Genomic DNA, 72,089 nt, shown 5'->3' with positions numbered 1-72,089 from the left:
ATACTCTAAATGGATATTAAAATTTTTGAGATCTTGTAATTATAAACAACATAGCAGTGAATAGACCTGTAAAAATGGCATTTCTTTTCCATGCAGCTGTATCTGCAGGATAACTTCCCAGAAGTGGGATTGGTAGGTTGAAAGGCAAATGCATTTTTGATGGTTATTGTCTAATTGTCCCTTTTAGGACTCTCCCACCAGCATTATATAAGCACCTCTTTCTCCACTGCCCGGCCTATAGAGTATGTTATCACACTCTTGGATTTTTACCAATCTGATAGGCGAGAAATGGTTTTCTAATGTAGTTCTGATTTACAGTTGTTTTTCTTTTTATGACCAAAGTTGATATCTTTTCATATATCTAAGGGCACTGTATTTCCTTTCTGTGAAAAAAAAAAATGTAGTGGGGAGATTATGTGGCCTATGAGTGACACATATCTAAATCTGTCACTTATCTTTTGATTTTGCCCTTGTCATTATTATTATTGCTATTCTTTTGCCATTCAGAGGGCTTTTGTTGGTTATAGAGTTGAAGGCATCATTATTCTCTCTCATAACCTCTGGATTTTGAGTCACCGTTAGTAAGGCCTTTCTTACTCTGATGTTCCGCCTGTGTTTTCTTGTCATATTTCTATAGTTTCTTCTGTTTTCCACCCATGTATAAATTTTTATTTGGTGATATTCTGATGAGTGTTATGTTAGTTATGGATCTAACCGTGTCTTTTTGAAGGTGAGTACCCGATTGCCCCAGCAATTTTATTAACTAGTCCATTTTTACTTGAGAAGCCACCTTTGTCATGCACCAAATCCTTGTAAGAATTTGGTTCTAATTCTGACTTTCTGTTGTTTTCCATTGGTCCATTTGTTTACTCATCCAGTATTGGGGCTGGGGCCGAGGGAGGTGTTGATCTCCTGCTCTGCTTCGATGTTTGAAACAGTTCCTGAAAAGGAGCCTCCCTGGAGGAGCGCTGAGAAGCCAACTCAGGGAATATTTAATCACTCCCAAGTGCTATCTAAGTTGAAAGTCTTACGCTTGATGCCTGTCTCTCAGAGCTTTAAATTTTTTGCTCACCGACTTTTAAAAAGATCCTCTCACTTTACAGCCTGGAAAAGAAAAGAGAGCGCTTCCCTGAACTTTGGCCAAAAAAAGCCCCCTAAATCCTCTCTTGTCCACCAGGTCCTCAAAAAGTAGAATTGCCTTTTGGGAGACTTTCCAGCATCATCTTCAGTCAGGATACACCCAACATTTCCCACTTCCAGACAATGCTGTACAACGGTGCTTAATTAAGAGAAAGCGTACGTGTCCAGAAAAGCAATCTGTGCATTTCCCCAAGGTGTATGCATTCCGAGGATCGCCTTTTGATTCAGCCACCATGATAACAGCTGTGCTGATGAGTCTGCTGCTGTGCTTTACTTTTTGCATGCATCACTTCATTGGCTCCTCAAGCAGCCTTGATGATGAAGTTAGCTCTGCGGGTTTGGTAATTTATAAACGGTGCAGACAGCGGGAGTGTGCCCGAGCTGTTTGTGCGTGCATGTGTGAATGTGAGCGGAGCAAGATGTGGGAGCGGGCAGGAAACCCTCTGTGCTTGATACTGCAAACCTCTGAGTCATTTTCTTTCTCAGTAGGTGCCCATGTTATTAATTCCTAGATTATCTGTGGTTTGTTTTTAGCATACCTCGGCCCCCTTGCCATAGTGGGAATGCCTCCCTATCTCTTTTCCCCCACCTCTCTTTCTCCCCCTTTGCATAGAAATTCTATCTTCTCCCATTCTCCTTCTAGATCCCTCTGGTGTTTGAAGAAAACTCCAGCGGCGGTTCCAGGCAGGCATCCTCACAAAACTTGTTCTCTTCGTTGGCCAGAGATCCACTAATCTTCTACGTAGCCAACGTTGTACTGTTCTCACAGCAGCGGATTTTTCTCGTAGGCGTTAAAAGTATTTCTTTCATTTTTCTCTTAACAAAGATAATGTATACCTTGGATAAAACCCAAACACTGCAGAAATACGTACTGCTAGAAGTGACGGTCCCTTGTAATCCCACCCTGCAGAGAAAACCATTTTAACAGTCTAGTACTCCCCATTTTGTCAAAAAGGGTATGCTGGCTAGATTGTTCATATTTCACAAAAGTGGAATCACGCTATACACATTGTTTTGCAGTTGGCTTTCTTCACTGAAGAAAACTTCCCAGACTCTCCATGTGCTGAAATCCCTGTTGTAATAATGAGGCCAAATACTTTTGCTCCCTCTCATTTCCATTCTCCTATTTTTGGCTCCATAGTATAGCCAAAAAAAGTACACTGAAATAAGGCTAAACAGTCTCGGATTTCTAGCTATAATTCTGCCACTGGCTAGCCATGGGACTGTAGGCAAATTGTTCAGTCTCTTTGGCCTCAGTTTTCTTCTTTGTAAAGTCAGCAGGTGGGGCACATGATCTCAATGGTCCCTCCCAGCTCTATTGGACCAAGCCTATCAGGAACAGACCTATATTGAGCGCCAGTGTCTCAGGTGCTGTCCTAAATGCTGAGGAAGCGACAATGAACGGCAGAGAAGAAAACTACCCTCTCAGAACATACATTGCAATGGTGAATATTCTCCAGTCTGATGTGCACGACCAAGTTTCCTAAAACAGTTGCATCTTCCTTGTCTCCATTTCTCCACCCCGCAATTATTTCCCAAGTCATAGCAACCAAATCCTTGTCTCAACTACTCCGGTGAAAGTGCTCTAAGAAATACCAGCCACTTTGTATTCACAACATCCAGTGGACTCTTGAGACTTCAGTCTTCATTTTACTTGAATGCTATGTGGAATGTGCCACAATTATTTGCTTTCCTCTTGTACTGATAGTCTTCCACAGCACTGATTTCGAGAATGACTATTCCTTCTCCTGAATATATGTACAGCCCATCCTCATTATTTGCCGATTCTATATTTGTGAATTCTCCTACTCTAAAATTTTTTGTAACGTCGAACAATAGCATGATTATATTGTAAAAGTCTTAGACTTTTAGAAGTCAGTCAATAATAATTTGCCAGAAATTATTTGTCAATTACTTATAACACGTAATTTCCATATCGTGAGACTAAAGTTTGTCAATTACTTATAACGCGCAATTTCCATATCATGAGACTAAAGTTTGTCAATTACTTATAAAACGTAATTTCCATATCGTGAGACCAAAGTTTGTTAATTACTTATAACGTGCAATTTCCATATTGTGAGACTAAAGTTTGTCAATTACTTATAACGTGCAATTTCCATATCGTGAGACTAAAGTTTGTCTATTACTTATAACGCGCAATTTCCATTATCATGAGACTAAAGTTTGTCAATTACTTATAACACGTAATTTCCATATCGTGAGACTACTTCAACAGTAGGTGGATCTCTGCGGGTGGGCCCATCTCCAGCAGTGAAGCTGAGGAGAGCTGTCATGGCAATTTGGGCCACACTCTGAGTCAGAAAGGACCTGAGAGGAATGGAGTTCAAACACCACAACCGATGCAAGAATCACTCTGTAACATCCAGGACATGACATGACCTGTTTAAAACTCTTTGATAGTTTCCCACGTTTCTAGGGCAAAGTCCAAACTTCTCGACATGGTCTAAGGGGTCTTCCACAGTCTAGCCTCTGCTGATGTCTTCAGTTTTGTTTCATTGATTTATTCCTTTATCAGCCTATTCATCAAATATTTATTGAGCACTTACTGTGTTCCAGGCACTGTTTTGAGATCTCAACGGTAAATAAAACAGAGAAAAGTCCCTTGGAGATTATATGCCAGTGCTCTAAGGCAGACGATAAACAAATAAATAAAATGTGTTCTGTCAGATGGTAATGAATGCCATGGAGGAAAATATATCATGGAAGATGTAATGATTTTAAATATGTCTACAAATCCTTTGATATTCCTCCCTCCAGGAGATTGAGCTTAATTTCCTTTTCCTCGTGTGTAGGCTGGACTTAGCAGCTCATTTCAAATGAATAGGGTAAGTCATAAGTGATGGTGTGTGACTTTGGAGACTAGGTCGTGAGAAGCACTGGGACTCCCCACCTCTCTGTCTTAGATCTCACATTCTGGGAGATGTTAGAGACCATATCACGAACAGCCTTCTGGAGAACCTCATATAGTAATGAGACAAGGCCTCCAACAGCAGCCGCATGAATGAGCCTTCTTAGAAGTGGATCCTCTGGGCCCCGCCAACCTTTCCTATGACTGCAGCACTGGCCATCTGAACTATAACATCACGAGTGACCCAGAGCCAGACGCCTAGAAATTATATTAGATAACAAATGTTTTTGTTTTAAGCTGCTACATTTTGAGGGCAATTTGTTATACGGCAATTGGTGACTAAGACAAAAAGAAAATAGTGAATATATGTGTTAGGAAGTATTGGCAGTTGCCATGGTGGCTGGTGGAGGCCTCACCAGGAGGGAGCCTTGTCACAGACACCTGAAGGACACAGCTGTAAGTGATAGGCACACACACCCTCTGAGGCTCATTTGTAACGTGCTCCCCCTTGGAGCATTATGGTAGGATCATAAATGGGCTATGTAAATCACCCAGCAGGGGAAGTTCTACATAAGCAATGCCAAATTCTAGTGATAGATAGGAAGTTTGTTCTCTTATAAGACAGTCCATTCCATCCGTTATTGAGCAGTTCTACTTAGGAGAAAACTCTTATTTTAAAACTGGCAAAATTGGGGATTAATACCTTCTCTGGGTAAGGCCCATTTTAATTTTTCAATCACAATTAGGTGGATATTTTAGGACACAAGAAACAAATACTAGCCAAACTCTTTCTTTCTTTCTTTCTTTCTTTCTTTCTTTCTTTCTTTCTTTCTTTCTTTCTCTTTCTTTCTTTCTTTCTTTCTTTCTTTCTTTCTTCCTTCTTTTCTCCTCATTAGGTTTATTGAAGTATAATTTACACATAATAAAATTCATCCTTTTTAGGAGTACAGTTCTTTGAATTTTGACAAATGTAGGTGGTCTTGCTACCAAGGGCTTTTAACTTTCTATTAATTCTGTGTTGATAACAACTCAAAGAAGTATACAGTTCTTACACTGCTTCCACTCTCTGCCAATTTCAAATGATTCTGGATTATTCTCTCAGTGTTCAGGACCTGGTCAATCAAGGGAGAGCCTGTGTTTTTGGCTGACTTTCTGCTGGCCTAGAAGGCCGTTACTCCAAAGTAATGTTATATTGTATTCTGAAACCTTGTATTAGTGTCTCTCAGAGCAGAATTGTGAACAGACACTGATAATATTTAGCTTCATTTGGGACCCTGAAAGACAAATTTCTTTATTTTCTAATAGAAACAGAAAAAGGAAGATGGCAGTGTTCTAAACACAGAGGGACCTTAAACAAGAAATCTGTACATGTACCTGTTTCTCACTCTGACCCGAATCTCTATTATACTTATGTCAATACCTTTTGTTACTTCAGTGCTCCCTAATTGCTTTTTCGTTGCATTTGTCTCACTAGTTCAATTATAAAATGATGAACTTTCCCTATGTTTCTTCTCTCCTGCATAATAAAGACTAGCAGAGGGCTGGGCACATAGAATTCACGCAACAAATGCTCTTGTGAGAGACTGACTTGTGGGGAATTTGGTAAATTCATGGAAAGGCACTTTGTGGATTGATTAGGACTTTAGGATAGAACTTCTACCAGAATGCCAGAACTTTTGATTTATTTTGATGAACAAAGCTCTTGCCAGCGTGACTGGAGAATTCACCAATTCATGAAATAAATGACCTAGCAACACAATGTGACAAAGGTAGACATCAAGGAAAGTGGATTACTTCAAAAGATCAAGGTAGAGTTTTGGTTCTATCTGTGGGTACAAAAAATGAAAGAAGGAAGCATTTGTGGCTCTTGAGGTAAAATGATGCTAGCTTCCACTTCTTTCCCTCAATCCTTTTCATTTTGTAAGTCATTGTCGAGAATACTAAACCACCAGGGTGATACAGGGGAATCCCACTGGCAAACATGATATGAGAACATGTCCTCAGAGGGGTCTCTGGGAGAGGTTTTCCGGACATCCCTGGGGAGTTAATTAATGGCTACCTGGTAGTAATTATGTTGTTGGTCCCCGAAGTCAACCTGGTACCAAATAACATATATTCTGGGATTCTATGCAAAAACTATAAAACCACTCTCTACTTTTTCTCAATTACAGTGAGTGTAACCAACCACAAATATTTCCAAAGAGGTCACAGAAGTTTTAATGTTAGGAGAAAGTCACAGGGTCAGGGCTAGGTAAGACCTAGCCCAACATATGTGAAAGAGACAAAGAGTTACCAAGAGATATTTATCCAATTTTTCCTCTATAAGCCTGTCATTTCCCCCAAATTTCTCATTAGTCATTCCTTTGAGCTAAGATGTGAAAAAAATCCTGCAAAAATGCCTATCTGCATTTAGAATTTCTTAGTTATTTATACCCAGGTATGGATTAGTTGGTTATGATAGTCTCATTTACTTGGTGCTACTTTAGGTACCTTAGGTAGTAGCAACTTAGGCTAGGTAGATATTTTATATATATATATATATATATATATATATATATATATATATATATATATATATAAGGTGGGGGGCAGGATGGAGGGTCCAGAGCATGGGGTGCTTCTAGTGAGGTTGTGCTTCTATAGAGGAGGCATTGGAGAGCCTGAACAGCATGGAGGTCAACATAAGTGTGACCAGGGCTGGCAGAGCAAGAGGAGAACAGAGCTAGTAAAGAGGTGTGTGGTTGCCATAGAGGTTTTTCATCTAGAGTGCCCTCAGGGTGGTTCCACCACTGATGTGGAAAGAGCAGATCAGTGGTGACTTTGGGTAGTCATTGTCATTGGGTCACTTCTTCTTCCTTGCCATCCTCTCTTTGTTTCTAAAGTAAGGAGGAGTTTTCCTATTAAAAACCTTCCTGTTGAGTTTGAATAGTCATATAATTTATTGGAAGTTATGTAGAGTACTTATATTCTTATATTCCTCTTTTTTTCATTTTACTCCAGGCTGTAGACCCAAGGAAGTACACAACTGAGCAGAGGAAGCCCTGGAAATTATTGCCCAAATTAGGGAAAATGTGAACAAGGCCACAAGTGAAAAGGTTAGCTGATTTTGAGGAATAATGACATGAAGAACATTTTTATTAGACTATAAAATATATATAGAAAATGAATAAATAATAAATACATAGCTCAATACATTTGCACCAGATAAACGCACCCAAATAATCAGCCAGATAAAGAAACAAATCGTTACTAGCACCCCCAGACATGCCCTTTCATCTTAGTTCAGTGTCTAACCACCCCCAGAGGTGGTGACTCTTCTGACTTCTAACTTGATAGACCAATTTTGTCTGCTTTTGAACTTTATATGAAAGGAGTTACATAGTTTATATTTTTCCGTATTTGGCTTTTTTTTGCTCAGTTATTTGTGAGATTCATGCCTGTAGTTATGTGTATATTGTCATTGCTGTGTAGTATTCCAATATATAACTATACTTTACTTTATTCTAATGATTTTGGCTCAGGCTGTTGTAAAGAATGCTACAATGCATATTTCTGTGAATGTCTCTTGTTAACAAATTCACTTCTGTTGGGTATGTAGCTAGAAACTAAATAATTTGTCATAGACATCTATCTGTCCAGCTTTGGTAGTTATTGCAAAAACAATTTTCTAAAGTGGTTTTACCCACAATGAGATATCACTTCATACATGTCAAAATGGCTAGTATAAAAAAAGTCAATAACAAATGAACAAACGTCGGCGAGGATGCAAAGAAAAAGGAACACTTGGGCACTGTTGGTGGGGATGCAAACTGGTTTAACCACTGTGGAAAACAGTGTGGAGTTTCCTCAAAAAGTTAAAAATGGAAATACCATATAATCCAGTAATTCCACCACTGGGTATTTACCCAAAGAAAATGAAAACATTAATTCAAAAAGATATATACTTTTATATATTATATTATATTATATTATATTATATTATATTATATTACATATAAGGTACAGGCTTCCAGTTATGGAATGAACAAATCATGGAGATAAAAGGTACAGCGTAGGGAATATAGTCAATGGTATTGTAACAGCATTGTATGGTGACAGATGGGAGCCACACTTGTGGTGAGCATAGCGTAACATGTAGATTTGTTGAATTGCTGTTGTACATCTGAGGCTAATGTAACATTGCATGTCAACTATACTTCAATAAAAAAATAAAGTGATTGTAGCAACTTATACCCCTTCATGTGGCTTATGAGAGTTCCATTTGCTCTAAATGCTTGCCAACAATTGGTAGCCATTCTGGTGGGTGTGTGGTTTTAATTTTGCCTTTCCCTATGCCTCATGAAGTCTTACCCCTTTTATATGCATATTCTCTTTTGAAAAACATCTGTTCAAGATTTTGTCTTTTTCGTTGTCCCCCCCTCTAGGGTTGTTCTTATTTATTTGCAAGAACTCTTTACATATTCTGGAATTCAGATATGTTACAAATATTTTTTCTGGAATTGTTTTTAACAACTCATACTTGTGGTGGTTCTACTACAAGTGTCAGTAGATGTTTATGAAAAGACCCTAAATTAAGAGATATTTCAAAGAAAAAAAAAAGGACTTAGGACAGCTTGACCATAGTGGATGAAGGAGAAGGGATACTCATGCTAAAATCTGAATTCAAGAACAATGGTGCATTAATTCATTCAACAGACTTGGCCTGTGCAAGGTAAACATCTAGTGAAGTAACTGAACCTCTGTTTCCCAACTCTTGGCTACCTTATGACTATCTCCATTCCTTTCTCCTGGTTGTTTCATATTTTGGATAATAATAATTATTATCAATAACAAATGTTTTCTGAACAAAGCCCAAGCACTTCATACAGATTGTCAAAACTATATGTAGTAGGTGCTATTATTACTCTCTTTTTACAGAACATTTAGGTAATTTAGCTAAGGCTATCCAGTTAGTAAGAGGTAGAGCCAGATTCAGATCTAAGCAGACCGACTAGAGAGACTATACTCTCAATGGTTGCCTTCCTGCTATACGAAGCTGACCTTATGTCAACCATGGGACTTTTGTTGGTTAATTCATATCAAATGTCAGTCTTATTAAATGTATAGCCCAAAGCCATCTTCAGCAATGAACTTGAGGAAACCAGACTGCAGAGAATGGAAAGAGAAAGAGATAGATAGTAAAAACAGTGGCCATTGAATCAGAAAACCTGACCTCAAGTTCTGGCTTTCCCATGATGACTCTGTGGCTTTGGGTAGGTCGCAAACCAATCTTACTCTCCCAGTTGTAAAGGGGGTAAAACTGCTTGTCTTTCCTACATTAGGGTGTCTAGCAGGTGGCTGCAAAGATGAGAAAACAGAAAAGTACTGAGAGTTATTTTCCCAATAAATGTTCGTTTGTCCCCTCAACTAAGAGAACAATTATTAAGTGCCCTGCTGGATGCCAGGCACTATTCTAGAAGCTTAATGCATTGAAAAGTCAAAATATAATTATTGCAACAATAATCAGGTCACCTTTGCTTGTAATTCACTCGATCATCTGATTACAATTTATTGAGGGCTCAATATGTTCTAAGGGTTGTGCTAGAGGGAGTCTGTGCTCTTATGGAGCTGATCTTATGGTGAAGGAATGAATGACTAAATGAGTGAATAAAGCATATTGCCCCTTTCTCTCTCATCCAGCACCAACCTGGCACCCTGTGAATAGCTCTTTGTTGCAGTTTTATTTCCTGGCAAACATCACCCAGGCATTTCCTCTTATTCTGCTGCGTTTAAGCCGTGTATTCTAACAAATGATCCCACTTATCTATGGCTTTATCATTTATTGTAACTCCTCCCTTTGTCAGCCGATTATGTGTACCAAGCACTATTTCTATCCAGTTCTTATATTTAATTCCCTCCCTACTCATTCAAGTACCTGTCGATCTTTAATTTTTCTAAAATCAGGTTAATTAACTAACATGAGTACAACTTAAATTGCAGTTCTCTAATCAGTATTTAGGTACATTCAATGTTTTCTCTCAAAAGTAAGCCCATTTCAGATTAATCCTAAGGCTGCTACAACACAATTACTATGTCACCTATTACTGTATTTCTTTGAAGTATTAAACATGAGTCTAAGAACCTCTGTGTGGTAAAATATTGAAACAACAACAAAATAGATATTTATTAAATAGAATGAAATATTATTAGCCTAGTTGATTTGTTTGTATGAATTTGGAAGTGATAACAAAAGTATACCTCTTTTTTGTTAGGCTTTTTTTTTTTTTTAATGTTTTTTATTTATTTATTTTCGAGAGAGCCAAGCAGAGGAGGGGCAGAGAGAGACAGGGAGACAGAATCCAAAGCAGGCTCCAGGCTCTGAGCTGTCAGCACAGGGCCCGATGCGGGACTTGAACCCACAAACCGTGAGATCATGACCTGAGCCAAAGTTGGATGCTTAACCAACTGAGCTACCCAGGTGCCCCCAAAATATACCTCTTTAAAAACACATTGTATTTTAGACTTACCATCGATTCAGGGTGACATCTTTTCCAACTAAACTAAATTAGTGATACTTCACTCCATTAATAGCATGTACGAAGCTTTTGAATTAGTATAATGACAAAGAAAAAGGAAAAAGAATATTTTCTCGTGATGATGTTTATGAGATTTTAAAACCAAATCCCCTCAGAATTGGAACTGTCTTACTCTCCCCAGCTATGGTTATATGTATTTTAAAACTTTCAACAGGGTGGTGAGAATGTAGGAAATATCTAGTTTATTTGGCCCACAATTTTCCTTCAGAGACTAAGAGAGTCTAGTAAATCTGTACCAAGATACAGTGGTGACTAAGAATTTTAATTTTAAATTTTTAAAATTTTTTATTATTTTTTGCGAGAGAGTGAGAGCATGAGTGGGGAAATGGCAGAGAAAGAGGGAGACAGAGGATCCGAAGGGGACTCTGTCTGACAGCAGTGAGCTCAACACTGGGCTCCAACTCATGAACTGTGAGATCATGAACTGAGCCAAAGTCAGAAACTTAACCAAGTGAGTCACCGAGGTGCTCCCTGAATAAAAATTTTTAAAAGTTGTGTTTAAAAATAGTACTCAACCTGTGTAAATGATTGTGAGAAGCATTAATAATTCTAAAATTGATTAGAGAATTGGAATAAGAGATTCACTGATAATAGTTAACTATGAATATCAACATTGGTGTTACAAGTAAGTGTGAGTTACGATTTTCTAAACTTATTTACTAGTCAAAATAGTAAGTGAGCAACTGGGAGAGACATATAGATTTTAAAAATATTTGACAGTAGAGGTGTCTGAGTGGCTAGTCAGTTGGGCGTCCGACTCTTGATTTCGGCTCAGGTCGTGATCTCACAGTTCATGGATTCGAGCCCTGCATTGGGCTCTGCACTGACAGTGCGGAGCCTGCTTGGGATTGTGTCTCCCTCTCTCTCCGTCTCTCCCCCGCTTGCTCCCTATCTCTCTCTCAAAATAAATAAAAATAAACCTTAAGAAAATGACTTAAAAAAAACAACATCAATCACAGTAGAGGACAGACATTAGGGAGCCAATGCCGAATTGTTTATATGGGCTGGAGTAGTGAGGTGTTTGAATAAATGTTGCTTCCTTCCATCATTTAAATTGATTTCAGTCCTTGGTCTTACTAGAGAGGAAAATATACTCATTTATATTATGACACATTCCTGGGGGTATAGTCCTCCCCTTTAAGATGAATTCACAAGATTTCGTCCTTAGGAAGAAGAGAAAGGTGGCTACGGTTGAAAAGTGCCCATGGGCCGGGTGTTCACAGGGTGCAGTAGGCAGGGAAGAAAGCTGGCCTAAGTACTGGCAGGGTCAGCTCTGAGCATAATGGGGAAGTAAAATATCTCTAGCTTTGTTGCTGGCTACCTCTAACTCTCCTCTCTGCTGACCGTGAAAAAAAGCATACGTTCTTCATTTTCCCAGGAGATGAATATCCCAATAATCCAACTTGGTACTCATTCACACCAAGGGGAAAATGATTAATAACACTTTAATGTCTTACTTCACCTATAAAGTGACTAGGAGTTAAAAATAACACACAAGGCCTCAATGAAAAAAATGTTGACACACTGTCAAAGGATATGAAGGAAGATCTTAAGCAGTAGAGAACAGGTAAACGCTCTTGGATGGAATGAGTTCATCTTATAAAGTTGCCAATTCTCCTCAAATTAAGTGATAGCCCAATCAAAGTTTCTTCTGAGTCTCCACCCCTCCGGAACTGGACAAATTTATTATAAGATTTATGTAAAAAATATATGAAAGCCCATGAATAACAATGTCAGTCTTGAAAAAGAGCAAAGAGAGCAGAATTTCCTTTCCAGATATAAAGACATTCCTCAGTAATAAAAATATTATGGAACTGGCTCAAGAATAAATAAATAAATAAGTAAACCAACCAACCAACCAACCAACCAACCAATGGAACAAAACAAGGAGCTCAGAGCTAGCTATTTGTATATGGGAAATATGCACATAATAAAGGACTCGCCATTTAGTGAACTGTGTTGGGATAACTGACTCGCTACGTGGAGGAAAGTAAACTGGATTCCCTACTTTCCGTCATCTACAAAAAGCCATTAAAGACCTGATTGTAAAAGGTAAAACCATAAATAGAAGAAAAGACAGAAGAATATCTCTGTGACCTAGAGGTGGAGAGAGACGTTTCAAACAAAGCCTTGGAAAGTGCAAACCGTGTAATAAAAAATAATGTCTTAGAGGTCATCCAAATCAAATTTCTATTCAACAAAAACCAAACTAATGAAGTTAGTAGAATGCAAGTTGAGAGGAGAGTTTGTTATGCCTACAAGCAAAGAAGATAATGTATGAAATATACAGGGAACGCCCAGAAATCAACAACAAAACCCCAAAGCCCACTAGAACAATGGGCAACAGATGTAAACAATCAATTCAGAGAGGGGGGGAAACTCAAGAGGCTCCAAGTGTGTGAAAAAAGAATTACAACAATAATGAGATAGCGTTTTAAACTTCCAAAAGTTGGCAAAATCAAAGCTGGATTCAAAATCGAAGAAAACCAAAGAAAACAAACCTTAGTGCTGTCTTTCTGGAGAGCAGTTTGGCAGTATCTAGAAAAAGGCAATGAACTTATCTTTAAGACCAGGTAGACCTACTCCTGGGTAACTATCCCGAAGATGTTCTCAAAAATATACCATTACGTGACTTGGATGAGGTTGCTTAGTGCTGCAGTGTCTGTAGAGTGCAATTGGAGACGGTTTAGGTGCTCACTGAGGGGGGGAGAAATAAGTAAAGCGTGGATATACACTGCTGAGTGGCATGTTAGAAAAAGGGTCTGCACATAGCAACACGGATAGATTGCAAGACCACAGTGCTGAGTGAAAGTTTAAGAAAGAGAACCATTCCTATAAAATAAAAATACCTACGCATGCTCAACAACACGTGACGTTTTACAAGGATTCAGAAATGTGTATAAATACATTAGCCCAATGGCCTATGGCGGGTGTGGAGGTGGTGCTGTTGTGTGGTGCAGAAGGAAGGAGGATTAGGAGGGTGAGATCTCTCTCTCTCTGTCTCCGTGTCTCTCTGTCTCACACACACACAGTGGGACAGAGAGAGAGAGAGAGAGAGAGAGAGAGAGAGAAACTTGCAGGGAACAATGATCATGTGTGTTACACTGAGGAGTATGATGAATACACAACTTTTTACCAGACACCTGAAGTTCTATTTCTCCTGGAGAGATGTATACTTTGTTTTTTTTTTAACGTTTTTATTTATTTTTGAGACAGAGAGAGAGCATGAACGGGGAGGGGCAGAGAGAGAGGGAGACACAGAATCCAAAGCAGGCTCCAGCCTCTGAGCCATCAGCCCAGAGCCCAACGCGGGGCTCGAACTCACAGACCGTGAGATCGTGACCTGAGCTGAAGTCGGACGCTTAACCGACTGAGCCACCCAGGCGCCCCAGAGAGACGTATACTTTAAAAGAATGTATTGTGTTGGGGTGCCTGGTTGGCTCAGTTGGTCAAGCGTCTGGCTCTTGGTTTTGGCTCAGGTCATGATCTCACAGTTCGTGAGTTCTAGCCCTGCACCGGGTTCTGCATTGACAGTGTGGAGCTTGCTTGCAATTCTCTCTCTCTTCCTCTCTCTCCCCCCCACCTTGCTAGTGCTATGTCTCTCTAAAAATAAATAAACAAACTTAAAAAGAAAAAGAATGCATTGTGGATTTCTGAGCATCAGTCAATGAATTGAGAAATAGTTTCATCATGCAGTGAATATTTATGTGGCAGGCACTATTCCGGGTGCTAGGGAGAGTAGAGTGAGTGAGACAGAGAAGGCTACCTTCTGGTTAGGGATTCTGGTTAGCCCTTCCTGGCATTAGAGCAGGAAAACTGTTGCATAAATCAAAGATGAACAATGGGTATGTCTGTCTGGGTCTGGGAAGCCAGGGTTGCTGTTTATCTAGGGTGACTGTTGGAAGACGCTTGAAAATTCACAAGGGAACAGCTGAAGAGAAGGCCTTTCATGATCTGAAATTATTTAGCACCCATTTGTCTCCAGTTGTTTTTTCACAGGAGCAGTTTTATACTGTATCCACAACCTCTCCTAATAACAAGGGTTTTTGAGACTTCTTGTTCAGCAATCCTAGAGCAGATTTTCACGTTAGCGGGTTTTGGTCAAGTTCACCGAAGCCTAAGATCTTGGCTCCATTAGCACTTTAATATTTATTTATTTATTTATTTATTTGGAGAGCGTAAGTGGGGGAGGGGCAGAGAGAGGGGGACAGAGGATCTGAAGCGGGTTCTGTGGGCTTTGGGCTGACAGCAGGGAATCTGATGTGGGACTTCAACTTACAAACCATGAGATCATGACCTGAGCTGAAGCCGGAAGCTCAACCCACTGAACCACCCAGGTGCCCCAACGCTATCTTTTTGATGTTTGTCCCTCAGGACTAGATAGTGAACAATACGCATGTTGCTGCTGTTAAAGACTGGTTTGCAATTTTCTGGCACTCTGTTTTGGTTTCACAGCTATTTATTCCCTATTCAGGAACAACAATGAAGCTGGCAAGTAGTACTGCACCAACCCCAACTTTAGAAGTACTGTAAAGGCAGTTCCAAATTACCTCCATGAGTGTTCCCAAAGATATTTAGTGAATTATTTAAATTCACAGATCAACGTCTTTTTTGTTGATTTCTTTTTATGTGTCTGGAGCTGTTTTAAGTATTGGAGATACGAAGATAAAAAAGACTGAGACTCTTCCCTGGGAAGCATATCATTCGATAATGTCAAAATTTATTTTCCCAGAGATCCTGGGTGGCTCAGTCACTTAAATGTCTGACTCTTGGGTTTGGCTCAGGTCATGATCTCATGGTTCGTGGGTTCAAACCCCACATTGGGCTCTGCGCTGACAGCATGGAGCCTGCTTGGGATTCTCTCTCTTTCTCCCTGTCTCTCTCTCTGCTCATCCCAAGCTCTCTCTCTTTCTCTCAAAATAAATAAATAAACTTAAAAGAACCTTATTTCCCATGGGAACAAAATTACGTATGCTGGTCAGATTCCCAGGCAAGCTAACAAAAGACTATTTAATCCATAATATAGAATAAATCAGTGCTAACATAATTATACAGAATTTTGGACAAAAATGGCCATATCTCATACAATAGGAAATTGGATGAAAAAGAGTTTCCTCATCTTGGACTCATAAACAACCTCAAGCAAACATTTGGAATGGGTCTAGTTTCATGCACTCTCCTCAATCTTCCCTTTTGCATCTTTCTCCTAAGGCACCCTCCCAAATGCTCAGTGTCCTTACGCTGTTTCAATCCTTCCTGTGGCTCCTCATCTGGGTCTGTGCCATTCTACCAATGCTCAAGATTCAATCACTCGCTTTCCTTCTTCCAGTTCTTCAACATTCCTGATCTTAACTAGTTGGGAGGAGAAAAATCTGAACAAACTAATTTGCACGTTCTTTCCCCTAGCACATGCTCCCCATTCCCACCCTTTGGGAGGGGTTCCAGTTGAGTTTTTAGGTGTTATTTAGAATTCATTGTATTTTTAGGGGTGCCTGGGTGGCTCAGTTGGTTAAGCTTCCTACTCTTGATTTTGGCTTAGGTGACGATCTCACTGTGAGTTTGAGCCCCAAGTTGGGCTCCGCGCTGTAGGTGCGGAGCCTCTTTGGGATTCTGTCTCTCTTCTCTTTGCTCCTCCTCTGCTTCTGCTCTCTCTCTCAAAATAATTAAATACACTTAAAAAACTTAAATAAACTTAAAAAAAGAATTCAATGTATTTTTAATAATTCAAAGTCAACATATAACCACTATATTGCCAGGTTCTCTTCCTTAGACATCCATACACATAATAAAAACTGTTTTAAGATTTTTGGAGGGGCGCCTGGGTGGCTCAATGGGTGAGCATCCTACTTCGGCTCAGGTCATGATCTCATGGTTTGTGGGTTTGAGCCCCACTTCGGGCTCTGTGCTGGTGGCTCAGAGGTTGAAGCCTGCTTCAGATTCTGTGTCTCCCTCTCTCTCTGCCCTCCCCCTCTAATGCTTTCACTCTCAAAAATAAATACATTAAAAAATAAATATTTTCGGAAATATTATTTTGAGACTTGTGTGTTGTTTAGAATGAGAACAGGTAAAATTTTAAGATAAACTACTATAGCCACTGTATTCTTAAAATATTTGCATGTTAAGAAAAATGGCAATTAGATTGTTTAGCATTAAGGTCTCCAAATTTAAACTGATACTGATTATAATTCAATAAAAAATTGTTTTAAGTAATCTCTACATCCACCATGGGGCTTGAACTCATGACCTCAAGATCAAGAGTCACATGCTCCACTGACTGAGCCAGCCAGGCGGCCCCCCCTCAATAAAAAATTTTACGATATATTTGCAGCCACCATAATTGTTAATATTTAAAAGTCACAGAATGGGAGGAAAACAGTGCTTAGATTAGCCAACACTATTATTTTAAAATTTTAAGTCTTCCTCAGGATTCAGCATATTGAAAAAAAGAGATAAAATTAATTTTTAAAATGGGATTATCTCCAAGCTATCATTATTCTTTATTTTAAAGCAGAGGATATAGGACATGGGTCCTTTATTTCTTATCACCTGTAATGAGATAAGAATCTATGAAGCTGGTAGGAAAATGAGTCCACAACCAAAATGTTTACTCAGCTACTACGGAAGATCAAAAACTAGTATGCTGAATCCGGAATCTGCGAAGACAAAGCAATTGTTTTCTTTGAAAAATAAGTGGGGTTTAGAAAATTTCTGGGATTTATCTGTAAAAACACCTTCTGGGCCCTAATAGTGACGTTTTAGGGAAACACTCACATTTCGGGGTGGGAAAAATAGGAGGTAGCGTTTTGTGGGCTCTTCTGGTGGTTAGGTAGTTCTCAGAAGACAGTACTGGAAATTAGATAATTGCTGATGTCATCTTTTTCACAAAAAAAACGTGTTCTGGGGGCTATAAAAGCAGCAGCTTTTCCCTTTCCATCACAAGCAGAATCGTTGAAACAGGTAAGTGTTTCAGCAAGCTTGGTTTGATATGATAACTTCTTGATACCTCATTGTTTTCCCTCGTAATCTTGCTTCGTGTTCTCTCCATACCAGGTTTTCCTTTTCTAGTCGCCATTTGTTTAAGTTAGAGGTGTCTGCGATGGCCGCCCTGCAGAAACCTGGGAGCTCTTCCCTTATGGGACCTCTGGCCGCTAGCTGCCTCCTTCTCATTGCCCTGTGGACGCAGGGAGGATTGGCTGTGCCCATCAGTTCACACTGCAGGCTTGACGGGTCCAACTTCCAGCAGCCCTATATCACCAACCGCACCTTCATGTTGGCTAAGGAGGTACTCATCTCAAACTCTCTCTCTCTCTTTCACATCTATCTACTCGGAACCTGAGAGTTCCAAAAATTTTCTCCAGGACACTACTAAAATCTTTAGGAACCCATCATCTATCCTCACTGGTAGACCAGAGATTATTTTCTATGTCTCTTTAGAGAATTTTTGGAGATTGGGCTTTACCAGAAGACCTTCCACTTTGGCCTTGAGGATATGTAGGTTGAGCTTTACTCCAAAAAATCCATTTATTAGCCCACCTGACTTTTGTTTTTCCCTTTACTCCTCTGTGCATTATTTTAAACGCATGCACACATCTGAATTCTTTCTTTAGTCTTCCTGGGGCTGCTCTGGGGAACGTGGATAGAATGCATCTCTACTCACAGACTTTTCTCCTATCTCCCTGACGTCCAGGCACTTTGTCTTTTCTTCTCTTCCAGGCTAGTTTGGCAGATAACAACACAGATGTTCGTCTCATTGGGGAGAAACTGTTCTACGAAGTCAATGTAAGTCATAGTCATGATGAGCAAGGCAATGTGTCATCCATGGTTATTTGGGTGGTGGTGATGATGGTTTGGATCTTCTGGATGCCCCCTACCATGACCCCTGCTGTTCCACTTTTGCCTGCAGATGGGAGAGCGCTGCTATCTGATGAAGCAGGTGCTGAACTTCACCCTTGAAGAAGTGCTGCTCCCCCAATCTGATAGGTTCCAGCCCTACATGCAGGAGGTGGTGCCCTTCCTGGCCAGGCTCAGCAACAAACTAAGCCAATGTGTGAGTTCTTCTCCTACCCTAACTCCACCCACTCCTAGCCCGCCTTCCCCCCCTTCTTCCCTTTAGAGCCCTTCCACGCCAACCCTCACTGCCCCTACCGAGGCTGGCAGCAAGAGGTGCCTCAGCAACACCATTACAGGAGTGATTTGGAGTCAGAGTGTTTTGCTTTTGCTTTAATTGAGTCACATTTTGAATTTATGGTGATGAAGGGTATCTGAAAGACAAGAGCACAGAAGGCTCCTCTGTTCCTGGGAAAAAGCAACTTAAGTTATGTGAGAAGAGAAAGGTGTTGGGAGCTGTAGGAAAAAATGCCTAGATGTGGAAATGGTTCCTCTGAGTAGAGATGGAAGGGATGGGAAAGAGAAAGGGTAATGGAAAGATTTAACATTCGGTGCTGGGTGGGCAAACATGGTTGCCCTTTGGATGCTGCAAGAAGCGACCGAGTCAGAGGTGTATGACCTTGATGGCTCTGAATATTTACAATTTTGAAAAAAGATTGGGGTGGACTGGGTGGAGCGACGGGACTCAGTATTTATTAAGGAGGGCCTACGGTTCACCCAAGACATACTTTATGTCCGTTTCTTGTTCTGAGCGTGCATTTTGCGTGAGGGAGAGTTAGGGTTTTATTCTTCACAGAATTTGCATAAACCACTCCACTCTTTCCACACACTTAAACCTCAGTAGGATTTCCCAAAGGTGAAGAGAGGTTCCATGTAAGGGAAATGACTGGATTTGGGTGTCCAAGGGAATTCAAGAGCTGTGCAAATCTAGGTCACTGGTGAAATCTGGGTCATTGTGGGCAAAATTGCTAAGAACTTTAATTCCAGGTGCATTGTAACGCACCTCGGTTAGGGACACTCAAGTTCATAAAGCTAAAATAAGTGTTTTGGTTTTCATTTTGTAGCATATTGACAGTGATGACCAGCATATCCAGAGAAATGTGCAAAACCTGAAGGACACAGTGAAAAAGGTACTACTAATAACTATTAATGCTAAATTATTAAAGAGGAGAGACACAGTGTCACTTTCTTTTTCTTCCCTTTCTTTCTTTTTTCCCCCTATGGATAATTTTTTACTTGATTCGCTTACCATTGGGTTGATCATTTAGGTGCATATACATAGATGTGTCTGTATATTTATAAATAAACTTCCCAATTTTGCAAATCCTAGAATCCGAGAACCGGCTGGGAAATTAGGTCTTCTAAGCTCATCACCCCATGTTCTGGGCATGGCCAGTAGCAAAGCCAGGGCTACGAGGCAGATCTCCTGAATACTCTATGCAACACTATTTCCAGCAGCAATTTGTGTTGGTTTTAGTTTTATTAATTCTTCAGGAAATTTGAGATTCCTATTAGCGTGTAATCTGAACAGGCACCTGTTCAAAAAACAGAAAAGCACCTGGGGGAAAATTTATTTGAGGTGATTTTTGAAGTCATTGATTTGATGGTTTAAAACTTGGAGAGAGAAGCCCAGAACAATCATAATAAAAGAGCTGGGCTTATGTAGGGGATGAATCTCTGGAATGATTCATGCTTATATTTAATCATCATTGTACAATACCCAACAGCTGTAGATTTTAATTTAAAAGCAAGAGTGAGCCACCCCTAATTTCTTTTATACAGTTTCAAACAGAATGAAATGTTAGTAATGGCTTTCATATAGTGAATGAAAGTCTGAACTGGGAATAATCTTTTCTTCCTCTCTCTTTTCCCCTTCCTTTCTGGTCTCCTCCTTCCCTCAACAAATTCCCAGTGAGCATTTATCTTACGTAGGCTACTGTATATTCGAACAGTGAATGATACTGTCACGTGGCCTATTTGGGGAAAAGAACAATAGTAGAAAGCTGAGACTAGCAGTTGTGACTCATCCAAAAACCAGTGGAATGATTACTAGCAGCGAAAGTGATGCTTTTGCAGACAGGCACAGTTATACCTCAGAAGCACGAAAGCTCTAGCCGATGGAATTTTCACTAACAGGTGTAACCTAAATTTTCTTTTCCTTCCCACCTTGATGTTTCTTGAAAAAAGGATTTCTTCCTGATCATGATTTCACGAACGTGTCTGTTTCTTCCTTGGCTAGTGGAAGGCTTTGTAGCCTTTCATTGTGAAGATCAATTCTCTTGTCATATATCGATTACCTCGATGTGGAGGGCTGGATATTAGCATGCCATTGCAAAGAAGTGCTTTGCACTTCTGGTCCGAAAAATTCCTGACATCAGTTTACTTTGTTGGCTTTAGAAACATGCAGGGTGGGAGAGAAACATCTGACGGTGATCCATGTGGGGAAACAAATTTTAAAGCATTTTTTTTCAACGTTTATTTATTTTTGGGACAGAGAGAGACAGAGCATGAACGGGGGAGGGGCAGAGAGAGAGGGAGACACAGAATCGGAAACAGGCTCCAGGCTCTGAGCCATCAGCCCAGAGCCTGACTCGGGGCTCGAACTCACGGACCGCAAGATCGTGACCTGGCTGAAGTCGGACGCTTAACTGACTGCGCCACCCAGGCGCCCTAAAGCATTTTTTAAATGCATTTTTTAAAACAAATTTTAATCCATTTTGGGAGAATCAACTCTTGCAATGGGGTGCCACCTAGAAGAGCGGCTATGGTATTTTTGTTTTAACCCTGTAGCTCCAGAGAGCATAGGCAAGAGAGGAACGTTACCCAGAGGAAGCTCAACGCCAGAGATCACTGTTCAACACTGGCTGAAATGGGAGGGCGGTCTTGGAGGTGTTATGTCCCTGCCACTGCAGGTACAAGCAGAGGGCAGGCTGTGGTAGAACGGATGATAGACAGTAGGGCAAGCTAACTTCAAACATTCCTTATAGTCTTGGCAGTCTTTGAGATATAAGAAATATCGCTTGGCATTATGTCAAAGGGAGTATGGAAAGGTGGAATGATGGAAGACAAGAGGAAGAGAAAGGAGAACAAAGCAGAGAGAACAATGATGGCTTACGGTTTTCCTTGAAATACTCTAGAGCACATTTAATAGATTAGATGAATTTCAGAGGAGAATGCTTTGAACTTGAATCTGAGTTCTCTCTCTTATGGAGTTTGAAAGCCTCATTTACAGCCTACCCGGAAGGAGGAGGAGAGAAGTGGTGTTATAATGTGTATCTGACTTTCTACTAATTAAAGCAACTGGATGGGACTTATTTGGTATTTTCCCTACAAAAGTGAAAACCTGTTGTTGTTTTCCCCCTTTGTTAAGGAGGTGAGAACAGAAGAAGCTCACGAGTATTGGTAAATGTATAGTTTTGGTACAAAAGTGTGTGAGCTGAGCTGTTATAATTAGGTGGTCATAGACTGTAGTGAGGCTATGAGGGAGGGCAGAGCATAGTGGGGGCATTCGGTCCTGCAGATGTCTGCACAGCTCCCATCCGCTTGCTCTGGTTTGGAAGTGGCTTTAAACAGCTTCATTAGTGTAGATACAACCGAGATTTGATGCCCGTTGGTGCCTTTAGAGTTCAGTTAACCATAATTTTAAGCTCTATGGCAAATCATGTTATATTCTGCTAAAAGGGTATTGTTATTAGTCTTTTACAAAAGGCAAAAACTTGGTTTTTGTCTCCAGCAACCCAACCATCTTTTTCTAATTTGTTCCTCTTTAAAAAGTATGGTATGAATGCTCAAATACTCATGTGTTCTTATTTTTACAGCTTGGAGAGAATGGAGAGATCAAAGTAATTGGAGAACTGGATTTGCTGTTTATGGCCCTGAGAAATGCCTGTAATTGAACAGAGCAAAGCTGGAAAATGGATGACTAACCCTTCTTGCCCCTTCGAAATAACAAGATCCCTTAAAGGTTTCTTTTACCAAAAGGAAAATGGGAAGCCAAACTTTTTAATCATGGGTGGATTCTAAGTAAACCGCTGCTTAGCTTAAAAAAGAGAACAATGTCACCGGTGTCCACAGGATCAGAAGGTAGACCTTCCATGCTTAATGAGAATTATTGATAAAATTTTATTGTGGTTGGTGTTTTATACCCAGAAATTTATTTTTTTTAAAACAATTGTCTACTCCCATAAAAAATATTACTTCCCATTCCTTTAGGGAAAAAAAATCCCTAAATAACTTCATTTCCAGAATCAATATTTATATTTATGAATTTATTTATTGTTGTAAGTACACATTTTATTTATGTCATTTTAATAATATAGATTTATTTATAGAAATATTACATGATATTGCTACTTAAGTAAAAAGCTAATATTTATGACAATAATTATGGAGCTATGTTTATTTGACCTCAATAAACACTTTGATATCCTAAATCTTGTGGCTTTGTGATTTGTTTCCCTTTAATATCATCATCATCATGTAAACATTCTCATTTGCTAAATGGGCCAAGAACCTCATATACTTTTTCTTGAATCTAAGCCAGTTAGGTAGCTGTTAGTATTATCTCTATTTTAAGGATGAGAAAATTGAATCAGAGACATGTTAAAAAAACATTGGGTAACTTTAGTTGACCTGTATTGAGCTAGGTCTATGGGATTTCTGGGCTTTCTTTTATATTGCCTATGTAGATTTATTATGTTGATTCAGCATGTAATTCTGAAAGGAAAACAGTAAGACACAGAAAAGGATCCATTGGCATCATTACCAGTTTGTGGATAAAAGAATGGGGTGATGTTGCTCGCAGAGAAATACACGTAGCCCCCGGTGCTATGGTGGAACTAGATTGAATCTGTTAAGGAAGGCATTCTCCAGTTTTCCTGTAAGTCAGGAAACAAAGTAAAGGGGAAATGGACTGAGTTTGGGGACTCTCCCAAATTTGTGCAATGGTTCAAAAAAGAGAAAAGAAGTAGAGCTAGTTGGATGAGCTCTATCTAGAAGAATGGACAAATGACACCAGCGTTGAGGAATATACAGTTCTTTCCACAGAAGGTGAAAGTCAGTGGTCAGGAGAGGTCAGTGTGTCAGTGGTTGACTGTTTACAGTATTTCCTCCTCTGAAAAGTCAAGAATCCCAGGTTTATTGTATAGGTCACTCACCAATCATTTGCCAAATTCTTGCAGGGTTAGGTTAAACCTGGTGGTGACTGGTGAGCACATATGTAAATTGTAAGTTCACTCACAGGTTAATTGAAGTTAATATTTTTGGGTGTGGGCTGCAAATACTAAGAGGTACCCCAGCTAAGCTTTTTAATACAATTATCGTTATTTCTGGGATAAGCTGGAGTTTTGGACTTTTTCCTCTCTCCTTCCAAATGAATCTCAGGGTAATAATTTGAGCAAAATTTGGGATTTTACGTATTCTTTTTGAGAGAGAGACAGAGAGAGAGAGACAGAGAGAGAGAGAGAGAGAGAGAGAGAATGAATGGGGGGAAGGGCAGAGAGAGGGGGACAGAGGATCTGAAGTAGGCTTTGTGATGATACAGAGAGCCCGATGTGGAGCTCAAACTCACGAGCCATGAGATCATGACCTGAGCCAAAGTTGGACACTTAACCGACTCAGCCACCGAGGACCCCGTGATTTTACTTATTTTTGACCAATCTTCTAGGAATTAAAACATAAATGGAAGAATACCCTTAGAATTGGATTCATGAATGCTTCCATCTAGGGCAAGGAGTCTAAAATAAAGAGATTTAAAAAATTCTGAATGCTGATGAACATAAAGCAGAAGGTACCAGGATCTTCTTCAGTTCTCAAGGGCGGTTCTGGCAAACTTTGCAGCTGCATGAGATAGTCCAAATTTCCCACAGGGAGTCTTGACATAATCCTTGGTACTTGCTGTAGCAATTCTTTTGCATTTGGCTGGCACTATGAGCACTGCTCTTATTCTTGGCGTTGGCAGAGGCCATGGGTGTTTCCTCCCCCAATAGCAGATGGCAACACCTGGGTGTTGGGGAGATTCATCTGTGAGGTTGTATGAGACGCAAGCCCCCAGAGACACTAACCAGCATTCAGGACTGATGAGAAGCCACTAGAGAGTTTCAAGCGTGGGAAAAACTTGATATGACTCATAAAGATCACTCTGGTATTGGATGGAGACTAAGTTTAACAGGGGTAAGACTAGAAACAATGCCAGCACAACAGTTTAGGGAAGAGGTAATGATTGCACTGGAGTGGATGAGAGTAGAGCCAGGGAAACTGGTGTGTGACCTTCTCTGTGACACTTAGTTTGGATTGCTTAGGAAATAAGGGCTCTGTGTAGGTCATATACATTAAGAGGAAAAGTGATCTGTTAGTTCTTTTTCTGGTTTTTTATTTACACTATATTATTCACTAGTATGTAGTTCTCCAGATAGGAATGAAAGTAAAGACAGACAGGTGATTTTGTTCCGAAAAGAGGTCAGGATTTTAAGATTTGAGCGAAGACACATATCAGATGAGAAGCAGTGATACCAAGGATTGAAAGCCGAGGGCCTCTTGTCTCTGAGGCAACTTTATCTTTCTCTTTAAAAAGTACTCTCAGGGGCGCCTGGGTGGCGCAGTCGGTTAAGCGTCCGACTTCAGCCAGGTCACGATCTCGCGGTCCGTGAGTTCGAGCCCCGCGTCGGGCTCTGGGCTGATGGCTCGGAGCCTGGAGCCTGTTTCCGATTCTGTGTCTCCCTCTCTCTCTGCCCCTCCCCCGTTCATGCTCTGTCTCTCTCTGTCCCAAAAATAAATAAACGTTGAAAAAAAAAATAAATAAAAATAAAAAAAATAAAAAGTACTCTCAGTGAATGCTTATTGTTGATTCCAATTTTCCACTTTCTCTCCAGCCGCTTTTGGGGAGGGGTGATTTTCCCATATTCTCTCCTCTCCTCCCACCCCTCCCCCCCCATCTCCGTCCTCTCTTTGCCTGCAAAAGCACCTCCCTTCCCGTGGCTTCTCGCTCCCCAAGTTCACCTCTCCACGCCACGCCGCATACCTGCTGAATTCTGTGGTTCAGGTTGTGCAGATCGTGTGTTAATCCTCCAATCAGTTTTCTAGGTGTACAGGATGGTTTAGTGTTGGTCTGGCTGTATTTCATGGAGGCAAGACACAAAAAAACTTCCATGCTGTTCCGCCACCTTGGCTCCTCCCCAGTGAATGCTTATTGTTGAAATAATAGGTGGAGAAAACTGAGATGATGATGGATCCTTGTCAGCAAGACAAAATCATACTGCCATTACACCATGACTGCTGGATAGACTGTAACTGGACCAAAGGTATGGACTAGATTGTCTTGTCAATTCACTCGATAGTCTTGTCAATGGAAAACTACATCAACTGGAAAAGACAGGATCCTCAAGAACTTCATTTCCATAGCAATGAGGTTTTAAGTCACTTTACCAAGTGAAGGACCCCATCCAAGGGAGGTGCAGGCAGTGGGTAAAGGAAAAATGGAATGAGTGGTAGAAGAAGGAATTCACAATTATTAACGTAGGTCCTGTGAACAGCTATACAAATAAGAACTATAGCAGATAAGTTTTCCATTTGTCCTTTTTTCCCCTTTTCCCTTTCCCCCACCTCTTATATGAAGAATACGGTAGAAGTTATTCTAGTTTGCAAGTGGGAATATAACCACATTGATATTGTCCTGTAACTACACAGTGGTTGATGAGATTCTAAGGGTTTCCTGTTCTGGAGACCTACATTTTTCACCTCAGCAAATCCAAGAGTGGATGCTGAAGACAAAAGAGATGGGTTGTGCCAATCTGGTCATCCATATCCACCTCTGTTCTCTTGCACTCTCTACTCTGTGCTCACAGAGGCTGACGTATACGACATGCCTCACATATGTGTTTGTTCTCTGGCTTTCGATTGCATGTGGCAAGTGGGAGAAGTTAGCTGGAGATTGAAGAAGGGCGGAATACTTATTCTTCTGGGACTTCCTGCCAGATTTCTACGCAGGTTGGTTGTATACTTCTACCAAATGCCGTAGTTCCTTGCAGATAGCTCTCTTCCATGTTGCTTTCTTTCCTGGTTTTGGAAATTGCTCTCAACCCTGTTTCCCAATAGGCTTCCAGCTATTTTTAGCTTTAGGGCATTGCACTGCTTCTTACGGAGTTCCTTAAACTCTTTCTACACCTTAGAAAAATTAATCCCTTATGAAACTCTTCTCTATTACCCAGTTTGAATGCAACATGTTTTCTGCTGGGATTCTGATCTATATATTCCTTTTCTCTCTTCCATTCTCTCCCGAGTCACATAGCAGCAAGATGAAGTCTGTTAATTTAGGTATCATCCATGGACAATAAAGAAAGCCAGTTTTTGGCATATCTGAGTGGTCTGTAAATTTTGACCCTGCAACAAAGCAAAATCAGAAACAATAGTATTTTGAATTCTAAAATCAAAACGCTTTCTTTAATTAAAAAAAAAAAATCTTATTTATCCAACAGATTTCTCCATGGGGGAAGAGAGGCACTTGCGTCAACATGCAGGAACTAAAGAGCTCTCTCCTTCCCTCTGGGCCAGGAGTGCTCTTGTTCCTTTGGAGTCTTTGTCCTCTCCCCTGCTTTCATGCCAGACAAACAGGGGTATCTTTAAATCGGGCTACTACGCCAGCTAGGGGAATGGAGAATTATTACACTTGAGTAATTTCCACGGCTCTCCACCTTGTGTTTTGGTTGTCTGTCCTGTGTGCAGCCCCTTCTCTCTCCTCTTTTGATCCAAGATATTCAGGGTGACCCTACATGCCTATTTTAGTCACAGTCTCTCCTTATTTCTACGGGGTTTAACTGTCTGGCTCATTCTCTGCATCCCATATCTTACTTTCGCGATGCGTGTGCAGGATAAGCTCAATACCATCAAGAAATCGATCTGTTGTGCCCTTACTAGCCTGTGCTGTTTCTCTTTGAAACCTGCATGCTGTGAGATGCTCTGCTGAGCTCTTGTTTCATCTATGACATTTTCCCTTTGCCATTGCAGCAGATGCTATTTTTAGGCACAGTGACTGCCCAGGAACTTTATGATTCTTACATTGCTGTTTGACTCAATAACACCCTTAGACGTTTCAATTCAATTTAGTTCCGTAAGCAACTGTTGAGATCATAGGGTAGCAAGATCCTGGACTAGGGACTATGAAAATGGAAGGTTAGATATAATTTGGATGCTGTCCTCAGGGTGCTGGCAGCCTCGTGAGGAAGACGAACAAGTAACTGCTCAGGCACAAGTAAAGGCAAAATAGTAAATATTTTACGCTTTGGAGGCTACATATTATCTCTGTTGCATGTTTTTTCTTCACTTCCATCTGCCTCCTCCTCCTCTATTCTTTGAAAGCATAAAACCATTTCTTAGCTCCTGGGGTTTATAAAAACAGTCTGTGAGTCAGATTTGGGCTGTAATTTGACAACCCTTGGCTTAGATCATTCGTAGTTCATTTTCCAGTATTAGGCACAAAAAAATTCTGCCAGCAAGATTAAAAGGGAATGGTTTCATGGGTAACTAATAAGATCTGCTCTGAGTGACAGGATGGCAAATGAATTCAGCATTGAGTATAAACCAGAGTCAACAAAAATTACACTTAAAATTAAATTTCCCTATCAACTACAAGTTGTTATAGCAAAACCATGAACAGTAATCGTTACTATAATAATGTTTTATCTTGCTACCCATTGAAAAAATAGACTTTATTTTGTTAGAGTTTAGGTTCAGAGCAAAATTGAGAGGAAGGTATAGAGATTTCAAATATAAGCATATATATCCCCCCCCCGGCATGCATCAACTTCCCCAATATTGACATCCCCAACAGAGTGATACATTTATCACAACGGATGATCTACATTGTTGTTAGCTATTTTTGATAACAATGATTTTTTTTTTTTTTACAATGGAAAGTAAATCTCTGTAAACACATCTTATGGGTCATCTCAGATTCTCTTGGTCTCTCTTGTTTTCAACTGCTACTGCAATGATCATTTCTGGCTCCTTCTGTCACTTTGAACTCAGAAAAAGTGCTGTGGGGCAGATTGTGGTGTCTGCTTCCCCTGAAGTGCTGAAGGGGCCAGAGGCATGAGAAGTTAACTATCTATTAGGCAAATCTTCAAGGGAGGATGCTGGCATATAATTTTCATCTTCTTCTTCCCTTCCTTTGGTCTGATCCCAGGTATAGTGTTTCTATACAGCCTGTTGGAGACACCCAACAGACTGGCCCTCTTCATAAAACACTGGCCAGCTTACTAGTGACCACCATGAAGGTGCTGGCCATCCTTGTTGGCCTCATTTTTCTCCCTTCATTTCACTGCTCCTAATAAAGGATCAGCACTCAAGCTTTGCTTCAGGCTCTATTTTCTGGGAAACCTGGATTAACAAGATTCTTTACGAGAATCTAGGCATCATGATGTTATGGATTTTGGCTTATTCTGTTCACTGCCTACATGTTACCTGGCACAGAACATGTGCTCAATATATATAAGGTACTTCTCTCTCTCTCTCTCTCTCTCTCTCGTATATAAGATCTGCTATGAGCAGCAGAATGGCATATACATGTACACATATACGTCATACATGCATATATGTGTCATATATAGTACGTGTGTGTGTGTGTGTGTGTATAATTCTTTCAAGACATGTTTTGAAAGAATGAATGCATTGATTCAGGGCGGAACCTCTGGAAGACACTAGCACAAAAACAAGTTTGTGGGAAGGATAGAGACCTCTTATTAGCTGATTCCTGCCTTCAGAGAGACCCAGGCCTGCAATATAAAAAGCACAGATGTGTTTAACTGCAGGCAAGTGAACAGCTGGTGTGTAGGGAGCAACAAGAAAAGATACAGAACAACAAGGAGTAGCTGGCATCACTCATCACAGAGCTGCATGAGAGGTTCCTGTCCAGCCCAGACGGGCAGCTGGTCTGATATCTTCTGTAGACTTCTGGTTTGGCCTGAAATGCAGAGGCGAGACAGGAAACAATACAGAAGGCAGGGGAGGGGATACCCACTGTGGGCTCTGCAGAGATCTTCTAGACAGCATTAGAAGATAAAGAGCTGCTTGTGGCTGCCCAACATAGCTCAGAAGTGGGTCAAGAAGAAACATTTAGAAAGGCCCTCCCAAAGCAGAGTTATTGTGCCAGCACCCAAATCTCTTCCTCCCTCTTCCTTCGAACCCTGACTGCCCTTTGGTCTTTTCTCACCTCCCAGGGCACTCAGTGGTGATCACGTTGGGGCGTAGTATTTATTGAACACATACTCTGTGACAGTCACTGTTTAGAACAGGTGTAACAGCAGTGAGCAAGAAGACAAAAATCCCTGCTCTGATAAGAGCATAGATTTTTGGTGAAGGAGGTAGTAAACAAAATGCATGAATAAAATATGTCATATGTTAGAGAATGATAAGGGCTTTGAAAAAAATAAAACAAAAATGAAATAGAGGAGGGGGGGGCGTGTGGTTAATTACTCTAATTTCCTGGGGCTGTGGTAACAAAGCACCACAGGCTGACTGGCTTAAATTACAGAAATTTAGGGGTGCCTGGTGGCTTGGTCGGTTGAGCGTCCAACTCTTGATTTCGGCTCAGGTCATGATGTCACAGTTCATGAGTTTGAGCCCCACATCGGGTTCTGTACTTGACAGTGTGGAGCCTGCTTCGGATTCTCTGTCTCCTTGTCTCTCTGCCCTTACCCCACTCATGCTCTCTCTCTCTCTCTCAAAATAAATAAACATTAAAAACAAAACAAAATAAAGCAAACCAAAAAACCCCAAAATGTATTTTCTCACAGTTCTAGAGACTGGAAGCCTGACATCAAGGTGTCAGAAAGGCTAGTTTTTCTCGAGGCCTCCTCCTTGGCCTGCAGATGGCCACCTTTCCTCTGTGTACGTCTGTGTCCTGATCTCCCTCTTCTTATGGAGACACCAGTCATATTGGATTAGGGCCTACCCAGAGGACTTCGTTTTAACTAATTACCTCTTTGAAGACCCTATCTCCAAATATGGTCACCCTCTAGGGGAGTGGGGATTAAGGTTTCAACGTACGAATTTGGGGGGAACAACATTCAGCCCATAGCAGATATCCTGGGAAAGCCTTGCCGAGAAGGTGGTATTTGAACAAAGTCCTCAAAGATGTGAGAGAGCTGGCCATGCAGGTTTGTAGGCGGAACGCATTGGCCCCGAGACGAATGTGTGCTTCTTGAGTTCCAAGAGCATCAGGGAAGTGTTGTGGCTAGAGCAGGAGGGCAAAGGGACAGCGGGAGGAGCTGAAGCCAGAAATGGAAGGGGAACAGGCAAAATCAGGCAGGCCCTCAGGCCATGGAAAGGACTTTGGCTTTTACTCTGAATGTGAGAGCAAGTCCTGAAGGGGGAAATCATGTTGCTGGTGGCCTGTAAGTTCAGGTTCAAATGCATTGCTCAGTCTGAGTAGCTGTCTACTAGGTGTTTATGCTGATTGCCATAGGTCCCCAGGGCTGAAGAGAAGGACAGATGATTGATCCATTTTGATGGAAAAGGCACATCTATTTCTGTGACTCCCACAATCATGATTCCTAAACTCTGTCCCCAGTCTTGCTGTTATTACTGCAAACCTTATTTCTAATGCACTTAGAAAATGAGGTACAAAGGCTGTCTTGTGGTCATATGTGCTCTGACAAAACTTTGGAGGATGCTTGGATTCGTGCATCGTGTATCCTTTCTCTCTCTTCTGCTGGTCTGAGCGAAGGGGACAGCTGTGGAGATCAGTTTTCTGCTCTCCTTTGTGGTGGGTTAGTATAATCGGCTTCTGATTTTTTTAATTTTTGAAATCGTGGTTAGGGTGTCATATTTTCGGCAGGACTTATGGATGATGTGCCTTTCATTGCCAGAGAATGAATGGCCAATATGTCTGATACCAATGTGTCAAAGCCTACAGAGCTATGAAAAAATGGCTATACAAAAAGAACTCTTGGGATGTATGATCATTTTTTAATAGTATGTTTATTTTTACATTTCCCATCAGAAGATCTTGGAGTCATACATAAGTCATGTTTACTTATAAACCCCGAGGCAAAATGGTCCAGCGGAAATGCCATTGGGTTTGTTTTCCAAAGACCCGGGTCAAACCTAGGTTGGCCACTTCCTGGCTCCGTGCCTTCAAGGAAGTCATTTAACCTCTTTCCATCTCTGCTCTCCCACCTGCAAACTGCAAAAAAAAAACAACACAAAAAAGACACAAGTCCTTCTTTCCCTCTTACAGAACGTTGGGGAGACCGAGTAAAGGAATACTTTGTGAAGTATAACGTTAGATACTTTTATAACGTATATGTAAGGGCTGTAAAATACCATAAATAATTGTTTTACTGTTCTCGAAGTGTTTTTCTTCTTTTTCCTTTTTCCTTAGGTCACCGTGCCATCTCTTATTTTCTGTAGTGTCCCTCACAACCTCAGATAGTCCCTATGTCCTGCTCTCCAGTGTGGTGGGAGGCCGCACGGGCGGTGGGAAGCACATGGGCTTTGGGGTCTTGTGAGCACGGATGGAATCCTCCGCCTTGTTGATCTAAGGGTCACCTGGGCATATGATTAAGCTTCCTTGGATTCTGTAAAATGGAGCGGCGCCAGACGCTCTGAAACTACCTAGCCTCGGGGCACCTGGGTGGCGCAGTCGGTTAAGCATCCGACTTCAGCCAGGTCACGATCTCGCAGTCCGTGAGTTCGAGCCCCGCGTCAGGCTCTGGGCTGATGGCTCAGAGCCTGGAGCCTGTTTCCGATTCTGTGTCTCCCTCTCTCTCTGCCCCTCCCCCGTTCATGCTCTGTCTCTCTCTGTCCCAAAAATAAATAAAACGTTGAAAAAAAAATTAAAAAAAAAAAAAAACAAAAAACTACCTAGCCTCCAGCGTAATGAGAAGCTCTCTCTATATTTTCGGGTATGAAACGGTTCTTCTCCCAACCAGCCCGTGGACTATTAAGTGCTCACATATGACAGTCAAGGCCTGTCTGAATTCCACCGATTCTCGGTGCAGCAGAAAAACAAGTAGCCAGGTCATGATTTCACCTCTTAAAAAAGCATCCAAACAGATCTAAATATGTTTGAAAAGGTGGATGAGGTAGGAGTTTCTTCTTAAAAATGTTTTTCAAGGGCTACTAAAATGTACACATAGGCAACGTAGTTAAAAAAAACAATTGTCTTGGGGTGCCTGGGTGGCTCAGTCAGTTGAGCGTCCGACTTCGGCTCAGGTCATGATCTCACAGCTTGTGAGTTCAAGCCCCGTGTTGGGCTCTGTGCTGACAGCTCAGAGCCTGGAGCCTGCTTCTGCTTCTGTGTCTCCCTCTCTCTCTGCCCCAACCCACTTGCATTCTGTCTCTGTCTCTCTCAAAAATAAATAAGCATAAAAAAAAAAATAAACCAAAAAATAAAAAACAATTGTCTTCTGGATTAAACAAGAAGGGAAGGGCCAGGCCCTCCCATAAAGCTCAGCAGAGCTATGCCACAGCGGTAGCTTCTTTTCTGCTGCACCAGTGGCCGGGCTGTCCTTACTTCTATCTCTCTCCCTTTTACCCCCTTTCCTTCTTTCTTTCCACTCCTTCCCTCCCCTTCCTTTCCTTTCTTTTCCTTTCCTTCCTTCCTTTTTTTTTTTACCGAGGTGAGATTCACATAATATAAAATTAACTACTTAAACATGAACAATCCATCGGCATTTAGTACATTCGTAGTGTACTAAACCCCACTTCCATCCAGTTCTGAAACATTTTCATCACTTGCAAAGAGAGGCCTGTACCCATTAAGCAGCTACTCCCCCGTTTCTCCTTCTCAGCCCTGGCGACCATGAAGCTGACCTCTGTCTCTATATTTTCCCATCTGGATGTGTCACAGAAGTGAAATCATAAATATGCGACCTTTTGCACTGAAAACAGCGTACTGTTTTCAAAGTTCTTCCGTGTTGTAGCATATGTGCATCAGCTCTACATTCCTTTTTATCACTAACATTCCACCGTACGGATGTATCACACTTGGTTTATCTGTTCATTTATTTCTGGGTATTTGGTTCCTGTTTCCTTTTTAAAGAACCTAAGTCAGACAATATAGCTCCTTTGTTCAAATATCCCACATGACCAAGGGTGGAAGCTGAGTTCCCACTAATAGCTTTAAAGGCTGTGACTTGGGGACGCCTGGGTGTCTCAGTTGGTTAAGCATGGAGCCTGCTTGGGGTTCTCTCTTTTCTTCTCTCTCTGCCCCTCCCTTGCTTGCAGGCTCTCTCTCAAAGTAGATAAATAAACTTAAAAAAGAAATAAAGGCTGTGACTGTGTCCACATTTCCTCTTCTATCTCACATTTTTCTACCCTCCTCCCTTGCTCTGGGTTTGATCACACAGGCTTCCTAGGTGTATGGAACACACTGAGCATGCACCTTCCCTAAGGACTTTGCACTGACTGTGCCTTTGGACTGAATAGGTACCCCTGTGACTTGCTCATCACTTTATTCTACTGTTGGTTAAATGTTCCATCAAACCTTCTGTGATCATCCTATTTACAACCTATCACCATCCAAGCACCAGCACCACCCCCCCCCCCCTTATTCTATTCCATTTTCTCCAAAGCTTCATTTTCCAACTGTACATAACTGGCTTGTAGCTTACATAAGTTATATCTATTATATTTACTTATTGTCTGTCCTCCCCATCCTCTACTCTCGCGAGGATGTTTTATGAAATCAATCATTTTCTGTTCTGTTTATTGGTGCATACTGAGCCCCAGTAAGCCTGGGAGATAACAAACGCTCAAAATACATTTGGTGAATGAATGAATGAATGAATGATGCATGGGGAAGACATACAGAGTATAAGTCACCCAGCATAGAACCGGGAACACAGGCTAAGACGCTCAGAGGGTTTTCATGCACTTTTCCTCTTCATGCTGTTCCATGAATCCAGGTTCCAGATCCACTTTCTTCCCCCTTCAGACTGTTTAGAGCCCTCTTCATTCCTTCTCTAGCCTGTTCTCATCCATCCCTCTGATGATGTAAACATAAGATAAACATGTTTCCTGAGTGGAATTGTCTGATAGAGAGGGACCTACCTTTTCTGAAAGGACAAAACCCAGATATCATTGTATTAAGTATATTTATCAATCTATGACTATTTCTTACCTCTATCTTCTGGCTCTATCCTGGAAAAAAAATATTGGGTTCCAGGGTTTTTTACAAATAGAATGACTAGTTTAAAGTAGATCCACCTACTTCTTATTTATAGCCATGTAGAGTTTAGGATTTCTGATCCTTAGGAATTATGCCAATCACTGAGGTCGTTAAACATCATATTTCAACAAATTTAAGATACCATACGATCAAAGCTGCACCATTATTTTATCACTAAGAAAGGAAATAAGTGCTTCTGATTAAGCTATGATGCAGTGCTTGCTTAACATTTAGCACTTGGTTGCCTTGCAAGAAAATACGTGATTTTGGTCATTCTTCCAAAGACAAATACTTGCTTCTCTAATAGCAGATTTGCATCCCACTGCTGTTCTGTGCCTTTCTGTGAACACATTAACTTTCATTTCGTTGCTGAATCATAGTGCAACCTTTCTAAAGATATTTGAACAGCAATTCAACTCAACACACGTACTAACAGCCATGCACACAGTCTGAAGTGGGGACATGACTGGCGACTGCACAGGGAAGGACAACTGTGTATGGGCTGACTTGGTGATGTAATTATAAGACGATGGATTATAAAACAGGTTGTGATTTCAGAGATATTAAGATGTGGGGGAAAGAAAAAAGCCAAACCGCAAATGTGTCTTAGAGTCAACTAAATGGTTTAGCAATTGAGGAACCCGAAATGGGTGTTGTTTTTTTCCTCCTACAGAGGAGAGGTCTCAAAGTGAGCTGTGATTCTCTGCATGAAACCCATTTTGCTCATTAGATATGCTTGACCATCAGAGGGCGCTGCTAGCATTCTTTTGGGTGTGTGAGGGTGGAGCTGAATTTTAAGGAAAATGGCTGCCATACCGGCATTTGGGAATTGGGGTAGCCAGCTGTGCTTTGGGGCAGATCAGTTGTTTAAATGTTCTCCTGTACATTATGTAGGAGTAGCAGCCTTAAAATATCCACTTAATGGCCCCGGTCTGCTTTCTGGATGTGTGTGGGGGTGAATTGAATTCCTCATGCCTGCATACTCTTTGAAATAATGGTCAGATCATTGTTCATCCTTTGCTTTCCTCACTTTCTTCAACCATTTCTCAACACTTTTGAAAGTTTGTGAGAGACTTAAACATTATTCAGAGTATTGCACATGCATTTTGCTGTGGTCTGAATGTTTGTGTCTTAGATTCGTATGTTGAACTCTAGACCCCAAGTTGGTGGTATTAGGTGGGATCTTTGAGAGGTGGTTAGGTCATGAGGGCAGAGTCCTCATGAGTGGGATTTGCGCCTTTATAAAAGAGGCTCCAGAGAGATCCCTTGCCCCTTCCACCATGTGAGGACACAGTGAGAGGCTGGCTGTCTGCAACCCAGAAGAGAGGCTTCACCAGACTGTGACCATGCTGACATGTTGATCTGGAACTTCCCGGCCTTCACGTCGGTGAGAAATTAATTTCTGTTGCTTATAAGCTATCTAGTCTGTAGTATTTTGGTATAGTACCTGGACAGATTAAGATACATTTATTATTTGAAAAATAATAATGTAATAGTTACCACTTGCAGGGTGCATCTGTAGCTGCCCTTGTGCTCAGCATTCTATTGGTATTATCATATTTTTTGCTCATGACAGCCGTCTGAAGTAGGTACAATTATTGTCCCATTTTAATGACGACAAAAACTAAAGCTCAGAGAGGATTAGCAACTTCCGCGTGGCTATACAACTAGTAGGGTAGTTGCATCTGAGTTTCAAAACCAAATCTCCTTGTAACCAATAGCCATTTTTATGTAGTTCTGTATAAGGAACTTATAAAAGTGACATAATAAAAATACATCCAAAATGAGAGAGACTTGTGTTTCAGCTGGTGCCCCAAGGACATCACGTACTTATTCTAATGGCTCTTTTGTTACTTGGGGGCACTTTTGGAACCCCCTGTCGGAATTGTCTTTAGGACCTGGGTTTTGAGTCTCCTTTATCACTTGTCATCCTTTGGGGGCCAGATTGGACTTTTTTTTTTTTTCAATGTTTATTTATTTTTGGGACAGAGAGAGACAGAGCATGAACAGGGGAGGGGCAGAGAGAGAGGGAGACACAGAATCGGAAACAGGCTCCAGGCTCTGAGCCATCAGCCCAGAGCCTGACGCGGGGCTCGAACTCCCGGACCGCGAGATCGTGACCTGGCTGAAGTCGGACGCTTAACCGACTGCACCACCCAGGCACCCCCAGGTTGGACTGTTTGAAGGACCCTAATGAGGCTGAGGTGCCAACTAAGATGTAGGATGACTATGATCCACAGGGAGATACGGTTTTCAGACATAAGGAAATGGCCAGTTTTCTGGAGTTGGTTGTGAATCAAAGCGGAGGCATCCCTGGGATGTTATGATCTTCCTTGGGTCCTGATAGTTTGAGGGACATGAGACATTTATGTAAACGCAACCAGCAGGAGTTAAAAATTCGTCAGAACACATATTCATTTACCAATATTAGCGATTCGCGTTGCACTTATGTTTTGTTGCCGCACACCAGGGACCCCCAAATTAGCTGCTCAAGGCAGTGTTCAGCTCCTGGAAGTATTTTGTGTGGTCCTTTTAGTGCACCCACACGGTGTGTTAACAGGCTGTATCATTAGGCAGATTTTAGGTTTGGTGGCAATGTAAGCAATTTAGTTCCGACTGTCCCATATGCGTTTACCCAGGGTGTTTATGTTAATCCTACACCCTCTGAAAGCATTTGGGCTTTTGATCCCTGGTAGTTCATACTCTTTTCTATAAAGGAGTTTTGAATAGTAGGCATCACTCTTCTCAAAAACAAAACAAAACAAAACAAAACAAAACAAAACAAAACAAAACACCACCTTGGGATATTCCATGTCCCAGTTCAAACACCTTTAAGCTACTCCTAGCTAAAAAAGAATTCTTCCTTTTCCTGAATTTTTGTAAAATTTCAGTGAACCCCCTTTTTGTGCTCCCAATCAGCTGCCTTCTGCTGTAGCGCTTTGTGAACATTCCCACCTCACCTCAGAGAGTGTCTTTCACAGCAGAGCTGGTCCTGTGGGCATAAACTTCCGGTGTTGCAAAATCTACCTACTTTTTGAAGCAGCAGGAAATATTCCCCAGTGTTTGGACCTCTCACCCCTACTTTCTCTTCGCTCCTTTGCCAGCCTGGTGATCTCTGATTTAGACATTTGTCTTGAATTCTGAAGTCTGTCCCTGACTAGTTTTGAGGACTCTCTTGCTCACAACCAGCTTCCAGTTTTGTTTTGCTCAGGTGCTACGTTACCTCTGTGCACGCTAGGCTTTGGTGCCTTGTCTTTGCTTCTCCTTATATGATTCTAGGCCACATCCACTTCTTAGCTTGGGGCTACTCCCTCACATGGACCATACCTGTCACCACTATCAGAAGAACTGGGGCAGAATTGAGGATGGGATTCCATGGACCATCTGCCTTTATAGCCCCCCTGGTACCTAGCACAGGTCTCTGTATAGGCAGATCCTGGACAGAAATTTGTTGATGGAATAAAAAGCAACACAGTTACAGTAGCATTTTGTGACGTAGAAAGGAAAGCATTTATTCAACGAACATCGGCCGTGCTTCCTTAGATGAGGCGTCATCTGGGTAGGGGCTAAGGATTCAGAGATAGAAAGGTTGGGTCTCTTTCCTTAAGAAATGTGCATGCTACTCGAAGTCTAGCGCTAGAAGCTGGGCAGTCAACTTGGACAGAGATGATAGAGAATTTACTAAACCGTGGGCCTTAACCCCAGGTCCCTATGCCAAACAAATCTTGAGTATGTTAGGGGAGTTACAGTTTCTGAGCTGGAAAAATTCTTGAGAAAAATTGGAAAACTCTCTTGGGTCTTAATGCTGGCTGGCTAAAGAAAGGTGGCTCCTGAGAGAAGAGAGGGAGCCTGGCGAAGGACTCTGCAAGGGATATGTGTAAAACCCATAGGAGATCATGAGCAAGTTTCCCAGGGCTCTCCACTCTACCTGTGGTTAATTTGGGGTGGGGTGGGGATATTGGCTAAAAAGGAGATTTTATTTTTCATATGGACATAAAAAAAAAAAAAAATCACACAGCCTCCCGGAGATGAGTCTCCCTTAGTGGCATGTCATGAACCTGTTTAAAACAATGCATCTGTTGTGATCGCCAACTGAGGTTCTGACTTGACTTTTTTTTTTTTTTTTTTTTTGAAAAGGGGGCCCTAACCTTCCCAGTAAACTTGTGCTTTTTCTTAGTGTCACAGATAGCGCGGTCAAAGCTTTTTCGGTTATGAAGCAAGCTCTAAAAAAAAATAGAACAGCCGGAGTGATCTTCCTCTCTGTAAACTGTAAGTTATCTACCACGGGATCTCATTGAAGAGGTGGCCTTGAGGGCTTAAGTAAGTAGGTTATCCGATCATCGAACCAGCACAAGAAACTGTCTGGCGAGCGACAGGAGCCCAGAGTGGGGTGGAGGGAGATGCAGGCGAATTGCATTTTGAGGTCTGGGTTGCTGTTTGCCACTCTGTCTCTTGTCATCGCCAAGCACAAGCAATCTTCCTCTGCGAAAGGTTGTTACCCAAGGGGCACACTGTCCCAAGCTGTTGACAGACTCTACGTCAAGGCGGCATGGCTCAAAGCAACAATTCCAGTAAGTATCAGGCTCTGCTTAAAATGATGACCTAACGGACATTTGTAATTCTGGATAACACTTACCTCCTTTTGTTTTATTGTAGGAAGACCGCATTAAAAATATACGATTATTAAAAAAGAAAACCAAAAAGCTATTTATGGTGAGCCAGAGGGTTTTTTAAATGTTTTTCATCTTTCTACTTGTTTGATGCTTTCCCTCCTGCATTTTAATTTTTCCAGGTGGTCATTACGTCATAGTCAGGTGGGGACTGCAGTGACATTTTACAAAAACTATATCCCACGGTTTACTTTGTGCGATTTCTCATATCTTATTTTTAGAAAAACTGCAGATTCCAAGAACAGCTTCTGTCCTTCTTCATGGACGATGTTTTTGGTCAACTCCAATTACAAGTCTGCAAGGAAAGACACTTTGTGGAAGAATTTCATAGCCTTAGGCAGCAATTGAGCCGCTGTGTAAGTATGCACAGCAAACACAGTGAGTTTGATCCTAGAAACCTACCTAGAAAACAGCATGTAGGGAGCTGTCGCCACAAGCAAGGGTGAGTAAAAGGGGCTTTCTAATTGGTGGCTTGTGGTCCAAATGGAGAGTTTATCGTCAGTGAACCAGCACTGAATAACCACGAGTAACTCATAATGCCAATACTTATTGTTTCTTTTTTTAATATTTATTATTCTTAAGGAGTGGCACATACGACATCTTGGAGATCTAAAATACCACGGAATGATCCTCAATAGTTGTTTATTTATTTGTTTGTTTACTTATTGTTTGCTCTGTATATGAGTCCCAAGTGATTCATTCACTTATTTAATAAATATTTCTTAAGCACCAACATGTGCCACACACTATTCTAGGCTGTTATTTCCTTCTTTTCTTTCTTTCTTTCTTTCTTTCTTTCTTTCTTTCTTCTTTCTTTCTTTCTTTTTCTCTCTTTCTTTCTCTCTTTCTCTCTTTCTTTCCTTGCCATATTGATGAGAGCTTTTAGATTGCTTTTTTCTTATTTACCTAATTTTTTTTTTTTATAGCTATACCCTTTTTAAGGCACGGTCTCAGTCCAAACTTTATAAAAACAGGGGTATGTTTTCTTTGGCCCTTAAGTTATTTGATGCTGCAGTATGGCCACTGTCACCACAAGCAATGGGGAATTAATTAAGAAGGTTAAAGTGACCACATTTCTCTACAAACATTCACAGTAAGAAAGACCGGTGCAGAACAAAGAAACAAAATAAAGCAAAACAATTAAGCTGGGATCAGTGCAATATTAGTCGACTTGCCTCTGTGGGGGATGGTAAATCTTTTCTATGATCCTGTTTGGGTTCCAAGCATGCTTTCTCAGTCTCTTATGATTGTACCTTGCAGGCGGTGTGAAGGGGGGTGGGTAGTGATGATTATTGCAGTCCTTGGATTGCTAGATGGAAATGAGTTCTCTACTCTTGGGCATTATGGTCACTGAGACTTCAATTCCGGGCAGTTGCAGGTGGAGTTTCACTTAAGAGTTAAGATGTGTTTTCCTTGGGGTCTGTCCAAGTGTTCAGGATCTCAAATTGCAGACCACAGCGCAGAGGCATTATATGTGGGTGAGGTGGTCGGTAGGTAACAAATTCCACTGAATTTATCTTTTCTTTTTCTTTGGTTAGTTTGTGTTTAGGTTATGTCCTTGTTTGAAGCTTGGGTTGCATGGTGTCTTATAAACTCTCCGATCCCATTCATGTATCTGCAACGATAAAAATTACAACCTGGTGCCTCTTTGTAGAAGAGAGAGAAGGCCCTGGGCCAATTCCCTTGCTTAAACTAATGGAAAGATCCTCACTTGTCTTTGGCTTTTTTAATACTTTACCTTTGAGGTCATCTTGTTAAGATAGTGAATAATATAGGGGCGCCTGGGTGGCGCAGTCGGTTAAGCGTCCGACTTCAGCCAGGTCACGATCTCGCGGTCTGTGAGTTCGAGCCCCACGTCAGGCTCTGGGCTGATGGCTCGGAGCCTGGAGCCTGTTTCCGATTCTGTGTCTCCCTCTCTCTCTGCCCCTCCCCCGTTCATGCTCTGTCTCTCTCTGTCCCAAAAATAAATAAACGTTGAAAAAAAATTAAAAAAAAAAGATAGTGAATAATATAAATAGCTTCTTAAATTTAAGTTGAATTATTATGTAGTTTTATATTTCATTCCCCCTCCCACCAGCCTATTAGGTTATAAGTAAGAGTGTTTTCGCCGCTAAAAGATTTGAGGAGGAGGAGACTACCTCTTGAAGGACTTGATATAGGGTAAATAATGAGACCTAAGGCAGCCACTGTAGGCTGGGGTGGAGTTCAAATGAACAATCGAGCTGCTTCCATTGCAGTGTCTGGAGACCAGGATCCTCTTCAGCCTGTTTTTTTGTTTTTTTGTTTTTTTCTTTTTCTTTTAAATGCATCCTGTTTCTCTTCACTTTTTGTTTTAACCCCGATTCCTCTGTGTAGGTGCTATTCATTGCATTAGTCAGTCGATTTCATATCATGTTATTTCAAATGAAGTTGTTAATGGTGGTGAGGCACTAGAATAAATCCTTGCCTGATACTGTAGAGTGTATCTAGACGCCTGGAGCCCCTAAAGGTGTGTCTATTTTCCCATCAGTTGGGTTTCCTCGGCTCAAATAGCTAGAGAACTCAATGATGGCTATAACCAAGACCATGAAACGTTCTAGATGAAAAATACAATTATCTAGGAACTCTGGTTTGCCTGGATTTATTTCTGGAGAAGTTTTTTTCCCTAAAGAGACCTGTCAAAAAAGATACTTCTGCCAACAGAGATGTTTCTTTCAGGGACTTGGGTCACACGGCCTGTGGGAGCAGTGGGGTACCTCCGGCGCGGGCTGTGACTGCATACCCAAGTGGCTGGCTCCCCCTTGTGGCCAAACAGGAGCACACACGTCCACTCAACCTCCCTGAGCGCCACCTAATTCTGGGCTTTCCTTCTTACTTTCTCCCACCTGAAGTCCAGCGTTGCTAGCCCCAGTTAATTTGTCTCACAGACTTTGGAGTTTATGCTGAGAGGTATACCAACCACCTCTGCGAAACTGAAAAAGAAAATCAGAGGATTAGCCTGAGTTTGGAAAGCCTTCGCAGACATTGTGTCGGGGAGATAGGTGCTTGCGTCTGGCTTAATCTTTTGGCCAATGATAATTTTGTATTTTTGGTAAGAGAAGCTGGTATCTGTTTAATATAAATTTACTGAGCATCTGCTCTAGTCAGTGAATGATTTCTTTCTTTTTTTTTTAATTTTTTTTTCAACGTTTTTTATTTATTTTTGGGACAGAGAGAGACAGAGCATGAACAGGGAAGGGGCAGAGAGAGAGAGGGAGACACAGAATTGGAAACAGGCTCCAGGCTCCGAGCCATCAGCCCAGAGCCTGATGCGGGGCTCGAACTCACGGACCACGAGATCGTGACCTGAGCTGAAGTCGGCCGCTTAACCGACTGCGCCACCCAGGCGCCCCGAATGATTTCTTATGAATATAGAACTTTCCTGCAAATGGTGTTGTAAAGACAAATGAAAACCCAATCAACTGGAACTAAATGGTTAAAAGAAACAAGTCAGTTTTGTAAACTGAATTTTTGCAAATTGGCTGACAGCAGGTGGCCTACTTCTGTATTTTCCAGGTTCTGTCCTGGGTGAGAAAGACCAGTCTGATCAAGTCCCCGGTCTCTGGTGCTTGTACTCTTCTTACCGGCAGAGAGATGTAAACAAAGAAGGCCAGTGAATCATGAAATGTGACATGTGTGATGCTGAGTTTTCTGTGTGACCCGGTCACTGTGGAAGCACAAAGGGGGAGGTAGTTAATTCTGTCCACCTTGAGGTTTGGAGAGCATGTATTATTGAAGGAGGTGATGACTGCATTCGGTTTCCTGGGGAATGAGGGGGCAGGAATGGCGGGGGGGAGAAGCTTGAATAAAGCTTGATGGTGTGAAATGACATATCATATTCAGGAAACAGCAAGTAACTGAGTATGAATGTAGAATGGCTTGGGGAATGTCTAGAGGAGGCTGGTTGTTTAGATTTTAGCCAGGAGATGCTAATAAAGGGCTGGTTAAGAGAGGCATGATGGATAAGGATTGTCCTGAAGAAAAATGTAAAGCCATCGAAGGGCAGGGCAAGATCACATACTCTTATGTTTCAGAGAAAGCTCTTTGGTGAAGGTAGAGGGATGTAGGTGGGGGGGTGAGGCTCTAGGGAGAAAAAAGTATATAAAAAGCATTGCAATAATGTGGCTGGAGTGAACACACTCGGGTCATAGGGAAGGGCGAGGAGAGTCTGGGGAAGAGAGGAGAGTCTGGGATGAGCCTAAGATTCTTACTTGGGGGGGCTGAGTGGGAGGGGGTGTCATTCATTAAACAGAAAAGGAGAAAGCTTGGAGTAAGGTAAATGAGTTGCTGTCAGACCTGCTAGAAGTTTCAGGAGTCCCACGCATCAGAGTAATCATAAGAGTAGTATGTAAGCTTTCCATATATATTTTGGGTATGTTTAATATTTATGACGTATTTATTAACAGATTTATTGAGATATAATCAACACACGATTAACTGGACATAGTTCAAGTGTGTAATTTGGTAGTTTTGACATGCGTATACCCTTGTGAAGCCATCGCCACAATTAAGATAATGGACATATCCATCACCCCCAAAAGTTTCTTGGTGCCCCTTTGTGATCTGTCTCCGTCCCCAGGGAATCACTGATCTGCCTTTTGTCACTGTAGATTTTTTTGCATTTCCTAGAATTTAATGTTAATGGCCTATATGTTACACTCTTTTATGTCTGACTTTTTCCACCCAGCATAATTATTTTGAGATTCACTCGTGTTACTGAGTGTATCGGTCATTTATTCCTTTTTTATTGCCATGTAGTATTCTATGATAATGATGTAGTACAATTTGTTTGTTTGCCTACTGATGGGTTTTTTTTCCCCCCAGCTTTCAAGCTATCACAAGTAAAGCTGCTATGAATATTTGTATGCAAGTCTTTGGACAGGTATTTTCATTTCTCTTGGGTAAATACCTAGGAGTGGCATAGTTGGATCATAAGTTAGGTGTATGTTTTGTAAGAGATGGCCAAACTGTTTTCCAGTGACTATCCCATCTTACGTTCTCACCAGTAGTGTGTGAGAGTTCACTACCCAGGATCCTTGCTATCGCTTAGTATGGTCAATGTTTACACATGCCAGCCAGTGTAGTTGTGGTATCACATTGTGTTCTCAATTTGCATTTCCCCAGTCATTAATGATGTTGAGTATCTCTTGATTTGCCTATTTATCATCAATATATCCTTGGTGAAGTGTCTGTTTGGATATTTTGCCCATTAAAACAAGAGGTTGGTCATTTGCTCACTGGGTTTTGCGTATGTTTGTTTTCAAGTATATTCTGCATGCAAATCTTTTATCAGATATATAATTTGCAAATATTTTTCTCTTGGTCTGTGACATCCTTTCATTATCTTAACAGTGTCTTTTGAAGAGAAGACATTTTACATTTTGATGGTGTCTAACTTATCAATGTTTTTCTTCAACGAATCATGCCTTTTGTGCCACATTTAAGAAATCTTTATTTAACACAAGGTCACAAAGAACTTTTACTATGTTTTCATTTACAATTTTTTCTACTTTTAGGTTTCACATCTAGGTCAATGCCTTTTCACCTGTTGAGATGACCATGTGATTTTTATTTTTTAGACGATTGATACCAATTACATTGGTTTTCAAAGTTATGCCAACTTTGCATTTCCGGGATGTACTCTATTTGGTAATAATGCGTTGTCCCTATCATGTATTGTTAGGTTCAACTTGCTAAAATTTTATTAATAAGTTTTGTATCTATGTTTATGAGGGACATTTGTATCCTTTCCTTTAATATCTTTGTCTCATTTTTGGAATTAGTATAATGCTGATCTCATTCAGTAAGTTGGAAAGTATTCTCCCCTCTTCCATTTTCTGGAAGGGCTTGCATAGAATTGATCCTTTGAAGCCATTTTTTGAAGCCAATGGTCCAGTGAAGCCATTTTTGCCTAGAGTTTTGTGCATGGGAAGATTTTAAACTAAGTATTTTAGTTTTTAATAGCTGCAAGGCTATTGATGTTCTTAATTTCTCCTTGAGTGAGCTTTGATAATTTGTGTTTTTCAATTTTATTATTCATTTCATCAAATCTACCAAATTTTAGCCACAAAATTGTTCATGTTATTTCTTTACTATCCTTTAAAAAATTTTTTTTAATTTAATGTTTATTTATTTTGAAAGAGAGACAGACAGACAGAGTGTGAGCAGGGGAGGGGCAGAGAGAGAAGGAGACACAGAATCTGAAGCAGGCTCCAGGCTCTGAGCTGTCAGCACAGAGCCCGAGACGAGGCTCAAACTCAAGAGTCGTGAGATCATGACGTGAGCGGAAGTCGGACGCTTAATCGACTGAGCCACCCAGGCGACCCACTTTAATATCCTTTTAATGTTTGTAATAGTGTGGGATGATGTCATTTCTCTCATTGTGGATATTGGTAGTTTTTGTCTTCACCCTTTTTTCCCCTGAAATTTTATCGAAATTCATCAATTTTATTGACTTCTCAAAGAATCAGTTTTTAGTTTGATTTCCTCTATTGATTTTCAGTTTTGATTTCACTGATTTTCATTCTGAGTTTTATGATTCCTTTCTTCTGTTACATTTGAGTTTACTCTTTTTTTTTTTTTCTGGTTTCTTAAGTTGGAAGATTGGGTCACTAATTTGAGATCTTTCAGTGTTTTCTTAAGGTGAAAGCTGAAGTTACTAGTTTGAGGTTTTTTTTAATCTTTTCAGTATAGGAATTCAGTGTTTTGAATTTCCCTTTTGGTACAAAGTACTTTAGCTACATCCCACAATCTTTGATATGTTGTGCTATTTTCATTTACCTTGAAATACTTTCTAGTTTCCTTTTTGGTTTCTTCTTAGATCCATTTGTTATTTGGAAGGGAATCCTTTAGTTTCTGTATATTTGGGGATTTTTCCAGATGCCTTTTTGATTTTGATCCCTAATTTGATTTCATTTTCGTCAAAGAGCATCCTTTATGTGACTCAAATCCTCTTATATTTGTTGAGCCATGTTTTATGGCCCAGAATTTGGTTAATTTTGATAAACGTTCTATGTGTATTTGGAAAGAATTGATATCTTGCTGTCAGGTGGGGTGTTCTATAAATATCACTTAGATCTAGTTGTTACTATTTTCCAATTTTTCTATATCTTTACTGATTTTTTTTTTACTTATTTTATCATTTGTGGACATCTCTGGCATTAATTGTGCATTTTTCTATTTCTCTATCAGTATTCATGGTAGAAGCTCATGTATTTTGAAGTTCTGCTATCAGGTGTGTAAATATTTATGACTACAATGTCATCTTGATGAATTGACCCCTTTATTTTATAAAAGCACCCTATGGTCCTTCATAATATTCTTTCTTCTGAAACCCCCTTTTTCTGATAAAAATAGAACCACTTCAGCTTTCCTTTGATTAGTGTTAGCATGATATATCTTTCTCTGCCCTTTCACTGTTAACTTATTTGTGCCTTTTATTTTAAGTGGATTTCTTTTGGGCAGCATATATTTAGGTTCTGTGTGTTTTTATCCATGCCGACAATCTTTTTTTTTTTTTTTTAATTTTTTTCAACGTTTTTTATTTATTTTTGGGACAGAGAGAGACAGAGCATGAACGGGGGAGGGGCAGAGAGAGAGGGAGACACAGAATCGGAAACAGGCTCCAGGCTCCGAGCCATCAGCCTAGAGCCTGATGCGGGGCTGGAACTCCTGGACCGCGAGATCGTGACCTGGCTGAAGTCGGACGCTTAACCGACTGCGCCACCCAGGCGCCCCATCCGACAATCTTTTTATTGGTAGGTTTAGATCATTTACCTTAAATGTGATGGGGGTTTAATATGGTTGGGGTTAAATGTACCACCCTGTTGTTTCTCTTCTGTTTATCCAGTTATCCTTTGTTCCATTTTCTTCTTTTTCTGACTTCTTTTCGATTGATTTTTTAAATGATTCCATTTTATCCCTTTTATTAACTTATTAATTAAACTCCGTGTTTTGCCGTTTTTGAGACTCTTCATTCTTTTGCGTAGACCCAGGTTCCTATCTGGTAATATCTTCTTTCTCTCTGAAGGATTTCCTTTAACATATCTTGTGGTGCAGTTCTATTAGGGATGAAGTCTTTCAGATTTTTTCTTTTCTCCTCTTCTTGTTCTTCTTCCAATTTATTTGTTAAAGATATAGCGTTGTTTGCCTTACAAAGTTTCTCATAGTCTGCAGTTTGAGGATTGAATCTTCATTGTCATTTAATTTGTTTTTCTTTATTTTCCGTACATTGGTAATTACACATAGATACTTGATCAGATTCAGCTTGATGTTTTGGCTGAATCACTTCATACGTAGGGTTGTGTACTTTTCATCAGAGACACATAGTATATGGCTTTTAGGTTTATGATATTAGCAGTCGTTCATTATTGTCTAGATATATTTATTCATAAGGCATTGCAAGATGATACTTTAAAAATTCTATTATACCTTCTTTATTTATAAATGGGGGTAATCCCACAAACAGAACCTACCCTTACTACTTGGCTCTCCTGAGAAATTTATCATATAAGAAAGGCAGAACAAATACTTAATTCTTTTTCTTTCTTTACTAGTTTTCAATATAAGCAATTGATTTTCTAACATTCTTCCCAGGTGATCAGTGAGTTGTTATTTTCTCCTAGAGTTATTATTAACTCATGGACTTAAATTATTTTTCATTTCTGAGGACTCTTCCTGGCTTCTACAAGCTTCCTGCCTTCCATTTTTTAAGTCCACCAAGACTGGTGTGTTATTAAGCCGCTCCTAAGAGACAGAACCATGATAATTATCATGATAAGCTATTTGGTCTGGAATTCTGATACCACTGTATTTGAATGTCATCTCCTTGTTTTTTGTAACATTCTAGGTATTTTGTAGCACCTAATAAAATATTGTATTTTAAAATTAGTCTGATTTGGGCAATTCAGATCGTATAATTATTCAAAGGAAATAAGTTATGGGGAATGTAAACATTTTTATTTTTATAATCTTTGCTAGCCATAGTATTTGGCTAAATGGTATTTGGAAAGCTGACCTATGCATATGTGAAAAAACACATGAAAGATTTTTTTTTAGAAAAAATTTGTTAATGTTTATTTATTTTTTTTTTTGAGAGAGAGAGAGAGAGAGAGAGAGAGAGAGAGAGAGAGAATGAGTGGGGAAGGGGCAGAGAGAGACAGAGACACAGAATCCAAAGCAGGCTCCAGGGTCTGAGCTGTCAGCACAAGAGTCCGACGCAGGGCTCGAACTCACGAACTGTGAGATCATGACCTGAGCCAAAGTCAGACACTTAACTGACTGAACCACCCAGGTGCCCCTAAAGATTCTCATGATGCTCAAATACTCTCAGACTTAAAAAGGAACTTACGAGTTGCTTAGTTGAATTCATGAAAAAATTTGCCTAATCGCTAGTGATCAAAGTTGAAACTGAAACTGAAAAAAAACTCCACTAGTTTTTAAGATTTCATTATCTCCTTTAATTGGCTTTCAAATTAAATACATTTATTTATATTTATTATATGTACTTAATTTTGAAGTCTGGTAAGTCTTGGCTAAGAGAATATTTGTGTCTCCACATCTTGTAGTGTATTCAACAGATAATTTGTGTCAATTGCAACTAGCTTATCAACTTACAAAACATGCCTGTTACTTATCCTGGCAGTTTCAGTTTGCTTTAATTGCAACCGATTGAACTGATAAAACCAGAAGTAGAAAGTGAGACCAGCCCTGTGTTATTCTCTCATTAAGTGCAAAGTCCAGTCCAAAACCTGTCTTCAGCAATACCAATAATCTCATCATGTGGTTGTTGGAAGAAATAAATGCACATGCTAGTGTCTATTAGCATATAACGGTGCTGTCAAATTCTTAGTGTCTTTCCTTATTGCTCTCCTTACACACAACACTAATTTTCTTCCAATTACATTTTGGCGACAATTTCCAAAGGAATGGGTCACCTAAACAACAAATTCCTTTTCAGTGCCCATGTTAGTGTTAACTTGCATAATGTGTACAATTTATAGTAGTTCTTTAAACATAAAGAGATGGGGCGCCTGGGTGGCGCAGTCGGTTAAGCGTCCGACTTCAGCCAGGTCACGATCTCGCGGTCCGGGAGTTCGAGCCCCGCGTCAGGCTCTGGGCTGATGGCTCAGAGCCTGGAGCCTGTTTCCGATTCTGTGTCTCCCTCTCTCTCTGCCCCTCCCCCGTTCATGCTCTCTCTCTCTCTGTCCCAAAAATAAATAAACGTTGAAAAAAAATTTAAAAAAAAATAAACATAAAGAGATCATTTTTGAGTAACCGGTTTAAATCTTGGTGTATATATTTTCTAATGATATTACAGAATCTCTTTGTTGCCAAATTCGCTCCTTAGTTAGCGGTATATAAGTTCTCTGTCAGAATTATGGGGCACAGCTCTATCTTTCCATGGGCTACATTACGTGGAATTATTCTTTTTTTTTCTTGATATATAATTGGCATACAACATTATATTAGTTTTCAGATGTGCAACATAATGATCCAATATTTGTATCAATTATGAACCGATCACCACAATAAGTCTAGTTAACACGCATGCATGGACTCATTCTGATAAACAGTTACATTGAGAGCGTTTAAGAGTTTGTAGTGAAGGTATTTGGAAACTCTTTCTAGTTTTTTCTATGGAACATGGAGAAATGTGTGAAAAAAAAAAACATGGTGCAATCCAGTCTGAAGTCGTATGATGAGGTAAATATAGGGGCTCATGTACGATTTTACATTCCTCCAGTGGTTGTGAAAATGCTGCATTTGTTGATGATAGGATATAAGCTAATCAAACTCTTCATAGAAAGAATTTGAGGTCGTTCTTTGGAGAATACACTATGTACAGTTAGTTCTCTGCAGGAATACAGCATGTGTAGCTGTCTAGTCCTTGACCCACGTATTTCATTTCCACAGCATTATCAACGGAGAGGGATTTTCCATTTGTGTTTTAGCGGTCATACATAATCCAAATTTGTATAATTATTCAAAACGTGAGGAGATTGGGGACACAAAATTACGGATTGTATTTGTTCATCCCGTTGTTTTTAAGAAACCAAAATGCTCACCGATGCCCGGGACATGCTTCATTCTGTTGTTAAACCAGAGGCCCTGTGAACCCCAAAGCTGTAAGCTGGTGCTTGCGTTGTGTTCATTGATCCCTTCACTCAACAAACATTTAGTGAGCATCTAATACTTGCTGAACACTATTCCAGATGCTGGAACAACCAAAATTGACATATAATATCTCCGTCCTTTTAGAACTCCTTGAAAATGCTGCCAGCCAGTTTCAGCGGGTCTCAGCTCCGGCTGGGTGCTGTGCAGGGAGCTGGCGGCAGGAGGCGCTGCGGCGGGGCTGGAAGCTGGGCGCCAGACAGCCCCTCGTTGAATCTGGGCATTCTAGCTGAGACCTGAAGGGTGTCCAGATCATCTCTGCGCTCTTCAGTCTGGAGCACTGAGCTTCCTCTGCCCACTTGGCCCTTCTCCCTGCTTCTGCACTCCACCACACTCACCCTTCAAGGTGCAGCTAACTGGAGTTTTTCTTCTGGAAGTCTTATGGAATCCCGCAGCCAGGCTGCCTCTACTTCTTAGAGCAATTGTATTTTTTTTTTAATCACAATATTTATCACACAGTGTTGTAATTTTGCGTCACCATTTGTCTGAGCAGACTGTGAGCCAACGCTTGTGCGCCAAGGCCATTTTTCATCTTGCAGGCTACTTTTATTTTATTTTATTTTACTGTATTTTATTTTTATTTATTTATTTTTTTTTTAATTTTTTTTCAATGTTTTTTATTTATTTTTGGGACAGAGAGAGACAGAGCATGAACGGGGGAGGGGCAGAGAGAGAGGGAGACACAGAATCAGAAACAGGCTCCAGGCTCTGAGCCATCAGCCCAGAGCCTGATGCGGAGCTCGAGCTCACGGACCGCAAGATCGTGACCTGGCTGAAGTCGGACGCTTAACTGACTGCGCCACCCAGGCGCCCCTGTATTTTATTTTTAAAAGTGTATTTATTTATTTTGAGAGAAAGAGAGAGAGCGTGCGTGCATGCAAGCAGGGGGAGGGGCAGAGAGAGAGAGGAGAGAGAACGTTCCTTTAAAAAAAAAACTTTTTAAATCAAAAAATTGTTTTATTCTCAAGTTAGTTAACATACAGTGTAGTCTTGGCTTCACAAACAGAACCCAGTGATTCATCTCTTACATATGGCACCCAGTGCTTTCCGGAAAAGTGCCCTCCTTAATGCCTATCACCCATTTAATATCCCCCTGCAACGCCCATGAACTCAGTTTGTTCTCTGTATTTAACAGCGTCTTGTGGTTTGTCTCTCTCTCTGTTTTTATCTTCTTTTTCCTTCCCTTCCCCTATGTTCATCTGTGAGTTTCTCAAATTCCACCTTTGAGTGAAATCATATGAAATCTGTCTCTCTCTGACTGACTTATTTCAAGAGAACATCCTAAGCAGACTCTGTTGTCAGCACAGAGCCCGAAGAGGGCCTCAGTCTCACGAACCAAACCATGAGATCATGACCTGGGCTGAAATCAAGAGTTGGACACTTAACCATCTGAGTCACTCAGGTGCCTCTATCTTGCAGGATACTTTTTTAAAAAACTTTTCTGTTTGTTTATTTATTTATTTTGAGAGAGAGCAAGCAGCGGAGGGGCAGAGAGAGAGAGAGAGAGAGAGAGAGAATTCCAGGCAGGCTCCATGCTGTCAGCACAGAGCCCGAGGTGAGACTCGAACCCACAAACCATGAGATCATGTCCTGAGCTGAAACCAAGAGTCAGACACTCAACCTACTGAGCCACCCAAGTGCCCCTGGCAGGCTACTTTTAAAAATTAAATTAATCAGGGGCGCCTGGGTGGCGCAGTCGGTTAAGTGTCCGACTTCAGCCAGGTCACGATCTCGCGGTCCGTGAGCTCGAGCCTCGCGTCGGGCTCTGGGCTGATGGCTCAGAGCCTGGAGCCTGTTTCCGATTCTGTGTCTCCCTCTCTCTCTGCCCCTCCCCCGTTCATGCCCTGTCTCTCTCTGTCCCAAAAATAAATAAATGTTGAAAAAAATTAAAAATTAAATTAATCAATGTGATATGGGTGGAGCCACTATTGTATGCTTAGTGTATAATAACTATGCAATAAAAATGTATTAACTTAATGATGCATGACTAGGCTGTTGCCTTCTGACATCTCATACTTTTCTTTGAGCCCTAGTTATTCTAGCTCTACTAACAAATGGCCTCCAGTCTAGATCACATCTGCTTTGGTTGAGTTTGTCAAATCATGCATCCATTCCTACAGTAATGTCGCTGACCCTTCATTGTGCATTGTTTTCAGCAAATGCAACTATACACGGAAATATAAGGTAGAGGAAATCACTGCATTAGAAATTTCTCTAATTGCATATTAGATGGCAAAGCCATCTGACTTGTGACCGTAAAACCTGGCTGCTCTGCTGGGTCTGTAGACATGTTGACAGCAGTGAGGAAAACGAGAACCTTCTGCATCAGATCTTTACTAGGAGGCCACGTATAGTGAATCGATCTCAAGGCACCAGAAAGCATCCCATAAACCAGCACGCTCCCGTGGCAACATTGGCACTATTAAGTGTTTCTTGCCGTTGCTGTTGGTGGTGGAGGTGGTTCTTGTTGTTGTTTTTTGCCAAACCTTATTTTTCTTCTTTTTTACTCTCCTCGCCCTTCTTAGGTGGAGTGAAGGCAGAAGTCCTTCTTGTCCTTCCCACCCTGCTCTGGGATGTGCTGCGGGCTGGAGTTTTCTGGGCAGACACACAGTCAGAAGGAATGCCTTAATGATATTTAACTTCTGTAAGGTCCAGAATTTGGTTGTTTTTTTTGGCTTCCCACTTTTGGTGTTAAATCTTTACATCCTAGCACAGGCATACTGGATATTGTGCCGTGTAACTTGGTTCTGTACTTTGTGGTCGATCCTTGTACCTAAGAACTTCGCTACAGTGCCTTGGATTTAGGCAAATGTTGATTCTCTTATGAAGTTCTCTTTCATCCCATTGCAAGATTTGGACCAACTACTTTTCTATTAGATAATTTCAGGTCAGAAGGAATCAGCATCTAATCAGACTGTCTATTTATACGATAATGGGCAGACCTGTCTAAATTTCTTTCCGTAGCTACTCTCTTGGCTGGACCTAGACTTGGTTATTTCTCGAATTTACTCTTGTAGTTCCAGTCTGAAAAACAAAATGAACAAAGAAACACACACACACACACGCACGCACACACACACACACCCCACAGTATTTCTTCTTCTGCTTATTATCACATCGCCCATTGTCACGTAGAAATCTTCTCTGTCTCTGTCTCTGCCGATCAGCTTCGTCCTCTAAAGCCATTTCCAGCATTTCCCTTCTATAATGCAGAACAGAGATCTTTGAACTAATCTCTCTTTGGAACTGGATTTTGAAGGTTTTCAACAAGAGTTTGGCTGAATTGGAATATCTTTTCCAAGTTATGCTGATTTTTTTTTTTTTTTTTTTTTGGTATAATAGAGTGGTTTCAAATACAGACTCTGGAGTCAGAATATTTGGGTTTGGATCTCAGTTCTTCCACTTACTGTGTGAACACAAGCATAATATTGACTTCTGTGCTTCCGCTTATGAATTAAAATGAGGATAACAATAGCACCTACCTCACAGGGTTATTGTGAGGACCGAATGCGGTACTATAATCAAAGCCTTCGGATTAGTGCCTGATACATAATACTAACATAATACCTGTTGACTGTTATTATTTTTACCTAGCAATCTTCTCAGTGTTTCTGTCTTCAGTTGCAGGGGGATTGAGATAAAGTAGAGAGCTCCTGGAGCTGCTGAATTTTTACCTAATAATATTGATCTGGTGTTTTTTGTTTTTTGTTTTTTGTTTTAATTTCCTGTCTGCAACTCTTTATTTACTCTTTTGGTTCATCATTATGTCTTCAGGGTCCAGCACTGAAGTCTGACACATAGTGAGCACTTCATCATTTGCATAATGAATGAATGGATTCTTTCTGACTGTACTCTCTGAGATGGCCTACCACTGTCCAGGATCTGTCACGCATTGTTTTGGCCTCACTGGATCTGGTCTGGGTTGAAATGTCCTCTTCTTCTAAATATTTATTTATTTAGAGAGAGAGAGAGAGCGAGCAAGCCAGAGAGGGGGAGAGAGGAAGAGAGAGAGGGAGAGAGAAATCCCAAGCAGGCTCTAACTGTCAAGGAGCCTGACGCAGGGCTCGAACTCACAAACCGTGAGATCACGACCTGAGCCGAAACCAAGAATCAGATGTTCAACTGACTGGGCCACCCAGATACCCCTGAAATGTCCTCTTCTTAATTCAGGGTTCTTACCACAGGAAAATCCAATGTCGTGGTGTGAGTCCTGTAGACAATACCTTAACCCGAACATTCTGTGTCTGCAAGCTCTTCTGTGCCTAATCGGGGAGGCCCCTTGCACAAGAGGGGTCTCTTCCTTCTACACAGCGTATACTTGAAAGTAGAGTCCCCACTTGGGCAGTCATGACACCATCACCACCATTAGGCCCGGTAACAGCATTCAGGATATAACTGTCAAATCATTTCAGCTATTTTTGCTTGGCAAGAAAAGGAGCCTGAATGCTGCCCATCGTCCCCACTTTTCTCTTTGTGTTCTGGCCTAAAGGGACCTGCTGATTGACATTGGCCATGTCTTATTGGTTTCAAAAGTGCTGTCTTTTGGCCGTTTCCATTCATGAGTTTTCTTTTTTTTTTTTAAGTTTTTATTTATTTTCGACAGAGAGAGCGAGCGAGCGCAAGCTGGGGAGGGGCAGAAGGAGAGGAAGACACAGAATCTGAAGGAGGCTCCCGGCTGTCAGCACACAGCCCGATGCGGGGCTCAAACTCACAAATCATGAGATCGTGACCTGAGCCAAAGTCGGATGCTTAACCAACTGAGCCACCCAGGAGCCCCTCCATTTCATGAGTTTTAACTATTACCTTTACTGATGTGCCCAGCACGATTTTATCACTAGGACAGGACCTTTGGCAAGCAACTTAACCATTTGGGACTTGGCTTTCTTTTCTGTAAATCGAGAAGAATTGGCCTATACCACCTCCTTGGTCTGTTCTTGCACTGAGTTTCCACAAGTAAAAACTAAAGTCATGGGCAAGCAAAAGACAATGTTAATGGCCTCCTACTTGACTACTAAGTGATTTCTGTGCTCAGAAAGGGTTTGAAAATTCACCTCCTCAAAGGAGATTGGCAGTTTCTCCTAGCCTGGTTACAAGCCATCTTCTCAAAACATTGAACGCTCCTTCTCCTGCTTTAGAAACTGATATTTCCTGATGTTTTCTCCTGGCAATTAGTGCCTGAATACCGTACTGTGCGATGTACCTAGTGGACAGGATGGTTTTCCAAAAAGGGAATTTGTTCTTGTAAGTTCCCACATCTCCCATGCTTCCTTTGTCTCTCTGATTGGATTACTCTAGTCTTGTTGTCTTCCTGCCTCTGGGCCTTTACGCACCCTCCCCTGTGCCTGAATTATTCTCTCCTGTGCATCTTCCCCAAATGCCCTTTATCCTTTCTTCATGCTCCCAGACTACTGGTTCCTTCTCATTTTTCAGATTTTAATTTAAACGGCATTCTTCAAAAGAGCCTTCCCTGACCATCCAGTTGAAAGTAGGCCATTCCTGTAAATTCTTATCATAGAGTCCCCGGCATTACAAACACAGATTTACTTGCACCTTGTAATTTGTAACTTTATGTTAGTTTCTTTATTTATCATCTGCGTCTCCTATGGAACTGTAAGCTCTGTGATGACAGAGACCAACTATTATTTATTTGCCAGTGCACATCTATGCCCAGAACATTATACCTGCTCAATAAATGTTTATTGGATGGGTAGAAAAGTATTATTACAGCCTCTTCAATAATATAACCTGTATTTTCTGTTGATTTATTAGATTTCATGTGCTTCATCAGCTAGAGAGATGAAAACGATTACCAGGATGAAAAGAACATTTTATGGGGTAAGGATTTCAAATCATTGTTTTTGAATACTGTACTTTGTTTTTTAAAATGTGAAAATTTCTGCTTTTATATCTCTATTTTATCTGCAGATTGGAAACAAAGGAATCTACAAAGCTGTCAGTGAACTGGATATTCTTCTTTCCTGGATTAAACAATTCCTGGAAAGCATTAAGTAATGCAAGAAGCCAAGTGCATGGATTTGATTGTTATTTTGGAATACAATGAGAACCACTGGAAATAAATTTATAAGACTGTATTGCTTTTAAAAAACTTTTGTGGGGCGCCTGGGTGGCACAGTCGGTTAAGCGTCCGGCTTCAGCCAGGTCACGATCTCGCGTTCAGGGAGTTCGAGCCCCGCATCAGGCTCTGGGCTGATGGCTCGGAGCCTGGAGCCTGTTTCCGATTCTGTGTCTCCCTCTCTCTGCCCCTCCCCCGTTCATGCTCTGTCTCTCTCTCTGTCTCCAAAATAAATAAACGTTGAAAAAAAAATTAAAAAAAAAAAATAAAAAACTTTTGTACATGGTACTGATACCAAGTTAGATGACTAGGTAAATTTAACATGATAAAGTTTTGGAGATCCATAAATTATCTCTAATATGTACATGTTCTATATTTTCAAAGAATACTTTCATCCTGAACATGTTTTATTATCCCCAAGTACACTTAATTTAAAGGTGCATAATCAGAATTAACTCATGTAATATTTGTGGAGGAAAAATGACGGCTTTCTGGAATACAATATAATGTTATCAAGACTTCCATAGATGCTATTGTGATTATTATCTACTTAAAGGTTTTTATGACTTTTTTTTTTTTAATTTTTTTTTTCAACGTTTTTATTTATTTTTGGGACAGAGAGAGACAGAGCATGAACGGGGGAGGGGCAGAGAGAGAGGGAGACACAGAATCGGAAACAGGCTCCAGGCTCTGAGCCATCAGCCCAGAGCCCGACGCGGGGCTCGAACTCACAGAGGGCAAGATCGTGACCTGGCTGAAGTCGGACGCTCAACCGACTGCGCCACCCAGGCGCCCCTTATGACTTTTAATTATGTCTGGTGTGAACTTAGCTCCCAACAGATCTTTATGTTAGTAAGTAAACTGCGCTTCTCTCTCCTGAATGTCCTTTCTATGACAGCGTGCTGGAATTTTATTGAGTACAGTGGGTAACAGCCAGATCAGATCAAATGGGACAGACATGTGAACTAACTGCTCGGAATGGTTTAACGGGAAGGCCTTTGACAGATAACTCAAGCCTCAAAGACCACAAGCCACCAACCTGAGATGCTGTCGGAGATTGATCATGCTCTTTCCAGGTGCTGTACAGTTAGGAGAGTCGATGGAGGTCAAATAAAAGCCTCAATGCAGCTCAAATTCCTCTACAGGAAACTTTTCAGGGCTTAAAAGCCTCACTTGCCCAGCTAGCCCTTCAGTTAAATGAATAATATGGCTGGGCCTTTGTTTTTGCATTACATGGACTCGGCTTCTCACCTAGAGGCCTGCAAGACCCGGGCCATTTCAGCGAGCAGTTTGCGCGATGGCCGGTTCACTTCTGCAAAGTGTTCCTCGTGCCGCCGAGGCACACAGACAACACTGTGACTTGGTGTTTTGTGATATGAATAGGCAGGGCCTCCTCCAGGTCCGTATGGATTTGGTCCTTGGCCCCTCTTCTCTTTGTTGCTTTCCCACCATCCAGTTCTTCTTTTCAATCATATGCTGATTATTCTATTCGCTAGGGACTAGCCTCTCTCTATCTAGCTCATTTTCCAAAAATCACTTCTTTGTCCCCTGCCACTCCTCTTCTCTGCTTTCCCCATCCACACCCTGTGGTCCCATGTTTTATCTCTTTTAAGACCCCCCAGAGAGGGCAAGTTGTGGAGAGAAGAAGGAAATGGAAAGAGGGAGCCTGGAGGACTCTCTTCATCTTGCGCTGTTGACCTAGGGCTTCGCGTTACCTGTCACCACACAACACTATTACAATACCGTTGGCTATAGGCCCTATGCTGTACCTTTCATTCCTCTGACTTATTTGTTCCATACTTGGAAGCCTGTACCTCCCCACTCCCCTTCCTCCTTTTTGCCCCACCCCACAACCTTGGCAACCATCAGTTTGTACTCCGTATTTAGTTATGGGTCTGTTTTGGGCACCCTACTTTCTTTGAGGAACGTTTGGAAGAGATGGGATCCTGGCGATGAGGAATATGCCCCCTGGCTTTGCCATGGACTTGAGAGGAGGTGGTGTACCCATGGCCTGTCATTACCCCACTTTTAGAAGCTGCCCCTCGTGCCTCAGTTTGACCACGCTGTCCTTCCACAGAGCCCAGGGTCTCCAGTCTTGGTTGCAAACCGTGCCTAACCTGCCGCATTGCTTATGGACTCCAGACATCAGCGGGGCTATGAAATATTCATTTGCTGGTCAGCAAACCCGAGGTCCTGAAGGAAACAATTTCACTCGTGCTCCCCAATATTTTTGGTGATTGAATTCAATGTGTTTGTTTATTTCCCCAAATCGTTCATTTGCCCAGAATAGTCAAAAGGCTGCTAAACTCAGTCAGAAGCACTATAGGACTCTAAAGGTCATCACCCAGTAAGAAACCAATCAATATCCATGTCTCAATGCCTATTCACAAGCAAACTTTCTCAAATGCTAAGGAAAAAGCATGGTTTTAGTGTGTTTGAGCAGAGACTGGACTATTGAAAAGGCAAGAAGAGAGAAGCTGGTGTCCCGAGGCACAGTGAGAAAAAGTGTTTGGTGGGGCCACTGGGCTTTGGATGAAGCCTTCCCTTCGGTTTATAGGTCCTACTCTGGACTTTCTCAGAACCAGAGATGGTTACATTTTGGGAAATGGACACATACCCCCAAACACCCACAAAGTGCTCTATGAACCCTAAAGCCATTTAGCATTTATAGATGGAGATTCCTTCTGAGAGATCCCTCCTATATTATACCCAGGAAACTAAATTTCCTATGAAAACGTTGTGTAGGTCAGCATATCATTAGAGCTGAAGGAGCTGAGCCTGCTCTTAGCACAGGTAGAACAGAAGGAGCCCGAAGACCGGTGAACAGCATGGAGTGGTAGAAGAGGCCACAGTGGGGTTAAGAGACCTGACTAGTCTTGGGGCACCTGGGTGGCTCAGTCGGTTAAGCGTCCGACTTCGGCTCAGGTCATGATCTCTGTGAGTTCGAGCTCTGCGTTGGTCTGTATGCTGACAGATCAGAGCCCAGAGCCTGCTTTGGATTCTGTCTCCTTCTCTCTCTGCCCCTCCCCACTTGTGCTCTCTCTGTCTCCCTTCAGGCCTCTGCCCGCATCATCAGAGGGTCACTCATACAAAGTATCAACCCCTTCCAGAGCCACCCTTTCACCCCTCATCACCCCACTGACAGACACACTTACATTGACTTGTTTATTGGCTGTCTCCACCATATCAGAATAGAAGCTGTGTGGGGCAAGGTTTTGTCTGTTTTGTTCCCTGTAGAATCCCCAGCACCCAGTACAGGGCCCGAATATAGGATGCTACCTAAGCATGTGGTAAATGTATGGACCCAGGAGGGAATAGATTGAGGCTTTGGTCCTGCTGCTCTTAGGATGTGTGGCCAATGTCAGGTCACTTCACTGTTGGGCCTCCATTTCTGGATTGGTCCTGATTGAAATTAACTGCCACAGGTGATCTATACAGATATTTGCATACTGAGGGGCTGGATTGTCCCTTAGTCCAGGTACACTGCTCTGTCTGGGTCTCACACACCCTCCTCTCTTCCCACCGCCTGCCTTCAGTACCACCTGCAAGCTCGGGTTGCCTGGTTAACTCCTTCTGATCCTTTAAGATTTCATTCAAACATTATTCTACTGTTAATGGTTTCATATATGCTTTACTTCTTCACAGAACCTATCATAATTATAATTCCTCTGTATATTTCATATCTGTTTCACTCATTAGACTATCTCTGGTTTGCTGTAGTTCTTCTGCCCAAACCCTAATAAACAGTAAGTGCCCAATAAATATTTGTTGAATGAGTAAGTGAATAAAGTATTGAATTGAATTAGATAGTCTCAGGGGCGCCTGGGTGGCGCAGTCGGTTAAGCGTCCGACTTCAGCCAGGTTACGATCTCGCGGTCCGTGAGTTCGAGCCCCGCGTCAGGCTCTGGGCTGATGGCTCGGAGCCTGGAGCCTGTTTCAGATTCTGTGTCTCCCCCTCTCTCTGCCCCTCCCCCGTTCATGCTCTGTCTCTCTCTGTCCCAAAAATAAATAAATGTTGAAAAAAAAATTAAAAAAAAAAAAAAGAAATGAATTAGATAGTCTCCAAGGTTTCTTCTGGCTCTGGCACATCTCCTGCCGTAAGTTTTACTGGTTGGTATGAATCTTGAGGAATGTAATGTAACAGTGGTTCTCCTCTAAGAATACCTGTGCTATTATTTGCATAACAATGGATTTAAATCAACATATACGTTTACTTGCCCCCAGTAAAAGGTAACTGTTAATACATATATGGCTCTTAAAATAGGTTGCTAAACTTAAACAGATAAATTCTTTAAAAAAAATTTTTTTTTAACGTTTATTTATATTTGAGACAGAGAGAGACAGAGCATGAACGGGGGAGGGTCAGAGAGAGAGGGAGACACAGAATCTGAAACAGGCTCCAGGCTCTGAGCTGTCAGCACAGAGCCCGACGCGGGGCTCGAACCCACGGACCGTGAGATCATGACCTGATCCGAAGTCGGACGTTTAACCGACTGAGCCACCCAGGTGCCCCTTAAACAGATAAATTCTTAACTAAAACACGTTCATTTGCGTACCACATAGAATCATCTTGCAAACCCTGGGTGGAATGTGTCTTACACATTGGGAAACACTGCATTATAATGAATTTCCACTACCTCATTCTGGTCCAGCTTAGAAAATAGAACTTGATCATTTTAACCTGCCCACAGATAACATGCAAAAAAAAAGTCAAGCCACGATGTTCAGGTTTCAAACTGGTTTCAGAGCTCTTGTCATTGTTTCCAGAGATGAAGGTACGGAAGCACATTCACCCAGTCAGTCATTCCACGGTACTTATGACTGATGCTCTTGACAGAGGATCCTGGGATGGCAGTGTGGCCCTCGTCCTTCCTTCTGCAGCCCTCTGGGAGAGCACTGTCTTCCCAGGTAGGCCATGGTTGATGCAGCTTCCCAGGGAGGAAGGCTATGAGAGTCACTGTCCTTCCTGTTAGGGAGTCTTCTGGAACGGTCAGATGTATACACGATGGTAGTAACAAAAAGTGAAAGTTCAGTCAGGCTGAGCAGAAAGTCTCAAAGGTTGATGTGGAACTGTGCCGCGAATTACTACACATGAGAAGGATTCATAAAAATGGAGTCTTTCACCAGGGCTGTGAGTTATTAGCTAAAATGAAAACCAATCAATTCTATGGGATATTGATTGAATGTGTACTATGTGCTTGTCATGCAGTCATGGCTAAGCTAATAATGATAAATAAAACTCACAGTCTCTCTAGCAAGTTAGGACCTAGGAAGGGAGATAGGAAGATAAATATACAGTGAAATGTAAGCAAAATGGAGAAATATACGGAGTGCATGGGGTGGAGGGCAAGACTCACTCCACCGAGGAGGCAATATTTGGGGAGATTTTCTTCGAGACTCAGCTCAGCTGTGTCACCTCTTCCAGAAAGCCTTCCTTGCTTGATTCCCTCTTCCCAGGCTGTGCCCCTTGCACAGCGTATTTTCAGAATAGCATTTAGCACATCAGATTGTAATTTTTTGTTTGCTTGCTTTTCTCTTTCTTAAAGGCACAGACAGTGTCTTGTTCAGCATTGTGTCCTCAGTGCTTAACACGGTGCTTGTCGTGCAACGGATACTCAGGAAATGTTTTTGGAGTGAAACAATGGGGAAGCAAAATAGTGACAGTGAAGCTGGAAGAGAGGAAATGGATTTGGGAGATATTTAGGAGGTCAAACGGAAAGAACTTGGAGACCACCTGGTTGAGGGGGGATCAGTATTGAGGAAGCAGTCTAGGATGACTCGAGTTTTACATTTTCCACTGATGTGTAGTAAATGCGGCCTCAGAAAAATGCACTGTAATGAACTTCCGTCATCTTTTCTTAGCCTAACACAGAAACGCTTTGAAATTTGGACTTCACAGGAACATAGAACCTCCTAACTGGAAAGGACCAATCCAACTGTATTGTCCAGTTTTGCATCTTATACCAGAATCTTCTTTATAACACTGCTCTCATACAGCACTTGCACTTAAAAGAGACAAAATACTTCCCGGAAAAGCCCTTTCTATCTCTAATTCTGCCTATTAGAAATTTGTTTGGATCGGCCTGAAATCTATCCTCTTGAAATTCATCATCTGTTTTCCTAGTTCCAAAATTTGAGGTTCAGAGGACTTGTGACACATCCTCCATGGGACAGGTGGATTAGTTGGGAGGTATGTCGGGGAAGAAGAGGCTCTGTCCTTTCCCTTTAAAGGTTCAGGCTGGAAGTTAACATGCACCCTGTGTGTGTGCACAGAGCAGGGCCGGAACTTGGTTACAGAGTCACGCCCGGCCCCAAGCAAGGTAGAAAATGCAGTCTGTACTTGGGGAGGCACGCATTCAGTTAAAAATCAAGGGTTCTGTCCTGTGAGAGAGAGGGGGAGAATGGGCATTGGGTGACACATCCACATGTTAAACATTTGCAAACAGCAAGCATTTCACTCATTTCCGTCTCAGCTCCGTCATTTCTTCCCCTCGTCTCTCTTCTGGATGAGATGGTTCCACGTTTCCCCGCTTGTTTTCCAATGGCATGGTTTTGGGCGCTTTCAATGTCAGGGGATTATTCTCTTCCAAATGCATTCCCAACGGTTAGTGAATCCTTGTTGGGCTCTTGGGCCATATTTTCTCACAGTCATTCTTTTGCTTTTCTCTTTTATAATTTATTACTTCAAAAAAATATACATATGTTGCTGTAGAATCAAAATAATATCAAAACATATAGAGAAAATCGTCATCTCTCTCTGTCTCTTTACCTCCACCTTCCATGAGCCAGTGATGATGGTTTGCTAGTTCTTGCCATAATTTTTCTGTTTTTATCAACAATAAAAGAGATACATACACATATCTTTCTCTTTTTATTAGAGACACAAACAGCATCACATTTATTCTACCTTTCAACTTTACAATTCAACACATCAGGGGCATCTTTCCAAATATATGTATGTTCATTTTATTTTATTATTTTTTTTTTAATTTTTTTTTCAACGTTTATTTATTTTTGGGACAGAGAGAGACAGAGCATGAACGGGGGAGGGGCAGAGAGAGAGGGAGACACAGAATCGGAAACAGGCTCCAGGCTCTGAGCCATCAGCCCAGAGCCCGACGCGGGGCTCGAACTCACGGACCGCGAGATCGTGACCTGGCTGAAGTCGGACGCTTAACCGACTGCGCCACCCAGGCGCCCCTGTATGTTCATTTTAATAGCTGCAAAATAGTCCATGGAATGAGGACAGCATAATTTATTCAACTATTTTAGTTTGTTGTTTTGGTTTTATAGTCCCTACAAAACAGGCTGTAATAAGTGTATGTGTGTGTGTGTGTGTGTGTGTGTGTGTGTGTCTCCTCATCTGTATTTTTATTTTTATAGGGATGTTTTCTAGAAGCAGGATTGTAGGGTCACCAGATGTGCTAAATACTGCCGAATTATTTCTTATAATTCTTATATTGCTAATTTCCCCCAAATTCTTGCTAGCATTAGATATTGTCAATATTTTTCCATTTTGCCAGCCTGATGACCGAAAATGGCATCACGTTGTTATAGCTTGCATTTCCCTGGCAACTTGTCAAATTGATCATCTTTTCACATGTATACTCCTTCTACCTTTTCTTGGTCTGAGGGACATACCCTAAAATGTCCTATGGGCCACTTATTTAACAATAAGTTTGAAATCTTAGCCAAGCCTAACTACAAATGGTAGTTGATTTTAATGTTTCACATAATTTTAATAGAGAGAAGCATGCCCTGGATAATACATTGTGCTTCTTTTCTACCCACACAAAGTCCACTCTGCTCAGCCAGAGATTGCCCAGCAATGGCTTCTCCCTATGTCCCCCGAGATTGGAGGGTGCCACACCCCAGCTCTCTGCTGCTTTGGGTGTAGGAGGGAGAGGGAGAACCCCAGCCATAAACTCAGGTGTTTGCATCTGCTGTGGGGAGTAGGGATGGGACTGAAAATTCTCCAGGGGGAAGGAGGCCCCACTTGCCTATTCAGCTCCTATCCAAAGCTTCCTCCAACTCCTTTTACTCCCCACCCTTCAAAACTAGACAAGCCATAATTCCAGGATGTAGGATAAGTCATGCTTGGCCCACCTTCCCAAGAATAAACTCTGATCCACAGCCTTTGAGGACCAGGGATGGTCCACTGATGTCCTCTGGACCCCCACTCGTCCCCTTCCATTAAATGTCTTCATGCATCACTGATTTTAAGCTTTTAACTAATCAGGAAAAAATTCTCTATACATAAAGATAGTTACGGGGCGCCTGGGTGGCTCAGTCGGTCAAACGTCCAACTTCAGCCTAGGTCATGATCTCACCATTCCCCGAGTTCGAGCCCCGCATCAGGCTCTGGGTTGACAGCTCAGAGCCTGGAGCCTGTTTCAGATTCTGTGCCTCCCACTCTCTCTCTGCCCCTTTCCCACTCCCACTCTGTCTGTCTCTCTCAAAAGTAAACATTAAGAAAAATAATAATAATTTCAAAAAAAAAGATAGTTGGCACAGAAAAATTACCTAAGAGAAGCGGCCATCCTCTTTAAAATTGCACATCTCCTGTCATGGCACTCCACATCCTTTTTTTTTTTTTTTTTTTTTTGCCCTCTCGATAGTATATATCACCCCTAACATACTGTGTAAATTACTTACATATTATTTTAATTTAGTGTCATCTGTCTCCCTCTATTAGAATTTAAATTTCATGATGGGAGGGGTTTTGTTGGATTCTTTTACTACTCTGTCTCCAGGACCTAACCAGTGCCTTATCCAGTAGGTACTCAATAAACTGCTGTTGAATGAATAAATGAGTGAGTGAATGTCAAGGGGATAAGGAGAAGAGATAAGGGGAAAGGGTCAAAGGACCTCTGTAGCCAAGAATGCTGCAAATTCTAAGCATGGCCGGTTCCTGACCTCACCCTCTATGACAGGATAGAAACTCCTACAAGAGAGTGGGTGAAATGGCTTCCCAATCATGTGGTTACATTTCTTTTAACCAGAACTGTTTTCAGAGCAGTTGATCTGAAATGAAGCTCTGGTGACTTTGTATTTTCCATTTACTTGTACCATTTAGATGAGGCGTAGAGTAGCTGAGACAGAGAAGGCATATTTGGAGCTTAGATATGGACAGCCATGAGTGCCAGCAGCCTTGGCATGGTAAGTTAATCTTTTGGCTCTTGGATACTGGTGAGAAAGCATTCACTTTATAGAAATCGTGTCTCTGTATACTTTCTAGCCATGGTGGTTTTGAAATTCTGGTGATAATGTCACGCAAAGTATAAACTACAGTGGATAGTGCCATTCCATATGTTGTGGGTGGGATCCTACACTAGGGCTCCCTAGTCACAGTGATTGGTACAGAATTCTGGAATAAGCCCAAGAAGGTCCAGTCAGAGTGAGTTCTAGGATGTTCTCCCTGGGAGGAGAGTCTCTCTCTTCTTTATGAGCCTTAAGCTTGAAAGGATATAAGCTGAACTACTGCAACCCAGCTGCCACCATGAGGACAGAGCCTGGCAGAGAATCAAGCCAACACTTCAATCTCGTAGGTTCTAGAAATCCAGGTTCCTCTGGGGTTCTTTCTACCTCACCTGACTACTGCTTCTCAGGCTCTCAAGTGAGTTCCTATCTAAAAATGACAAGCTGGAGGACCCCAGGGCTTGGCTTTGGGCCTCTTCTGAACCTTGTTAGAGATTGCTGTTAGGTATATCCAGTTCAACCCCATGCCTCTAAACACTATCTGTCACGTGCTGATGACTCCATCGGTATCTCCAGGCTGACCTAGCCCCTGAATTCCATACTCACACGTCCAGCTGTGTAGTTGACATTGCCCCACGAGGCGTCGCATACAGAATGTCAAAAGCAAAAGTTTTGTTTCGCCTTCTACGATCAGTTCATCCTCTAGTGTGCAGCAACTTGGAAATGCTGGACAGGATGACATCATGGCAAGCACACAGACTCTGGAGCCAGCAGATCCTGGGTTCAAATATTGGCTGGAATTTAAAAGCTGAGTGAGCTTTTTTTTTTTTTTGGTAAGTTTATTTATTCACGTTGAGAGAGACAGACAGCATGTGAGCAGGGGAGAGGCAGAGAGAAAGGGAGAGAGAGAATCCCAAGCAGGCTTCGCGCTGTCAGTGCAGAGCCTGATGTGGGGCTCAAAACTCATGAAACTGTGAGATCATATCTGAGCCCAAACCAAGAGTCAGATGCTTAACTGACTGAGCCACCCAGGCGCCCCAGTAGTTGAGTGAGCTTAATCTTTCCATCCCTCCCTCCCCTTCTCTGTACAATAAGGGTGATGGAAATGGTACCCATTTTGTGGTGGTGTCAGTGGGGATTACATGAAGTAATATATGTGATGTACTTAGAGCCATGACAGGGCCATAATAAAAACTATAAAGTGTGAGTTATTATCATTATGTGATAAATCGTCACCTACTCAATTGCTAAAGCCAACAATCTAAGGTTATCCTTGACTTCTTCTCTTTCCTCATACCCCAAACCAAATTTATCAGCATGCCCCAAATATACCCTAAATCCTGCTTTAGTATTCCCCAGCCTGTGTCGCTGGCATTTCTGCGAAAGCCTCCCATCTGACTAGTCTCGTTGTCTCCACTCGCCTCCTGCCTCCAAATCCAGCCTTGTCACAGCTTCCAGAGAGAATTTTTTTTTTGTTTTTTACATTTTATTTATTTTTGATAGACAGAGAGAGACAGAGCACAAGTGGGGGTGGGGCGGAGAGAGATGGAGACACAGAATCCGAAGCAGGCTCCAGGCTCCGAGCTGTCAGCACAGAGCCCGACGTGGGGCTCGAACCCACGGACTGTGAGATCATGACCTGAGCTGAAGTCGGATGCTTAACTGACTGAGCCCCCCAGGCGTCCCTCCGGTGAGGACTTTAAAAGTGTAAGCGAAAGCATATTCCTTCCCGTGTGATACCTTTCAGTGGTCTCCTTAGCATTGGGAACGAACAGTCTTATCTGGCCTAGAAGTTCCTGCATGAGTTGCCTGGCCTTTCTCAGTGACCTCATCTCTTTGCCAACCTTTCTGTTTCTGAAGCATTCAAGGTCACTCTCTGGGGCCCTTCTTCTTGCTACTTCCTCTCCCTAGAATGTCCTCCTCCTGTTTGCACAGCTGGCTCCTTCCATTCAGGTCTCAGCTCCAGTGTCCCTTCTTTCCAGATTTGTTCCTATCTCCACAAGATCCTAAGTCTTGTCCAAGTAGTTTAGAGCTCTACTTATCTATTCATTGGTGGCCCCTCTCTTATTTTAACCCTCAGTGCAGGCCTAGTGAGATTCCTCTTCTGGATTCTTCTTGCTGCCACGATGCCTGAAAAATGCTTACACTGTGCCACTTAACACACTATATTGTGACCTGTGATTCCTTTGTCCAGCTCTCTCGTCCCACCAAGAGCTCAGCAAGAGCAGGCGTTAGAACCGATGACAACAACACAATGAAAACACAAAACAAAACGAAAAGAGTAGGGATGATGCCTCGCTGGTCATTGTACTGCAAACATCTAATGAGAGCCTAGAACCTAGTAGGGGCTCAAAAAGTCATAGGAATGAATGAATGAAGCATTATTTATTTAAAAAAATTTTTTTTAATGTTTATTTATTTTTGAGACAGAGAGAGACAGAGCATGAACAGGGGAAGGTCAGAGAGAGAAGGAGACACAGAATCTGAAGCAGGCTCCAGGCTCCGAGCTGTCAGCACAGAGCCCGACGCGGGGCTCGAACTCACGGACCGCGAGATCATGACGTGAGCCGAAGTCGGATGCCTAACCGACTGAGCCACCCAGGCGCCCCAAAGCATTATTTATTACAAAGGGCAAAATGTTTCGACAAGTATGTCAGGATGGAAAGAGGCACGGTCAGTTCTCTGAGGATAAAAGTAATAATTCTCATAGTAAAACAATGTTTTAAGGAAAATGATTCTTGCTGTTCAACCAGTCCGTTGGTGGAGAAGACTGTGCTGAGGACCACAGACGCAGGACATAGGTTTTCTCTGTCTATATTTTCCGAGTAGATGGCGGATCTTTTCTTGGACAGCTATCTATTGTCTTCAGTCACTTGTAGTCTGCCACTCAGCGACTTCCAAATGAGGTCACAGAAGAATATTTTATTAGTTTCAGAGCAGATTTTTTTTTTTGGAAGTCTGGGTCCAATTTGGGAAAGACTGTCACTTACTTCTAGCAGTTTCTGTTCGTAAAGTATGAAACAGGTCTGTTTCTTGATGGCACCTGACCTATTTTATGGCTTTTCTCCTTTCCCCACAACCGTGCTTTCTAAATTCCGACACACTGGGTGATCTTCAAAAGTATATTATGTGTGGCCACCTGGTTAGATGCATGGTCTAACATGAAGCTTTCACCAGATCAATCGGCAGCTGGGGAACGATACAGATGTATATCATCGTGGAGCATAGTGGCTTACAGCGCACTCTGAGTGCAGTAGTCTGTTAATCCTGAAACTACCCCATGGCACAGCACGGGCATCTTCCAAATTGTTAGCCTGATATGCAGAGTCCGTCGTCAGGCCCTCTTCGGTCACCAGTCCTGATGCTGAGTCCAGCATACGGCATGTGCTCAACAGGCATTTGTGGAACAGGTGACTGAATGAGTTTACAAATCCATCTCCCGCTAGCCCTTGACACATACACTTTCCTTGAGATTGGTTCATTTTTCAAAAAAGCCCCCCACATAAGACAAGCTTTTTCTGCTTTCATGATCTTGTATATGCTGTTTTGTCCATCTGCTGTGCCCTCTTTATTCTTCCATTTTCAGCCAAATTCTTCCTGTTTCTTCCTGATCCTCTCTGGCCTACAAAGTCTTCTGCAGGTACATCAGCTCACGGTGACTGTTCTCTACCAGTTAATTTCCCAACGAAATCAATGATTGGCTATATGTATTGACTTTTCGTATGTACTTGATTTTATTGATATTATTTCCAATTCTGTCAATGTATTCTAATATCACTTTTCAAGTGTTCACATAAATTTGACTTGGCTGCTCTGTTTTTTTTTTTTAATTCCTACAAGGATTGATTTGTTTTACTTGTTAAATGTCAGGTTCTGTTTTACAAATTAAAGAGGTGAAAATACCATCCTAGTTGGGGGGATCTGAACAACAAACAAATAAAGAAATAAATATAAAAGTAACTTATAGAATGGGAGAAGATATTTGCCAAGAACATATATGATAAGGGGTTAAAATTGAAAATATATAAAGAATTTACACATCTCAGTAGCAAAAAAAACGGTTAACCGATTTAAAAATTGGGAAAGTGGAAGAGATATTTTTCCAAAGAAGACATACAAGTGGTTAATAAGTACATGAAAAGGTGCTCAACATCAGCAATCATCAGGAAAATGCAAACCAAAACCTCAATGAGATCTGACCTCGCACCTGTGAGGATTGTCATTATATATATATATATATATATATATATATATATATATATATATGCTGGTGAGGATGTGGAGAAATTGGAACCTTGTACCCTGCTGGGAATGCAAAATGGTGTAACCGCTATAGAAAACAGTATGAGAACTCTTCAGAAAATTATACACAGGACTACCACATGATGTAGCAATCGTCTTTCTGGGTATGTATCCACAAGAACTTAAATAAGGATCTCAAAGAGATAGCACTCATATTCATTGCTGCATTGTTCACAATAGCTACGACATGGAAACAATCCAAATGCCCATCAGCACATGAATGGATAAAAGAAAATGTGGCATATACATACAATGTCACATTATTCAGCCATGAGATAGAAGAAAAACCTGCCATATGCAAAAACGTGGATGAATGTGGAGGACATTATGCTAAGTGAAATAAGCCAGTAACAGAAGGAGAAATATTGCATGATTCCACTTACATGAGATACCTAAAATAGTCAAAGTTATAGTAGCAGAAGTATAATGGTGGTTGCCAGGGGCTGAAGGAAGGGAGAAAGTGGGAAGTCGCTATCCTGTGTGTGTTAAGTTTCAATTATACAAGATGAATAAATTCTAGAGATCTGCCATACAACATTGTGCTTAGAATTTACAATATTGTGAACTTCAAATTTATTGAGGGTGAATCTCATGTTAAATATTCTTGCTACAAAAAAGCTAAATATAGAGTATGTCAGATGACAAGTATTAAGAGCAATCAAGGTGGGAAGGGGATCAGGAATGGGGGCAAAGGAGGGAGGTTGGCTCTTTAAGAGTTTGGTCAGGAAAAGGCTCACTGATGAGCTACCATTTTTGCACAGACTTGAAGGATCCTCACAAAGACTGAGAAGTAACAGCAAATGTATCACCGATTTTGCGTTTCTGTGGGTATAGTAATGGAGGCTTAGAGAGACTAAATATTTTCAGTAAGATCACATGTTATCTTGAGGTAGACTAAAACCGTAACCTGCAAGACACTTCTCTGATCTGCCATTTGTGCCTTAGTTTCTCTCAGGTAGGTATGTCAGTTATCTAAGACGTGGTAATAAACAGCAGAGGCAATTTCTTAACTATAGAAACCATGTTGTCTTGATTGACCAAACTATTTTTCTATGTATGTAGTGAATGCATTTTCTGAGTCAAAAATTGGGAAGCAAATTCTGGAAAGTCCTAAAATTCTTAGAGGGACCATGTGACCAGATTACTGAGGTTGACACCAAATCAAGAATATGTGGCCACCATAATAGTACAGATCCTTTGGACCTAACAGTATTAAACACAAACAAAGGTGGTCTTGCTACCAAGAAAAGAGCAAATATGACAGACACCAGTCTGAGTATTAGCATTTCTTCAACATGTTAATGTATACCTTTTTTTTTTTTTTTTAACTTACAAAAGTGTTTTCTTAGCAAGTTTGGGGAAATGATGAAAACTATATTTTCCATCTTGGGAATTATACTTTACATGGGAATACTAAAGGCTTGGAGGGGTTCTACACTGAAACAGCTTCTTAATTTTGTTTCACTGGATTCCAGAAGTTTTTTGATCCAAGAATATGTTAGCTTTATCATTCAGTAACACTGTGCCTTTGTTTCATAGAAAATAATTTGAGAAACACTGATCCACACAAATGAGAATCTTGAGATGAAGCAGAGCTAGAAAAGATTTAGTACTTCTGATCTAACTCTAGATGTCACTCAAGGAAAACAAGATAAGAATTAAAACTGATTTGCTTTGTTTCTTAAATCACAGATAGAAGCCAATTTGTTGTTCTAGTTACATTATACTAAGAAAAGAGTATGTCTTTCACACTTCAAACTCTCGCTCTCTGGATCCCTTTCCTCAGCATACAATTATGTAGAGATCTCTCTTCTTACAAAAAGAAACCTTGACCCAAGCTCACTGTCAACCTCAAGCCACAGTCCTATCATTCTTTTTTCCATTGATAGCTAATTTTCCTGAAAAACCAGTCTATGGCTGTCCTCTGCTTCTTCCGTAGCCATTCACTACTCACACTACTACAAACACCCATCATCCATCCGTCCACCCATCCACCCATCCATCCAACAAATATTTA

General features: G+C 41.3%; 2 protein-coding genes across 2 annotated transcripts; both read left to right on the top strand.

The window, feature by feature from the left end:
- The first annotated feature begins 17,683 nt into the window (after nucleotides 1–17,683).
- On the top strand, nucleotides 17,684–31,976 carry IL22 (interleukin 22). The gene is made up of 6 exons (XM_003989020.3): nucleotides 17,684–17,869; nucleotides 18,301–18,366; nucleotides 18,491–18,634; nucleotides 19,539–19,604; nucleotides 22,293–22,362; nucleotides 31,879–31,976. Exons 1-6 carry the CDS (start codon nucleotides 17,684–17,686, stop codon nucleotides 31,974–31,976), a joined length of 630 nt encoding a protein of 209 aa, XP_003989069.3.
- Nucleotides 31,977–35,922: 3,946 nt separating this feature from the next.
- IL26 (interleukin 26) lies at nucleotides 35,923–56,591 on the top strand. Its single transcript, XM_006933883.2, has 6 exons — nucleotides 35,923–36,026; nucleotides 38,817–39,210; nucleotides 39,296–39,352; nucleotides 39,531–39,665; nucleotides 56,269–56,334; nucleotides 56,425–56,591. The coding sequence occupies exons 2-6, from the start codon at nucleotides 39,040–39,042 to the stop codon at nucleotides 56,509–56,511; spliced, it is 516 nt and encodes a 171-aa protein (XP_006933945.1). The 5' UTR covers nucleotides 35,923–36,026; nucleotides 38,817–39,039; the 3' UTR covers nucleotides 56,512–56,591.
- The last annotated feature ends 15,498 nt before the right edge of the window (nucleotides 56,592–72,089 follow it).

Source organism: Felis catus, chromosome B4 (genome assembly GCF_018350175.1).
Source record: "Felis catus isolate Fca126 chromosome B4, F.catus_Fca126_mat1.0, whole genome shotgun sequence".
NCBI lineage: Eukaryota > Metazoa > Chordata > Mammalia > Carnivora > Felidae > Felis > Felis catus.
The sequence above is the reverse complement of the archived record's forward strand: the minus strand, read 5'-3'. Positions and strand labels throughout refer to the sequence as shown.

Bases quoted from the DNA above. Each gene is read 5' to 3' on its own strand.
- IL26 (XM_006933883.2), top strand. From the start codon at position 39,040: ATGCAGGCGAATTGCATTTTGAGGTCTGGGTTGCTGTTTGCCACTCTG. The intron at 39,211-39,295 runs GTAAGTATCAGG...GTTTTATTGTAG, and splicing joins GGCTCAAAGCAACAATTCCA to GAAGACCGCATTAAAAATAT. The intron at 39,353-39,530 runs GTGAGCCAGAGG...TCTTATTTTTAG, and splicing joins AAACCAAAAAGCTATTTATG to AAAAACTGCAGATTCCAAGA.
- IL22 (XM_003989020.3), top strand. From the start codon at position 17,684: ATGGCCGCCCTGCAGAAACCTGGGAGCTCTTCCCTTATGGGACCTCTG. The intron at 18,367-18,490 runs GTAAGTCATAGT...TTTTGCCTGCAG, and splicing joins AACTGTTCTACGAAGTCAAT to ATGGGAGAGCGCTGCTATCT. The intron at 18,635-19,538 runs GTGAGTTCTTCT...TTCATTTTGTAG, and splicing joins GCAACAAACTAAGCCAATGT to CATATTGACAGTGATGACCA.